This window comes from Heterocephalus glaber, unplaced genomic scaffold (assembly GCF_053883595.1).
Source record: "Heterocephalus glaber isolate CG9 unplaced genomic scaffold, H.glaber_assembly_v1.0 deba00000122, whole genome shotgun sequence".
Taxonomy (NCBI): Eukaryota; Metazoa; Chordata; class Mammalia; order Rodentia; family Bathyergidae; genus Heterocephalus; species Heterocephalus glaber.
The window spans coordinates 15,800,157-15,872,245 of record NW_028258138.1 but is presented as its reverse complement, the minus strand read 5'-3'; the positions used below and the strand labels follow the sequence as shown (position 1 = coordinate 15,872,245).

The window sequence follows — 72,089 nt, the reverse complement described above, 5'->3', positions numbered from 1 at the left end:
AACATAACTAAATTTATGGACTAGAGTTACAATAGTTCTTAGTGAGAAATTAATAGCTGCAAATGTCTATATGAAACTTTAAAAGACCCTAAATGAGTATTTCATTTTATTTTATGAAACTACAAAAAGAAAAACTCTAATTAAAATAAGATCAAATAAAAATAAGTAGAAAGGAGAAACTAATGAAGATTAAAATAGACATAAATGTAATAGATGACAGAAAAGAAACAGAGAAAACCAAAGAAACAAAATGCAATTTTTGAATGTTGACCATGTGACAAAATCTTAGGTAGAAAGAGGAGATGAAATGATAGAAAAACAAGAGAAAAATCAATGAAACAAAATACAGTTTTTGAATGTTAAATTGCGCAAAATTTTAGCTAGAAAGAGAAGAAATACAAAGAGCAAGGCAAACTCAGATTACTACAATCAGGAAAGAAAAAGGGAACACCACTATTGGATTTACCAGTACTGAAAAAAAGATTTATAAAGGAATATTGTGGAAAGTACGTGCCAACAAATTTCACGACTTAGATGAAATAGACTGTACAAAGAGACAGTATAATTCAAACAACTCAAGTAAAACAGAAAGACTAAATGAACCAGAAACAATTAAAGAAATTGAATTAGCAATGAAGTTATTTCACAAAGATTACTTCATGCCCACGTGGCATCACTGTTGAGTTCCATTGAACATTTATGAGACAGTAATATAAATCTTTCACAAAATAGCCAACAAGAAATTAAAAAGTAGAGCATGGAATTCCCAACTCTTTCTATGAGACCAGTATTACCCTAATGTTGAAAACTGTTACATAAGGAAACAAATGTATACACCAAAATAGCTTATGAATGTAGACTCTAGACACAAAACTTTTTGACAAAATCTAGCAAATAAAATTCAGTAATATATAAAGAAGGGTTGATATTTACTATGGCCAAGAAGATATATTGGACAAAGAAAGCTAGGTTTAACATTCCAAAAATAAAGTAATATACACTCTGAATAGAATACATGGCCAAAAAACCCCAGGAGTATCTGAATAGACAAAAAAATGACAAAATCCAAAGCTCTTTTATGATAATATACTGGACAAATTAAGGAGAGAAGTCTAATAGAGGACTTGTAGAAATTCCCAAAGCTAACAGTTCACATACTAATGAAATATTGAATTCTTTACCCTTAAGTTCAAGAAAAACAAAACAAAAGAGAAGAAAACACCAGATGGTCCTTGTCACAGTTTCAATTCAACACTGTACTAGAGGTTCTAGCCAGGATAATTTGGCAAGACAAAGAAATAAAGTCATACTAATTGGAAAGAAAGAAACAAACTATCTCTATTAGTAGATGATGATCTTTCACACACAAAATCCTAATAATTCTACACAAAAAGCTCTTATAACTAAAAAATGAATTTAGTAAGTTGTAAGATACTAGATGAATATATGAAAATCAATTGCTTCTATACACTTTCAATGAACAATGAAACATTAACATAAAGAACATTAACAGTTCCATTACAATAACATGTAAAAAGAAAAAGATTCAGGAATTAATTTAACCAAAGGATAGACTCATACTTTCCAAACAAAAACAAAACAAAACAAAAATCAATGAAACAAACTAATGGTGAGACATCTATTTGTGTATAAGAGCACTAGTACCGTTGAAAAAATACTTCCCACAATATTTTAAGATTCAGTGGATTCCCTACCAAAACTTCTCCTTTCAAAATTGACGTGGTGCTACTACAATTCATAAGGAATATAATGAAGCCAAAATAGCCAAAGTAACATTGAAAAAGAAAAAAATGTTGAATGATTCCTGATTCAAAATTTACTACAAAGCTACATTAGTTAAGCAGGATAGACATATGAAATATCATTGAGAATTCAGATAAACTCATAGATCATGTCTTGATATGTGTTCCACAACAATTACCTGGAGTGAAGTCTTTGGACAATAATCTATTGAAAGTTTGGGAATGGTCCATCACCATGGCGCATACCCCTAATTCCACTACTGGTGGGGGTGAGGCAGGAGGATTGAAAGTCTGAGGCCAGCCTGAGCAATTTATTGAAATTCTGTTTCAAACCAAAAATAGGGGATAGGGATATAGGTAAGTGTTAGAGTGTTGACCTAGCTTGTGTGAAGCCCTGGGTTTAATCTGCAGGACCAGAGTGGGGAGAAAGTGTGGAAATGATATTGTTTTTCTCTGGATGCCTCCAATACATTGAGGATCAGGGAACCAAACTTCCTCTAGACTTGTGAAGGCTGCAGAGAACAAGTCCAGAAAGCCAGAGACCACCCATGAGAGTTTGTGCCTCAATATCACACTCAACAGATTATATATAGTGCTCAATTCCATATGAGAGTCTTCTCCTTGTTCCTGTAAAGGGTATACATTCCTCTACCCAGATTTTTACCTATATACCCTATTTATCTAAATGTATTTTCAAATTTATACCCTCCTTTAAGAATGCAATCTGAGGCACAGAGTTTGTGCTCCCCATTTTACCCCCTCCACTTAATACAATGTTTAGCATGTTACAGCTTCTCAAAAATCACTCGCTTATTGACTAATCAGTGGAATTTGATTATCCACAAGTCCCATCATCTTCTTTAGAATTAAACTAATTGGCCAACTTTGTACTTCAGTGATTATGTTAATAGGGGAAATATACTTTAAAAATATTTATTCTGAGCACCCGGAAGTAAGCTCCCCTCCTCCATCCCAGGCTCCTAGGACAGAGAAGCTCAACCGGTCCCAGCACCAGGAAGGAAGCTCCCCCGCTGCCATCCCAAGCGCCTAGGGCAGAGAAGGTGAGCCACATGGGTGCCAGAAGCACCCCCCCCCATGGAAATGAGAAGACATAAACAAGCCTCAAAAACAGGCTTCTGGATCACCTACAGCAACCCCAAAGGGAAACAAGATGGAACAATCTGATACTCAACCACCTGGACTCTCTGAACTGGCAACAAAAGAGGATCTGGGAAAAATGAAATCAGAAATAATTACTCAGATAACAGCAAAGATTGTGCTCATGGTACAAGACATGATTAATAAATCTAGAGAGCACACAGATAAAAAAAATAGAGGACCTGTCCTTATGATGGAATCCCAACATAGGAAACAAATGGAATCCATAAAACAGATACAAACAGAATCCCAAGAGATTAAAAACTCCATTGAAAGTCTGCGCAGCAGAATGAACCAATGTGAGGATAGAATTTCAGATATAGAAGATAAGATTGCAATTAGTGACCAGGAAAAGAAAAATTGCTTTAAAATTGCAAGGGAACATGAGAAATCAATCCAGCAGCTGCTAGATGATGCAAAGAAGAATAACATAAGACTGATTGGAGTCAATGAAGAAAGAGGAGAGAGTGCAGATGACATAAAAGAACTCTTCACAGAAGTGATGGCAGAAAACTTCCCAAGGAGGGGAAAAGAACTTGACATACAGATAAGGGAGGCATATAGGACTCCAGCTAGCCTTAATCAAAAAAATCTACACATTGACATACAATCGTTAGGATTCCTGAAATCCAACAGAAGAATAAAATTCTACAAGCAGTGAGAGAAAAGAAACAAATCACATACAAAGGAAAGCCCATCAGAATCACAGCAGACTTCTCAATGCAAACCCTTAAGGCAAGAAGAGCTTGGAGTGATGTATTTCAAGCCCTAAAGGAAAACAACCTCCAACCCAGACTGATGTACCCTGCAAAACTGCCTTTCAAAATTGATGGAGAAATAAGATACTTTCATGATAAAGAGCACCTCAGGAACTTCATGAATACCAAACCAGCACTCCAAAAAATTTTAGACAATACCCTAGGAAAAGACAATGAGGACCACAACCCCAGGAAACCCAGCAGAGTGAATCCACTGGGCATGACAAATTAAACGCAAAGGGGGAGAATCCAACAAAAAGAAACAGTCATGACAAGGCTTTTAAAACTTTTGACTTCATCTCCCTAATGAGTGTATAATTCAATCTTATTGTTATACTGATTAGTATTTTTCTGATTCTAGAGTTGCGCACCTTTCCTTGTGCTATACTGGGTATTTATCATCTTCTTATGTCTACATTTTAATTGGGTTGTCTATTAATGAGCTCTAAGAATTTATATATTCTGGTCATAGGTTATATGCATTGTAAATATGGTCTGTTTAAGGACTACTTTTCATTTTAATGATGTCATTTAAAGTTCTAAATTTTGATGGAATCTCATTTATCAATTTTTTTCTTTTATACATCATGTTTTCTGTATCCTAGGTAGTTCTTGCCTACACTGAATTCATAAACATCTTCCCTTATAATTTCTTCTTAAAGTTTTATACTTTTAGGCTTTCTTATTTAGGTTCATAGATCCCTTCAAGTTATTTTCATGTATGGAAATAAAGGGTTGAGGTTAATTTTTATATACGGATACCAGGTGTTCTAGTGCCATTTGCTGAAGACACTATCCCTTCCTCAGCTCTTGAATTGAGTTTATATTCTATAAAATGCTAATGTTAAATAATCTTTCAAAACTCAGTGGAACATATATGTGGGGTTTTATTTCTAGATTCTTTGTTTCATTCAAATGATCTATATGTTTCCTTACACCAAAACTGCCTTGATGACTGTAGCTTTAGAAGAAGTCTTAAAATTGGGTGCTAAACATCTTCCAACACTGTTTTTGTTTTTGTTTTTGGCTTTTCTGGGTCCTTTATACTCCTACATAACTTTTAAATTTCAATATCCAGTTCTACATTTATAGCAAGTATACACAGACCTGAATTTTTATATATACCTTGTGTTTTCTAATCCTGCTAAATTCAAGTACAAGTCCTAGGGGCTCCTAGAGATTTCTTAGTATTTTCTCTGTAGATGATCATTTCATCTACATATAAAGATTTTGCTTCTGTCATGCCAATCCTATCCTAGTTGTATCATTTTATTGCCAGACTATTTTGGTGGGGACTAGGTTTCAAAATTTAATGGACAGATAAACAGTAAGCATAGCTGCCCTTGCTCCCCACCTCAAGGAGAAAGCATTGTATCATCTCCATTCATATAAGGTGTTCTTGCTGGAAGTATGGAGTACATGTCTTTAATCTGTTGAGAAGTTTCTGTTCTACTTCTAGTCTCCTGATAGCTTTTACCATGAACAGCTGTAGAATTTCGTCCAATACTTTTTCTCTAACTAGTGACAGGATCATATGGCTTTTTCCTTTCCTCTGTTAAAATGATGACTTTTGTGGGTGGATCTTCCAATGCTGAACCAACACTGCCATCCCTATAACAAAACCACTTTCTACATGCTGCCAGATCTGACTTCTAATAGTTTGTTTTGTTAAACAAATTTCTATCTATGTTCATACTTTTTTTCTTCTATTATCTTTATCCGATTTTAGGATTAGCACAATGTTGAGTTCCTAAAATGAGGGGAGAAGTGTTCCTTCTTTTTTCTGCTTTAATTGTTTGATATAATTTATCAGTTAAAATGTTTATGAGCCTGCTGTTGTCATATAGGTAGGTTTTCAAGCAAGGAATATACTTTCTTTAATAGGTGCTATTCAAATTTTATATTTCTTCTAGGGTTAGTTTCTTTAATTTGTCTTCCAAGGTACTTCTTAGAAGTTGTCAAATTTATTTCAAAAAAGATTTTTGTAATATGCTTTCTATATCATTTTAAATTCTGTAAAGTCTATGGTAATATCTCCTAGATCTTAATATTATAATTTTAAAAATGTATAACTGATATTGTGTAACAGGAAGAAAAGGTCTAAAAGACCAGGGGAATTGGGAGGGGTAGGGAAAGGGAAAAACAGGAAAGGAAAAAATATAAGAGGAAAAAAATGGAAACAAAATCTTTGCAAATAGGGAAGGGTGGAGGGGGTGAAGGGTGGGCAAGGGAAGGGGGAATAATATAAGAACCAAGAGACTCATGTAATGGTACAAGATCCCAATGATGAATGTAACTGTATTGTATACCTAAAATGTACCAATAAAGTTAATGGGGAAAAAAAAGTATTTATCCTTCAGTGGCACTGTGCTTGCCTGGCAAGTGCAAGGTCCTGAGTTCGATGCCTGGTACAAAAAAAAAAAAAGCATATATATATATATATATATATCCTTTATGATCAGATATACTTTCTAATTCAATTAGAGAATTTAATCAATAGAAATTGTCATATTTTTAATGTTTTATTTTATAAACATATTAAAAAAATATAGTTTGCTGAAATGATACTATTGAAAGCAATTTTTTGCAAATTTATCCACAGTTTGGATAGAAAAATAAACATAAGCTCTTTCAGTGATTCAAAAAGTTTACTTCTTTTTTGAAAAGGTACTACTTGCCCTGATAAAAAAAAATTAAAAGACCATAAGAAGGTATAAAGAAAAAAAATCAAAATTCTTTTATCTTTCTCCCCCAGCCAATCCAGAAGTCAACCACTAGCCAGTTTTGTCCCCATAGATTTGCATATGTACTGCTGTGAATTTATAGATTCTTTCACAGAAATGCTACACCTATGAAAGAAACTTATATAAAACTTTGCATGTAGCACACCTTGCCTCCTTACTTCACATCCCAACAAGTTCGACATTGTACGTTAAGAAAATTTCCACATTTATATAAGGTTATTGTATTGTATTATTTTACGATTTTATATGATGCCCAAATATAATTTTCATTAAATGAATATGAAGATTTAATTGACAGTTCATTTCTCCAAATCTGGTAATAATAGTTAATTCAGTAATGTTGCATTTTTATGTGTAGTAAAAGTGTAAAAAGAATAGAATAGTAGTCTTCTTTATGTCCACTTCCCAAGCTGGTATCTCTGCAGCATCCTAACTACTGCTTTGAAAATGTTATTAAAGTAACTTCAGCTTCTATATTTTGTGGATTTCTCACTTTCAAACTATTTTAATCATTTACTTTTTATTTTTTACTTTTGTATCTTAGACTTTCAATTTTTTTTTCACACTTTTGCTAATTTCTCTTGTTTGTTACAGTTTAAATGTGAATAGTCCCCCTAAAACTTTTGTTGTTTGGTGAATTCCCAACAAACTGTCGTTCGGGGTGGGGCCTAGCGAAGTAAATGGATCATGAGGAATTAAACTTCATCAATGGAATAATCCACAGCTGGGATCGTAATTTGAAAGCATTATTGGTAGCTGATGGAAATAGGCCTTGGAGCTAGTTGAAGAGAGTGGATAAGGAGGGCATAATCTTGGGGATTATATCTGGTCCGCCTCTTTCCTCTGGCCTTGCACTCACATCTGTCCCTACCACTTCCTCCCTGGCTCTTTCTCTTTTTCCCAGCTTCCTGGATCCCACGAGGTGAGTGTCTCTCCTCTGTCACACTGTTCGGCCATCATCTCTCTGCCTTGTCACTGGCCTAAAAACAATGGAGCCAGATTTTCACAGACCGAAATTTCTGAAACTGTGAGGAAAAATAAACCGTTCCGTTCCTCTTCAGGTTTTTCACATTAGGTATCTTATCATAACAATAGACTAACGAATATGAAAACACTTAAATAAGTGGGACTTTTCACTTGCTAAAATATTATTTTTATATTCTCTATTTCTCTTTATTTTGCAACCATTGAAATTTTAAAAACTCCTTTTTTTACTATAGTTATACTTTCTTTCTCATTAAATGTGATAAAAATGTTATGCCTAAATTGAGTTTCATTGAAAATTAAAAGCTTCAAACGGTGCGATAAGTACAAATAAGCACATTGTTCACCATTTATAATTCTTATGGAAAGGAAAATGTCAGAGGAAATGGAAAACATGAAGCCAGCAAACTTCCAGGCAGAAATGTGTATAATGACTGTGTCAGGTCTCTTGTTTAATTCATAAGTGGAAAGTATGTTTTAGCTCCATGCAATAACTGAATAGAAGCTGTAAAGTTCAAATGTGCCCAGGAACAAATACACTCTTGGTAGTTTTAATTCACTTGTATATATATACTCTTTAATGGTCTTTGTCCTCTAATGGTCTCCAACTCAAATCAATATTTTATAAGTGTAGTAACTCCTTTTAAAATGGTCTGGCTGACTTAAACCTAGTGTGTTAACTATGAAATATCATTGGATAGTATCATTGGAATAGTATCATTGGAAATATCATTGGATAATATTAAGTACTTATTAATCTTGCACAAGCTGCTTGGCTAGATTAACTTTATGACTATAAAGGAATATAAGTCAATACACACAATAAATTATGTTTACTGAATATATTTATGTTTCCAACATTATTGACTTGTTGGAAAGTAATCTGCACAGTTCCAAACCTGTCAAATTAGTGTTAAAACACTACATTCTTCAGCCATAATAACACCCCTTTGCCTGCTGTTAAAAGTTTAGCTTAGAGTTTGATCACTGGTACCAGAAAGAAGAAAAGGACTAAAAGTTTAACTTCAAATGGAGACTTACTCTAAATCTTTCCTTTTAAGAATAATTGTATTTTGTAGACACAAATGATAATTTTAAAGTAACTCCTTCAATTACAAAACAAGAAAAATGTGTAAAATTGGTAAATATTTTCACAACTTTGTCTTGTAACCCATTAAAATGCCTCACTAATGAGCCTATCTGAGTTGATCAGTGGATGCTATTTAGCAAGCTTGCATGCCTTAAGGAGTCTATTGGCACAAAGGGAGGGCATTTATCTATTTATTTATTTATTCATTTATTTATTTGTGTGGTGCTGGGGATTAAACTCAGGGCCTCGCACATGCTGGACAAGCACTTGACCACTGAACTACACTCCTGTCTCTGAAAGAAGGGATTTTAATGAAATATTTTAAGTTAAAACCAAATAACAAAATGTAAATCTGTAAAAGCAACAAGTCTCATTTATTTTTATTAGGTGAAGCACATTTAACATGAGAGCTAATGTAACTAAAATTTTAAGCACAGGATATTATATTGTTAACCATAGGGTCAGTGTTAGGTCTTCGAATCTTTTTCATCTTACATACTTGAAACTTTACACCCATCAGTGTCTTCCTCGCTTGACCTCCTGACAGCCACTGTTCTACCTTGCTCCTATGAGTCTCAATGTTTTAGATACCTCACATTGGAGAAATCATGAAGCATTTGACTTTCTCTGATTGGCTTATTTACCTTAGCATTAAGTCCTTCAGATTGATCCTTCTGGTGGTATTTTTTAATTTTTTAACATAAAATTCCACAGCACGCATACACCATATTTTCATTATCCATTAATCTATACGTTGAAATTCAGATTGTTTCTACCTGCTAGTTATTGTGAATAATGTGCAGTGAACATATGAGAGTGTAGATATTTCTTTCAGATTGTGATTTCACTTATTTTGGATTTAGAAGTAGATTTGTGAGATCATAGCATAGTTCTACTTTTAACCTTTTGAAGAAGCTCTGTACTGTTTTCCATAGCAGCTGCACCATTTTCTATTCCTACCAACAATGCTCAAGGATTCTAATCCATCTATACACTCAACAGTTTCTCTCTACTCAACTCTCTCTCTTTCTCTCTCTCCCTCCCTCCCTTCCTCTCCAGCAGAGGTGACCATTGCCTTGAGGATTAGTCATGACATTTTCTCATACATCTGTTGGCCAGTTTTATATTTTCTTTGAAGAAAATCCTATTTAAATACTTTGTTCACTGCTTAATCAAGTTGTTTTAATATTTTAATTTTTGCTATTGTTTTGTAGAAGTTCCTTATGTATTTTGAGATTAAGCCCTTATCCAGTATGTGGTTTACAAATATTTTCTCCCAATGAGTTGGTGGCCTTTTCAGACTGTTGACTGTTTCCTTGACTGCATAGAAGCCTTTTAGTTTGAAGTAGTCCCACTTGTCTGTTTTTATTTCCCCCTCCTGTGGTTTTGGTGTCATATATAAGAAATAACTGTGAAGACCAACATTATGAAGTTTCTCTCCTGTATTTTGATCCCAGACCCTTGTATTTTCCAGCTTTACATTTAAGGTTTAATCTATATCGAGTGGATTTTATTGCGTGGGGTAAAATCAAGAATCAATTTCATTCTTTGTAAGTCATACTGTTTTTCAAACACTGTTAAAGAGGCTATTCCTTCCCCATTATTTTTGGCACCTTCATTGAAGAGAAAGTTATATGACAACACTTTTATGAGTATATTTCTCTGGTCCATTTCATTAGTCTATAATGCGTTTTTATCCCAGCATCATATTGTTTTAATTATTAAAGCTTTGTGATATATTTTGAAATCAGTGAATGTGATGTCTTCAGCTCTGTTCTTTCACAAGATTGCTTTGATTATTTAGAGTCTATCCTAGTTGCACATAAGTTTTAGGATTTTTCCTTTTTTCAACAAACAATGTTGGGATTTAGATAGGAATTGGAATGAATGTTTACATTACTTTGGTTGGTATGGCATTTTAATATGAAGTTGAATTCAATGATTATTCTTTGCTACAATGAGTGAAAACTTGGGAAACACTTAGAAAGCAGAGCAGCAGTTTCTCAAAAAGTTTGATGATTTCTGTTTCCCTGATTGATTTGGAAATAAGTAACTGAAGAATCCCGGTGGAATCTTTAAACATACAAAGAGAACCTTTTCTTCATGGCCAAAAGTTACTTGGGGCCTGTCGAAGATATTAAGCACACTCTAAATTTATTAAAAAAATCTCACTGTGAATTTCAGCATCTACTTCCCAATCAATCAAGCAGTAATCACCCAAATGATTTGAGTAAGCGCTGTTCTGCTTTCTCTTTTAAATATTTTATAGTTTTTATTTACTGAAGCAAAAATAATCACTGACTGTAATTTTATGATATTATCATTTGTAAGTAGTGACCAATGGCAGAAGAGAAGAGAATTCTCTTTTCTGACTTACTTTATGCTACTCTAATGTCACCTGCATTAGTAAATACACATTTTTTTGAATTTCTGCTCAATCCTATTTTATGGATGCTTTATTAAAAGTTGGTTTATATTCTAACTTCTTATACATGAAGAACTCATTAAGTGACAGGGATTGTTCATATATGCTTCAATAGATGTACACCCATACATATTTATGTATAAAGATTGTAATACCTAGATGTGGCACACAAATCCAAGACTTACCATGAACCCAATCTTTTCCTAATCTATATATTTAAATTATCATATTACCATGATACATGCATATTCATATCTATAACACCACAATTATAATTCCTAGATTTTGGAAAAATGGACATATATATCCATCAACAGATAAATAGATAAGGAAAGTCTGGTATTATAAACAATGGAATACAACACTGTCATAAAGAAAGATAAACTTGAGGTATTCACGGTGAGCTTGTGAACATAGTATTAAGTGATTTAAGTCAAATGTCAGACACACAAGCTCAAATATCACATGATTTCTCTAATATGAGAACCTTTCTAATATGTATATGTATATACATATATATGTGTTGTGTGTATATATATATATATATATATATATATATATATAAAAATAGGAAGTAAGGAAGAATTTAAATACTTCCCCAAATTATGTTTTCCATTATTTCAAATGTATTTTAATATGTATGCCACTTAGTTTCATTTATGCTATTAGTTTATCTGAGTTCACTCTAAAGAAAGTTTTCTGTTATTATCTGTTTCTGTTTTGCAAGAATGTTTTTGGTTTATGGCTTGTATTCTGAGTACTACTTTAAAGGTAATGATACACAATGTATTAGCTATTATTATTTTCTTATTCTGTGAAGTTTTGTTTTATTTTTTCATAAAATAGAATGATATTTAATAAAATAAATTTTCATAAAATAGAAATGATATGAAAACACTTAGTTCATTTTCAAAACCAGCACATGATAGATACTAATATAACTTCATTTTGTAGATGCAGAAGGAAAATGGGCTCAGAGAGATTAAATAACATGCCCACACTTGCACAGTATTAAGAATGGCGGGTTTTATACCCAGTCAGGCAGAGTCACCATCATAACCTTCATCTAGTCAAGTGCTGTATACAGATATCGTTATGTTTAAAACAGCAGATAATTGGAAAATTGTCAGTTAGCCAAGTGATTTGAAAACTTGCACCTAAATTAAGACATATTCTAATTTCAAAATATTTTGTACCTATAAAATATTCTATATTTAAAAATATTTAATATTCCAGAAAATATATAAAGTAATGTCATATCAGTCAACAAAAAGTATCCTCTGTGTGAATGCTGAATGAGTCTAGAATGTCAATGAAAATATTTAAAATACTTACATTCTATAACTTTTTAAAAGTATGGGCATTTTTTAAACTTTCTGTCTTTATATCCTCTTATATTAATGTTTTTTTCCTATCTAAAAAGTTATAAAATAATGTATATCTCAAAGATAAGACACATTATCCAGTATATTGATTCTAAAGGAAGGGAAAAGTTTGTCAGAGTTTTTCCTTGCAATAATATTTATGAATAAGCAATATTGGGCAACAGATCAATTACACATAGGCTACATCTCAAGTGAAATTTTTTCTGTCATATCCTTTACAATTTTCTTCATTGTTCACCTAAATTTGTTACAGAAGAGTTATGTTAAGACAGACTGCCTTTGAAGACCTGCATCCACACTGTTTGTAAATGAAGCCACTGTGTTGCAGTTGCCTGTGCTGAAATAACAAGCACTTCCAGAAAGAAAAATGTCTGTTTCTGATGTCAGTCTTAAGCAGAAGTGCCTGCTCAGGTTTCTGTGAGGCTTTCTTGATAGAAACGTGTTTGAGAGTTGGGGAGTCTGTTATCATCTGTTTATAGCATAAATGTGAAATTATGTTCGAAAATAATTGAAATTTTAAATGCACAGAAGAGGCTTTTGAACATCAGTATCCTCAACCAACAATTGGGGTGATGCACTAAGGGGATAATACTCAGTGAAAAGATTTTCTGCAAACCATAGATCATAATGAAGCTGTTCAAAAAATGAAATAGAAAAGTCTTGCGACAGCAAAGGGCAGATGGAAACTGTGACAAGTAGACGGATGAGTCAACACATTTCCTGCCAGTGTCTTCCCCTTGCCACGTTTCTTCTCACATTGGCCACTGGGAGTCTGTGACAGCAACAGTTCCTGAAAATGTGTTGGGCTCCAGAGTGACTCCATGACAAGTTTATTTTCCTTAGGCGTCTTTTGTAATTGGCATAGAACAACCATATAGTAATCATTCCTTATCTTGCTGACATTGACAATATTTATACTAGGATGTTTTCTGGATTGGAATATCATTCGGGAAAAGATTAATGTCTTGGAATTGCAAGTTTGTTACTTAGAATCATAAATGTATTAGCTTGTTCCAACTGAAAATAAAATTTAATTATCTGAGATACATGTAAAAGTTATATAAATGAATATTACATACTTATATGTCCACATATGTATGTGTACATGCACATATCTGACATGCTTGCATAACAGGCCTAAATGATACATATATGACAAATTTTATGCAGATGCTTTAGCTATATATATTAAATTTATGTATATGTGTATAATATGAAGTTGAAGTCATCCTGCCATAGTTTGCTTCTGAAATATCTTGTGAAAGCCCACGTGTAAAATACGTAGTTCCGAGTTAGGAATTATTGGAATCAGTGGAAACTTAAGAGAGAAGACCTAGTGGGAGCTCTTTCAGTCATGGGGATATACTCTTGCAGGGGAAAATAAGATTCCATGTTTCTTTTTCTGTTTTCCTTTCATTCCAGTTATGAGATGAATCCCTGGGCTTCACCACAGGCTCATGCCTCATACGTCAACCAAAGGGGCCAACTGATCATGGAATAAATCTCCAAAATCTTGAGCTAAAGAAACATTTTCTCTTTGGAAAACTATTGTGTGAGTTATTTGTTACAGGAACAGAACGATAACACACATCTACATGTATCCTACCACTGAAAAGTAGAAAAACATTATCACTAATCCTACAAAATCATGTTGTTGCATATTCCATAAAATAGGCATTCTATAAAAATTCTATAATAAAGCATTGCAGATCTCAAAACAATGTTCATAATTTCATATTTATTTATATTTAATAAACATTTAAACATTTAGATTAGTTTTAAATTTACCAAAAAGTTATGAGGATGCCAGAGTGTGCATGTGTACTCTACCCCATTTTCCACTGTTGTAAGCATCTTCTATTAATATGTTACATTTATTATAATTAATTAGCAAATATTTTAAAAAGTCCATACTTTATTTGGACAATAAGTTTCAGTGGGACCTACCTTCTAAGTATGTTTAGAATCTTCTGGGTGTCATTTCACATGTGCTTATAAATAAGTTGACCCCCCTCAAGGTTTCTGACATGACACTAGTCATGGTGGTGATTTTATTTTTCCAAATATCTATTGCTGGTCTACTGGCCTTACTGCTGCCCCATAGAACAGCAGGGTCTTCACTCAGAATTGATTGTTGCTCCGTTCCCTTCCTAATGCTACAGATTTTGAAAAAATCATTTCCTGGGTATCACTATCTATGTGGGTTAATGTCTCATTGCACCAGCATTTCTCAAGATGGAGTCAAATAGGCTAGCCAATGCTGCTGTAACAAACATTTTCAAATGTTAGGAAATTTAATTCTCACTAATGTCACCGTCTGATATAGGACTTGAGATTCTAGTTCCTCCTCATCTTGTGATGCCGTTGTCTTCCAAATGTGACCTTAATCATACAACCCTAGAAAGGGACCCAAGCATGGCTCATCATGCATGGGTTTTAAAGACTAATTCCAGACCCACATGAATCCAGTGTGTTGCACCAAGTTCAAAATATTCTTCAAGAGTTAATTTTGTATATCACTTTCCAAGTTTATTGATAGATTATTATCATTGCTTTACCTTGGTAGCTATCATCCATGGTGTATTTACAACTGGGAAACTGGCTAACTACAAATTAGGGCATTTTGTCCTTCTATTATCTTTCCAGTAAGTTGATTTACCACCTTGCTGATGTACATACTATTTTTACCCTCTTTCCATTAGCTCCAACACAATCGTGTGCTTCATTTTAGTAGCAAAGAGAAATGCAGTGCTCCTGTGTGTACTAGAGGAGGAAGTGGAGTAGATGAGCATCTGAGTGGTCTCTACCAAGTACGTAAGCTAGTCGAGCTTGTGGTGAAATGAGGCAGAAATGTGTTGGTCTTGGCATGTGTCACATTGCACGATGTATGACACTGTTCACATGTCCATGGAGTCTCCAAGTGCTGCAATGACTTAAGGAGTTCTCATTTTTTTCTTAATAAAATAGATCTTCAATTTCTCCCTATATTCCTGATTCACTGACAGTTCAGTAAAGAAATAGAAAACATTTTGGAAAACTTAAGAAGGAAATAATTCAATAAAAATAATCAGGTGCTTACGAATTCACTTAAAGAATGAAAGAAGTAGAAGGTCAGGAACTGGCAGAAGATAGGTCTAACCGTGGTGCTACCATACCCAATCCACAGATAAAGGATCCCGGTCACAACTATCAAAATTCTGACTAGATAATGTTAGGTAGAGTCCAGGCATAAAGCTTGCACATTTTCCATATATCTCTCCAGGCATATGATCCAGTCCACTTTGCAGTACAAATGTCATGTAACTGTACTTATTAACAGACCAATTTGTGTAAAATGAGAAAAAGAATTTTAAGTTTACCATATTCTTAGATACACTAAAAATACAAGAGAAAATAGAAATGGAAGTGAGAATGTACCACAAGCTCACATTCAGTATAAACTTCTCTTATTCAGTTTTAGCCATCACTCAGAAATGATGTCCTTACATGCAAATCAACATAATGACATAGATAATTAAGTGCTATACATTTAGTTCATCTCTTTAGGAAGACTTTAAGCTCAACTGACCAACTAAGATATCAATTTTACTACTATTCATCAACATTAAATTCATAAATATATTTATTCTCATATTTAAGCTTACTCTAATATGTAATTATCAGTGGCAAGCAATAAATCTAAAATTTAACTTTATAAAATCAAGACTATGGAAAATACACATTGAAAATAAAATAGTGTCATTGATAAAAGTTTGTTTTCAGGTTACATTTCTAAATCATTGTTAATATCAAGGTGTAATTTCACTCTCAATTTCAAGGTGACCAAGAAAAAAAAATTATTATATTTAAGAAGTACATTGTTCATAAAAACACAAGAAGTAGCTAATGATTTGTAGGGTCCGTGAAAAATAAAAAATACAAGAACCTTTATTTAAAAATATTTACAATTTTAAGACAGCAACATTAAAACATTAAGCTCAGAGAAGAGCCTGTGGTACTGCACAAGTCCTTGCTTCAAATGACCATGAAACTATCATTTCCTCCAAGGAAAAAGGTCTTCCAAATGCTGCTGAAAGTCAATTCCTCACAATAGTTTCCATTCAGGTACATTCATTAATATAAAGTCTTTACAATCTAATAACAGTAAAAGTAGTTAATATTTTCAAAAGATTTATTATCTGTCAGAAATAGAGAGTTCTAGAGGGTATGGATAAAGCAGAAATCTGAGATATTAGTATGAGAACAAAATAAAATGAAGCGTGTAACTCTGTGATTCTCCAGTTTAAAAAGTAGCAATCAAAACCTCATCTATGGGAATGGAAGTACTACTTGATTTCAGATGACTGTATTTTATATATAGAATTTCCAAGATCAGAAACTATAGGCCATGGGCCAAAATCTGGCTCCTAGCATGTTTTTGAATGTCCTACAAGCTAAGAATAGTTTTTATATTTGTATGTGATCACATTTTAAATGGTATTATAAAGACTGGCATAGTAGCCTCAATTTTGCCTGTTGGCCCATGAACCCTAAAATATTTACCACCTGTCCCTATATAAAAAAGTTTGTTAATCCCTGATTTATTCTGTCAAGGTATAATTAGTCATGTTTTCATAGGTTTACTGTTTCTGCAAGTTATCATTTTCAAACTTGTTCTTTTTTTGGTAATAGACATAAATACTTTCCACAAATCCAATCCATAAGATGACCATGAGGATAATGATTACTGCAAATATCTATTTGTACTATGTTTCTAGATCATTTTATTGTTTTATTTTAAGTCTTAGAGGAAATAGCTATACATTAAACATTCTTACATTTTTCTAGCATCTAAGAATATATCTTTCAGATGTAGGTAAGTCCCTGGAAAGGAAATGAAGAGATATTGATTCATGTAGTGACTCCATTTTTAACGGGTGGTTACTTTTCTCGTTGTTGAGACAAAATACCCAACACTCAAAATTAAAGGAGGAAAAGTTTATTTATCTCTTAGTTTTTAGAGATTTCAATCCATAATTAGCTGGCTCCAAGGCAGGGTGGCCTGGCAGAGGGGCATCGCAGAGAAGAAACTGTTTATGGTGGGCAGAAGGTACCAAGCCAACAAAATAACAAGTGAACAACAAAATAGCAATGCCATTTCTTTCTGCCCCTTTTATGTTCCATCTAGACAACCTGGCTTAGGGTGCCAAACCAATCAGTGGACTAATTTAGTAATCATACACCCTTAATTCTAGCATTGCACCATGAATCAATACCAGCATCACACACTCTAGATCCAGCCACCTCTGAAAAGCCCCGCCTATAACTGAGGCTTTGAGGGGATATCTGAACACAAGCCATAACAATGAGTATATGTCTTTGTTTAAATCTTTTCAAAGTACTTTAGAGTTCACTTTTTATTTGTAAATTGAAATCATGATGAAAGAAAATACCTGGTTTTTTTCAATAAATTTATTAGTACATTTTAGGTATACAATACAGTTACATTCATCATTGGGAACTTGTACCTTTACATGATGTATCCTGGTTCTTATTTTTTCCCCATTCCCCTGCTCTCCCTTCAACCCCTCCACTCTTCCCTATTTACAAAGACTTTGTTTCCATTTTTTCCTTTTCTCATATTTTTTCCTTTCCCTTCTTTCCTTTTCCCTACCCCTCCCATTTTTCCTACCCCTTTAGAGCTTTTCTTCCTATTTTACAATATCAATTATACATTTTGATCCTTATTTACACTTTTAATTTCTCACACCAGAGAAACTATTCAGTATTTACACATGTATGTCCTATTTATTTCACTTAAGAAGATGGCTTCAATGTGCATCCATTTAGCTATAAATATTTATAAAAATTTTTCTAGTTTCTCATTCTTTATGGCTGAGTAGTACTCCACTTTATAAAAAACAAAACAAAACACATCTTTATCCAGTCTCCGGTTGATGGGCAATTGGGCTGTTTCCAAGCTTTAGCTATTACAAACTGTGCCACTATAAATATGGGAGTGCATATATCGCTGTGGTATGATTCTTTTACTTCTTTTGGGAAGATACCCACAGGAGAATAGCTGAGTCAAATGGAACCTCTAATCTTAGTTTTTTGAGGTATCTCCATGTTGATTTCCAATGTAAGACTAATGTCTTAGATCTGAAACTGATATCTTAGTGTGGGATTACCAGGAGGGTTTTATTTTCTTGGGACAAATAATGTAAATCTTATTTAATATGGTTCAAACTCCTGCTAGTATTTATTAAAAGGATTGATAGATGTGAAAGTGCCTTTTAATTAAAATTAAGAAATACACATATATCTAACAATAAAGACATATTTAATTGTGAAATTCATGGTAGGTGACACTTGTCAAGAAGCACAAATTCAGAAGAATTTGATTCATGGTTTACAGAAGCTATGGACCCAATATAATTTGATGCCTTTGTAGGAATTAAGGTAGTACATTTTTATTTTTCTTCTTCTTTTCTTTCCTAATTAAACTTCTTTATATTATTCTTGCACAGCTGAAAAAATGCATGACTAAGTTGTAATAATTACTAAAGACTTTGTAATGTTATATCCGAAACTCATCTTAAGGCTTTCAGTTCAATCAATTGAGATAATAAAAATGGAATATACCTGGGTTGTACAATGGGTGATCTGTTTTCTATAATTACACTTAGAGAAAAATCAGTTAAATTTGAATGAAGAAATGTATTTGTAGTTTCAGAAGGACAGTAAGAATTTTTTTCACTTCCTATTTCCAGCTATGCCTAATAGTAACATTTTTTAATGGGCACACATGCTTGGGTCAACAAACAGGGTAAAATTAAGAAAATAAAAACTAATTATATTTTATAAGATTTCCCCTTTCAAGTGGAGTGATTTATTATGCCTGTTAATATAATTTATAAAATATTTATGCATCAGAATTTTTGATAAAAAATGTATTTACAAATACTTAGTAATCAAACAGAGTTCACTTGACAAAGTTTATTGCATAGCTACAGAATAACAATGACTTTAGTCTGGGATATACAGCAACAGACAAGATAAAATGAAAGATCTCCTGAAACCTACATTCTATCATAAATACTGTGTAAAAATGATAAATTCTGATAAAAATTAGTGGGCACCATGTTATATTTGAGCTATGTGTACAATGTGGAATCATTAAATCAAGTTAATTGGGAAATTAATAACTTCACATAGTTCCTTTGGGGGGTAAAAAATTAAAGCTAGAATTTGAAGAAACATTTTTAAAAGAATGAAAGGAAAAATGTGCAATTTTCTGGGAGACCTTCAAATCTCGCACTCTCCCTTTCCAGTTAAAGACCCAGCCCTACAAAAGTGAAAGGGCTTCACCAAAGCAGAGCTATTTCAAGGCCAAGTAAGGTCTAGAACCTGGATCTGCCTGATTCCTAATGTGTGCTGACTTAGTAAATCCAGGCACATATAACCTTGCCATTATATCTGGTTCGATTTTAATTTTGTGTGGTTGTTGGGCTGTCCTACAATTTAGCAAATTATTTAGCAAAACAATTATAGTGATTTATGAACTCATTCAGATCTTCACAAATATTTGACCTGGCCACATCAGTCTATTGGAAAACCTACAATGAGCAGGTCCTTGTTTTCTCTCAGAGTGAGCCTACAGTCCTTGGACAACCCTACAGAGTCCACTTCCTTCCCTCCCTTTCACTTGTGTAATTACATCTCACACCATGCTCCCCTCTCTAATGCTTACCCAGTCAGGCTGTACTTATTTTCCTCAAACACACCAGTCTCATTCTGCCTCAGGGCCTTTGCACTGTGTGTTTCCTCATACGGAAACTCTTCCCCCAGACACCTGTAGCACTCATGTCTGCCCACTTTTCTAGAAATTTCCCAAATGCCACTTCAGTGATGCCAATTCTGAGGACTTCCCAAAACTCTCTGCCCTGCTTTCTTATGTTCTTTCTGTTTTGTTTTGTTTTCCATACTACCTATAACCATAACTGTCATTATATAATTTTCTCCCAATTATCATTTCTACTATCCAATATCTTTGCTCCCCAGCTGGATTATAAGTGCACAGAGACATATAACATTTTTGTCTGCTCTCCTTAGTGGTGTAACCCAAGCATCTAGAATTATTGAAAAGTGTCTAGATTTTTAGATACTCATTGATAAGGGTTAAACAAATGAAGGCTGGTGCTATACTCTTTACAAAAGAGCAACTATGTGCTAACAGAAATGAGATCTCAGAGAGAATTGAATTCTGCGCAATTGTTTCTCACTGCCCCTTCCCCAGAAAGCCTGTCATACACCACATACCTACATGTAAGGAATTGGACATATTTTTAGCCCTGAAGATATTATTTGATGTATTAGTAACTTTTAAGTTTTATAGAGAGATGTGAGAGAAAATTAATTTTATCACACACAAAACTACTTCCCATATATCCACTTAAGCTTATCCCACTTCCCTCAAGGATATATTTTTTCTGGCAGCTACTACAGCTATGTTTTCATCCAAATCTGTTCAGTCATCTTTTCACCCTGCAAATTTTGAGTTTAGTTCATCCCTTCCTACACACTGCAATTAAGTCCCACCTCACCTCCCTTTGACCATATATCTGTGTAACATCAAATTCACCAAAACAAAAGTCTTTTATCAATCCTGTCTCCTTAGTTGTGATCATGAGTGTTTCTTGTTTCAAGGTGGCAAATGGTAGTGCATTGTTGTATTATGTGACTATATCTGGTTCTGCACAGTCTTTAATAATTTGAGGGTTTTACTTAGGCCTTTTGGAAAAAGAGAAAAGTAAGTAAGCAGGTTTCAGTCCATATGCAGACAGTGCCTAACTTGCAATGGTTCAACTTCAAATTTTTGAGCTCTATGATAGTGAGAAAGTTATACACATTCCAGAGAAGCTATACTTCAAATGTTTAATTTTGATATTTTCCTAAGCTACTGATGGGGGCATGGTACTCTCTCTAGAAGCTATATCTGGCCAGTGAGCCTCAACCCAGTCACCCATGTAATCATGAGGTTAAACAATTGATATTCTGTGTCTTATTCCAGCATTTTCTGGAGACAGGTATTCAATAGATTAAAAGAGATACCATGTACTTCATTACAAAAAGGGCTTTCTGTTAGATGATTTCACTAAATTGTAGGCTAATGCGAATATTTTGAATACATTTAAGATAAATTAGGTTAGGACATATGTAAATTAGGTATATTAAATGCACCTTCAAATTATACTGTTTTCAACTTATGTTAGATTAGTAAGATACAATGAATAGTATGTATAATAAACCCATTGTAAGATGAAGAACATCTCTATCAGGAATCTGATCAGCATTTTTATGCTTCTACCAAAAGACAAGATAGTTAAACTAGAATAATATAACAAAAGAAAGTCAAATGCAATCCAATAGAATGATAGAAATTGATTGTGAGAGCTTTAAGAAATAAAGTAATAAAAAGAGATTTAAACCCAAAACAAAATAAGTGAAAGAGACCAAGTGCTAACAATTCAGATTCAGAGGAAATGAATCAGAAATAAAAGTTACTGAAATGGTAACATATAACAGGGAGAAAAATAATTAGTTATATATAAAAGTAAGTATTCATTCAGGAATATTCCCTAAAATAGAGTTAAAACTCAGTTAAAGTGGCAAACTCCAATGTCTTTCTGCCTATTTTGGAGGAAAATTGCAAAAGGTCTCATTTCTGTCCAAGCAGTGTTTGGTTATTCTTTCTGACAGATGCTGAGATGGTGCTCAAAAGTGGTGAAAACATTTTTCTTCCTCAGTCAATTTTCATCTTGATCAAGAACAAACTAAGTGAGACACTCTCCAAGCAGTCACTCCAATTTTCTTTTTCTTGCGTTTCAGAATGAGAATTAACTGAGGAAGAAAAGTGTTTTCACCACTTTTGAGTACCATCTCAGCATCTTGAAAAAAATAATTAAAATGTAATGCAGGTATTGTGTGATTATTTGCAATGAATTTTCTATTATAAATTCCATTTTTATTTTCTTTACGCATTATGAATATTAGCCCTTATGCCATTTTTCCTTAACTCTTTTTGTTTTTGTCCCCTGCATCAAAAGTTTGCAGATATTACACAATATTAACAAACGATTTTCTAGTTGTGATAGTTAACCATGATTCTTAGGTGGATTGGTTTGAAAAATGTCTAGATTAGGTAAAGCACCCCCTGGATGTTTGTGGGTGGGTCACGGGCACATGATGTTGGTGGCTCTCCTTGATCCCTAATCCCTCCTCCGACTCTTCCTCTGCACTGTACTTCCTGGCCACCATGAGGTTACCAACTTTTTTCTTTCTCTTTTTTTATGGGGCAGGGAAGGCACAACCATTGCTATAATGCTTATGCCTCAGAGCCAGCCAAGCAGGAGGTTAAACTTCTGAAGACAAAATAAACCTTTCCTCCTTTAAGAAGTATATTTCAGATAGATTGTCCTAGCAATGGAAAGGTGTCTGACACATTAGGATTAACAAATGCTAACCCAAAGGCATACCATTGATTACATGGAGCTTATACTTCAACAGAGATGATGACTTTTATATAAAGGTTTCTGCTTCGGTACAGAAATGATAGAATTTCATTATATTAAATCATATTTAAGTTAAAACTAAAATATGATCTCTAAAGGAAAAGACTAGTATTCCATCAGAACATTCCATCAGAGAGGTGCTGCCTTGAAGAAATACTCCATCAAGGAATTGGTCATTGAAGTAGAGAGATATAGTTCAGCAGAAGAGGGCTTGTTTAACATGCATAATACTCTAGCTTTGCTTTGCAGCACTAAAAAGAAGGGGAGGAATTAATAATTGTGATGGGAACTGATTGGATATCAGCACAAAATATTGGAAATCATCAGAGAGTTCTAGTAACACTGGTTGGGTCAAGTTGTTCCAGCAATAGTGGAATATTATTGTGCTCCCATTATCTGTCCACTATACATGACACTAAAAAGTACAAACATTTTTGGAATTTTTTGCACCCCTCATATTATTGCCCAGGGAGGTGGAAACCCTTCTGCCTTGTCCCTTTGCCAAATTCCTTGTAACGAATTTTTCAATCCAGTGAGTCTAAAATAGAAAAAGTGAAATGTAGACTTGAGTAACATGAGACTGGAGAAGAGAGAAGGTGAAAAAATGCTGAAACTTGCTTGCCATATTAATATAAATATATATCAGCAATGATAATAAATAAATATATGGTACCATCTGTAAGAAGGTGAAAAGCCCTATACAAATATAGATGAGGAAGAAGGGATGCAAATATGTGGAATAGGGGGCAGTAGTGAGGATGGCCGGAGCTACTTTGCCTTCTGTGAATATATTCATTTCTCTTTCTAAAATGAAGAACAAACAATGTGAGAGATTTTTGCAACAGTTCAGGATAGAGGTAATCAATTGACTTGAGCTATGACGGTGGAGATAATGAGGAATGAACGGGTGTGAGAAACAAGGCAGGTGAATTTGACAGGGCTCCATGATGCATTTGGTATGGAGAATAAAATAAAAAAGCATGATCAAGTTTAGGTTTTGTTGTTGTTGTTTTGTTTTGTTTTGGTGATAAATTAATCAATGAAGAAGGCAAGATTGCTCATTCTTTTCCAACTGGTAGTAATCAGGAAAACTTTGAATGAACTTCTTAATAGTATATAAAGACTTGTGACAAACATCACCTGAATCAATTTACACATGTCATTTTTCTTTACCTCTTTCAAATTCATTGAATGTTTGCACATACTTTTATATTAGTGGTTTTTCCTAAACTAGAATTAGTAATGAATTAGACAGAAGTCTGCTCATTTTAAAAAGCATAAATCAAAGTGTTTACATTATGAAAGTTTTCAGCTGACTTGGCATTATTGGCTTTCTGTACAGTGGGAGTTGTTATTTTTTCAATAAACTTTAGTGGATATCAGCACATGCATATCATACACATCGTCCACTTTACCATCTGTTGACCAGGCACAGAGGTGAAATCAAACTTGTTTAAATACCTCATACTTGCCTATTTTGAATTCTTCTGAGGTTTGTCAAAAGAACGAGACTGTTTGACTCCTATGTACCTTTGGATTCTACGTAGCATAGCTACCATTTGGTCCTGGATGCTGGTGGTACAGACCTTTCTCAATTGCCCATGGATCACTAAGACTCCTATACACAAATACCATCAGAATTGCAGTCATGACCTGTCTTCTGTTATAAAAGAAAAATTTTGTATTGCATAATTGTTAAAATGTTAAAGGTATTTTTTTCAGACAATTATATTATTTTTTTAAAAAGACATCTGGGTAACATAGGTTCGGTGCTACTAAACCCATGCGTAGAATCTTTTTCAAACACCGAGGTGTGCTAAGGGAAGAAAAGCTGAAGGATGTTAGCAAAGGCTGAGGAGGAAGTAGGATTTGTCAATGTGATTATTATATTTTTGCTATTTGGTGCTTGTTCAAAGAAAGAAGACAAATTCCTCATATATTTATTCAAAGACAGTTTTCCAAAATGGTGCAGGGTGGCTACCAAAGTTAGGCTCTTCCCTCCCAAAGAACCAGAAAGTACAGAAGCTATTGACCTCAAAGTTTGTATTTAAAAGAAAAGGCTCCCAGATGCTTACAGAAACATTTTTGGTGTAGAATTTTGGTGTAGAACATTTTTGGTACATTATACAGGAGCAAAGAAAGGATTGACAATTGCACATTTGCAAAAATGAATGCTCTAAGAAGAGGGAGGTCAGTGGTCTATAGTGTGTTTGTTGGAACAAACAGTAAAACCTTTTAGCAGTATTGAACTTTCTTAGGTAGGAATATTAAGAGGATTGTTACATAGACATAAGCAGAAAAAAAAATCTGGGTAGAGTTTACTAGGGTATGGAGAATGGAACAGTCATGTGTGCCAATATTATTTCAGTTCTGATCCAATTCCTGTTGCTCTAAAACTGACTATATCCAGCCATGAAGCTGGTGACTCTTATCTAACTTAAAATTTAGTGCAGCTGTCAGATTTTTTTTTCCTAAACTTCTTCAAATTTTTCTTAGTGAATTTATTTTTCCCTTCTGCTATCTTCTTTTGGCCCAATTGCCTTATTTCTGTTATGAGGATCAGTGTATGCCAGAAGGACTGTCAATATTGATTGAGATTTGTATCTCTTGTGAGTTAAAAGTTCCCATTAAAAATTGGTGGATGAGTTCATCGACATCTTATAGGGTAAATGATTATAATCTTCTTATCCTACTTTACCGAGGCCTCTGCTCTACTTAATCAGAATCTTCACCTGTATTTACTTCTGTAAAATTCATATTCCAGTCACAAAAACTGATTTTTAAAAATTATGATATGCTCGTGAGTGACATGTAAGGATTTTTTATGCCATAATGTTTGAGAGCCAAAAAATCGTGCAAAATTTCAAAATGGAAGTGACGTTGAGATACATGGCTCAAAGATATCTTAACTCTCCTTTGGGTCTCTACAATGAAGTCTCTCCCCCAGGAAATGGGGCTTTGGTTAACTATAGTTTTATTTCGCAAGTGATATTCTCTACTAGGAACAAGAACAATTAAAATGGGTTTGCTTATACATTTGAATTTTTTTTTTCTTTTTGTACCAGGGATCAAACTCAGGACCTTGCACTTGTGATGCAGGTACAGCACCATTGAGTTAAATACCTGGCCCTTATACTTATTTAGGTGAACTTTGTTCAGTAGGTTAATATTTCACATCTTTTGTTCAGGACTTTTTATTAGTAATACAAATGTTAATTGAGGGTAACTTGGTTCATATTCTATAATAAGAAATGTATCCTTTTATTGAACAAATAAATCAAGCTTAAATATGACTAAACAAACTTTACAATCTACTTCATGTTTCCGGTGTTAAATTCTAAACCCCTCTTAGGTATGAAATGGTACTTATTGTAATCCATTGCTGAAAAGAAAAAGGAAAAATGTTTTTCTGAAGTCTTTTGACCCTTGTTGCATGAAAACATTTTAGCATACATTGTTAAGAAGAATAAAGCACTCAGTTTAGCTTTATTACCCTTATGACTTACATATCTATTTGATGTTTTCAGTGTGCTTCTCCAGTAAAGTCTTTAAATGATGTCACTTGCTTATAAATCCAACATGAGAAGCCTGAAAGCTGACTCTCAGCATTTTCTTTGCTTTCTTTCTTGTGGTTTGATCGTGACCTACATAATTTCCCTGAAATGAATCAGGTTCCTTCCAAATAGTTTGGCTTCCCAAGCACTCCATATAGGCTGCTGCACAATATTTGTTCTTTACTCATCTATTGCCAATATGCTTTGTTATAAAAATGAACCACATATTTTTGCCAATAGCAATATATTTGGTATAAAAGTTATATTAAAAATTTCACCAGCTTTCATAAAGAGCCTTATCATCACTGTTGCTATTTTGTAAAGAAGTATGTGCAAACAAACTATGTGTGGAGGAAAAGCTTTTAAATATTAATTGCACTTGAAAGGTTGTTACAAGTGAAATCCAGTAAAATCCTGGAACAATGTTTTCAGTTTCATTCACTTACTTAGTGTGTATACCAGGGTCAGTCATAATGAAAAAAAAATCTCTCCAGAACACCACCAAAGTTTCATTTTTCTTGTTCTCTTGGTAATAGAGGCTCCAAGTTGACACAGATGGTAGTAATAAGGAGGCAAATTCTGAGAGATGCCAACTGCGTCATCCTGAGCTCTTTCAACACACCTCATCTCAACGATAACTATAATTCCTGTCCTACATTATACTCTACTGCAGCACGGAACATCTTTTAAAAGTATTAAGGAAACCACTCAGAGAGCATTATTGGAAAATAAGAGAGGGCAACTATTCTGGTCAACCAAATAATGAGTTTTAATACTTCCCAGCAGTTACCTAAAATCCCAGCTGAATTCAGACTTCAAGAGGAAAATGAGAAAGGCTACATGGCAGTGAGGGACAGCTGAGAGACAGTTCTCTTTGTGTCTGTTCCATTCAGTGTTATCTTCTGCCACTCTTGTCTGTAATATTTCTACATATATAAATCATTATAATATTGGTGAGAGTCCCCAAAATTGGAGGGTTTTTCCTTTTTTAAGATAAATATACATGTAGTCTTGTATACATTAGATAGCCAGATTTTGTATATCAGAAAATATCTACTTTGTGGAGGAAAATATCTATAATACTTTCTCTTGCCTATTACATGATAACACATATAACAATAACACTTTAAAAAGAATCAATCAATAAATATATAGTCTGTTTGTATAATGACTAAAGACTTTTTGCAAATGACATGATTTTTATCTACATGAAAAAAATTGCTATTTATTGTAAAAGTGTTTATCATTTTGCCCTAGAAGTGAACCATGTGTATACAACTCCAGTGTTAAAGAAAAACCTAGTGCCTATTACAATGAAAAATATCATAAAATATAAAACAGAATGTTAGTTAACATTTATTTTATTAATGCTTCAGTAAACAAATACAGCTCAGGTGGTTCAAGAATATTTATTGCAGTAAGAATGTAGCCACTGAATGTTGAGGCACTCTGAGATTAGCAACAGTGGGAAGACACTACCACTGCTAAATCTGGAGGGCAAAGAGAGGTAAAAGCGTATTAGATCTGAGAACTGCTGAAATCCTAAGGTAAGGGTTACTGAGCTGCAGTTCTTCAGTAACCCAACCATTGACAAAAAATGCTGATGATAAGGAATGGGGAGCAGATACCCTAAACTTTCCTCTTGCCTTGAGATTCTCATTGGCTGAACCTTGCAATCTGAAGCCAAGCGGGAAGGAAACCCCTCTAATTCAGTCCAAGGACTCCGCCTTCCAGGAAGAAAAAACATAAAAGGACAAAGAATAGATAAAACTTAGAGGGAAAAGTGAGAAACCTAATATATCTATATCTCCACATCAAAGAGATGAATACAAAAAAATTAACAAGTAGGGATACTTGACTACAGTTATTTTAAAAAAAATTTACTCCATTACTTTCATACATATTCAGAATATAGATTTTAAATAATTTAAAAATGAATAAAATTACAATAAGAAATAAACAACAATCAATTCAAATATACAGAAATAAACATCATTAGCTATGATTAAACCTTATACCAGATATCATTAAATGCACACAAAGATACACATAGACACACAACTACATAGTAAAATGGAAAGGCAAACAGAATTTTTAATAGAATGAGACCATATCATTCTATTATAGTAAGATTACTTACATTAAATTTACTTTAATTTAGCAAAATAAAAGTATTTAAAATGAAACAAAATGCTAGTGCTCAAATATCTCCTGATCATATACATGTGAAAATTATCTAAAATTCAGAAAATATTTTACCTCATAAGACTTTTAAAAATCTGTGATGCGTTAAATTTTAAAATGTTTATTTGTGAAAGAAAGTTTCTAGAAACAAGCAGCACTCTATATTGCAGTGAATTTGGAATGTTCTGTGCACTCATATGTGGAGATCATATTTGTAGCCAGATAACAGGATAATGTACAAAAACAACTTGATTGGCTGTAGTCATTTTTTATAAAAATGGTTCAATCATTTGCGATCCTATCATTGGCTAAAGCTGAAATGCTGTGATTGGCTGAGATATATGTCTCTGTTACAAGAATATTATTAGTTTTCAGTGTATTTTCATACAAGCTTAGTAGCAACTTAGTAAATATTGAGGCAGTTTGGGGTTACATTTCATCATCTACTTATGGAAACTGGCATAGGCCAAACATCAATTTAACAAAGTTAAAAGATATAAATCAATAGTATTAGCCATATGTTTCCTTTGGAGGAAATCTATTAACTTCCTATTATAAAAATATTAGCATTTATTACATTTTAATATCTCCTCTGCTTACATCCTAATATTTTAAACATACACTATTATATTAATACACAAATATATTTCTTAGATCATTATATTGTCCAAGGATGTTTAGTTTTATTGTTAAAGAGAAATAGATATTCATCATTGGTGATGATGACATTCTATTATTAATCTTAATTTGATTCAATTCTTGTATTCTATAATTCTTTTGTTCTTCCATGTTTTCAAATGCATTTCTGCTCCATTTATACCTGATAGATATCTTAGCTGACTATAAAATTATTGAATCACACTCATTTTCCTTTTCAAGTTATAGGGATTGTTCCACTATCTTTAAATAAAATATGGTGCTGTGAGATGGGATGGGATATACTAATTTTTCTTACTTGTTTGTACTTTCTTCCTCTGTCTTTGATGCTTGACATCATTACTTTGGAGTTTAATAACCTTTAAAGAATGCACCTCTTTTTTTTTAAGAGTAGGAAAAATTTATTGGGAGAAAGAAAGCTTCTGCCTAAGAGAAACAGGAGGGGGTCTGGAAAGTGGGTTGCCCACTCACCCCATTTTTCAAAGATGTCTTATACAGCAAAGCAAAGTGGGATAACACTATACAACCCGATGGAAATTTACAAGGTGGGCATGAGGTGGGACAAAAACCATGACCAACCAATAAAATTACAAGTACAGTCACCCAGGTAATATGATTAAATGTGAATCAAATGGGAAAACAAGTCACATACAAGGAATTTCCCATTTAGAATATCAATCATTGCTATCTTTCTCTAGGGGAAGTAGTGCCGCTTCTTTTTATAATGCTAACCAGTGAATGTACCTCAATTGTTCTCCATGTTGGTTCCTTGCTGTGTTGGCTCCTAGAGATCATTCTGACTACTTCCAGCTGAAGAGGGTCATAGTTGTGATCAGCAGTTAGAGTTACTCTACAGAGAGTCTATCTAAAGGCCTTCAATAGGTGCCAGACATTGTTATCTTGGTAGCCATATAGGTTTGAGTCTGGAGGAGACAAAGCTAAAGAAACAGTAAATATAAGAAATAGGGCTGGGAATTTAGCTCAGTGGTTCCAGTGGCTGCTTCACAACTGCAAGGTCCCCAGTACCAAAACAAATAGACAAACAAACAAACAAATTCCGTCTTTGCCAGGGATTTAGCTCAGTGGTTCTGGTTCCTGCCTCACAAGTGCTAGGTCCAGAGTTTGATGCCCAGTACCAAAAAAAAAAAAAAAACACAAAGAAAACCAAGAAGCAAATTATAAGGTCAGCAGGCTTCCTGTGAATATAGTAAACAAGTGTTTCCACTGGGAAGAAGTAGTAATAGCCTCTCACAAAGAGGCTAAGAAGGTCCAGGTGACTTCAGAATCCAACATAGAAGTCATATTGTATAGTTTGGTAGTTATGACCTGTTTACAAGGTCGATCTGGTGGATCTTAGCAAAAGAAGTCTAGAACATTTGTCATGGGTTCCATTTGTATGACTGTTTGGAGTTTGGCAGCCTCTAGGCAAGAATAAATAAAACTTTAAAGAAATTAGAGCATGTGTAATCTAAGCATGAGCACACTAGAATGGAAGGGCAGATTAGGGAGAAAGTCCCACTTAGAAATTGAAATAGTGATTGTAACCTACTGACTCTTAGGTTCTTTTATTGATAAGAGGTCATCTATAAGTCTGATACTTTGTCAAAGTCTCTCTAGTTTCAGCTGTAAGAAGATGAGACAATTTGAAGAACAAATTTCACTAAGAAATATAAAACTCTAGCTGAGCTCTTATAGATTTTACCATAGTTTTTTTTCTAATGATCCATAACTGTGGTCAGCTACTGGTAGATATGGAAACTGCCAGAAGGGGTCAGTGTCTGGAGCCCCTTTTTACATCTAGCTTTATTACTATGGCATTATTTTATACCTCTTTTGGTTATTCTTTTCTGCTGGGTGTTTAAGACCAAGTTAAAATGAGACCTGTCAATCAGTATGAACCTCTTGCTATCTATCAAGGTCAGTTAAGCCTCCTCAGGCATTACTTTGGAACCACGCATAGAGCTTCTCAGCTCCTCTGTCAGTGTCATCCATCAGGATGGATCACAGCCTTGCTTGACCATGCTGCTTTCAGTGAAAGCATGGGAGATTTTTCCCTCTTGGTGACTTCCTTTGGCATGCAGTACATTTGTCCTCTGATGCCCAGCAATCTCCCTGCTGAGGAGGTTAAGTGACTTACAAAAGATGTAGGATACTTTAGGAAAGGTTCCTTTGTGTCTTGGATCTTTGTTGACCTTGAGGGGCCAAGGCCAAAATGTTGGCTGTCCTCTTAGCCCAGTTACCTTTCTTGTTTTGGTCTCCAAACTTTAGTTGTTGAACACACAGAAGAGAAGATCAGTGACATTAGTATTTTAGTAGGAGCAGTGACCTTAACTATTATAATAGTTAAGACATCAAGCACTTTTGAAGTATAAAGCACAGTTAGAGGGCTGTTATTTTTTACCAACCATGGTTATTTTAGTAGTTGAATCTCTGTAGAATGTTAACAGACAACAGTTATATATTATAGAGAAACTTAAGATCAAGAGCCACACATAGTAGTTTAGCATGACAATCACGATGACATTTTCTTTGTATCATTTACATGTCCATCTTATTATGGAATAGTATTTTAGTCAAACATCTCCATCTGATCACAAGACATTAAATGACATAAAGAAAACTCTTATTGTTATCCTTTAGTAGGATGCCATCTAAAGAGAACATACATATTGGCCTATAAATGTACCTTAGGTATTCCTAATGTCTAGCCTCTAATTTTAGTGTGACATTGTTTCAACTGTTTGGCGACTGAACATCCCTAAGTGTGGGAACATATAACATACATCCCATAAATCTTTAAGAATACTATTATTTGACTGGTTTTCTCATGCTGGCTTGACATCTTATCACAAGTAGCTGGAGTGCAAGAGAAAGGCAGATACCTGAGTCAAAAAAGATCATTACCATAAACAATATCCTAGCAGACTTGTACCCCCGGAAGGCATGAATATATATATACCATGAAATAACAATGAGTATCAGTTACATCAAACCCTTTGTCCCTTACTTTTGTTTTGTACCAAGAGGATTTTAAACAAAACCTTGATTTCCCACAGAAAAATTAGACTATGACCAAAGTATACATATCACAATGATATGTTTAGCAATGTATTTCCCACAAGGTTATGGAAATTATTGGGGTCCCCTTTGTGAACAAGGCTGGAACAAATTTTTTCCAGGCAGCTGCTCCTTTATTTACCAAGGGCAGTCCTGCCCAGTAGTTTTCCTTAGCCCAAGAGTCTTTATTTAATTATCTTAACAAATTTTTAGATGACCTATGAGAGCCAGATCATAACAATTAACACATTATTTTTGACCAATGAAAGATTATGAATATTATTTATAGACAACAATATGTACTGTATTTGTAAAACCGGTTGACATTATTTGGATAATCTGGCAAACTGGGGGAAGCATGTCTTTAATTATACTTATCTATAAGCCAACTTAAGTTGCAGGCAAACATCTTAAAATATCCAAAATACCAAAAGAAAAAGCTCAAACATAACAGCTGTATGTGAAGTAACAAATTGAACAGACAGACAGACACATAAGACAACTTGTTTATAAACCAGAGTGCATTCAGATGTATTGGGCCAAGTTGAATTATAGTAACTTTTATAATTTTTAGGTTTATAATTAAATTATAAAAAAAGACTAGTCAGAACTTTGTAGTTCAATTAACAGAGAACTCTTGTAATAAAAATCAAAAGGAATAAAAATCTTCTACACCTGTGAAAGCAAAGACCATTTTAAAATGGGCCCTAAGCTAATGGTTTATCTTACTGAGGCAATACTCTTAAGTGAAATAAATAGGATACACATGTATAAATACCAAATAGTTTCTCTAGTGTGAGAAACTGAAGTGTAAATAAGGACTAAAAGGTATAATAGATAATGTGAAACAGCAAGAAACAAGGCAAAGGGAAAGGGGAAGTGGACGTGGGTGGGGTAGGGGAAAGGAAAGAAGGGAATGGGATTAATATGAGAAAAGGAAAAAAAAGGAGACAAAGTCTTTGTAAATAGGAAGAGATGGAGGAATTGAAGGGAGGGTAGGGGAAGGGGGAAAAAATAAGAACCAAGAGAGTATGTAAAGGTGTATATCTCCAGTGATGAATGTCATTATATTGTACACCTAAAATGTACCAATAAAAGGATATACAAAAAAAAAGAAAAAGAAAAAAAAGAGAATCAAGCTGTGTTATGTACATTTACCTACTCCTGGAAATGAAAGTAAACTTCATGTATTTCATACATGTACTAATAAAATAAAACTCTTAAAAAAGAATTTTTAAAAGTGAAACCCATCCTTCAAAAGTAAATAAATAAATACATTCATCTTCACATGGGGAAAATACGGACTCTTTATGTCAGAAGGTAATGCACATGCCCTCTAGTCCAGTTCCCGATAGGATCCTTGTTCTCAACCCAAACCACTCAAACCTGGTTGGCTTTTACTGTCCACGTTACTTTCAACTGTCAATTCTGATCTTCTGATCCTTGAGAAGAATCACTAACTACACTCTTCTTATAGCATTTTAGGGCTTCTCTGGCCAGCATCTCCAAACCTTTCCAAATATCTCCCGCAAACCAGGACCAAAAGGTTATATATGACATGGTCAGGTATAGTCACAACAGTGACTCTACTCCTTTTATCAATTTTTCTGTATTAGTTTTTCCATCATGGGATCACAATATCTGATATCACAAATTAAAAAGAGGCTTAAATTTTTTCACAGTTTCAGAGGATTCAGTCCATTGTTGACTGTCTCCAAGGTAGAAACATTGTGGCAGAAGGTGCATTGGAGCAAAGATGCATAAGGCATGGTGCCCAGAAAGCAAAGCAGGAGAGATGTGCTACAGAGAAAAAGGACCAGGAACCATAAAGAGTACCCAAGATCATTGCCTCCGTGATGCAGACACACTCAGTGTGTGATTATATCATTCTATCATGGCTTTTAGTTTTTCCATTATTTTATGTTGCCCTTTGTCATTTCCCAAGCTAAAAATCTTGGCCACATTCACATTTATTTACTAGTGTCCCTCAGTAAACTCTGAAATGTTCAAATAAGTGGTTTGCAAATACATTTTCCCAGTCTGTAGGTTGCATTTTCATTTTGTGGACTCTTTCTTTACTATGCAGTAGGGGTTTTTTAATGTAGTTTCATATATATATTTTTACCATTTATTTATTTATAGCCTGATATTACTATATCTTTATTAAGATATAGTAATATCCCCAAGTTATACAGAACACTTACAATCCCTTAGCAGAAAAAAGTTAAAAATGGAAAAATCATCTAAAAAGACATTTTTCTAAAGAAGATAGAAAAATGGAAACAGATATATGAAAATATACTTACCATCACTAAACATCAGAGAAGTGCAAATTAATTAATACCACTAAGAAGTGTTTGATTCATATCACTTAGGATAGCTATTATCAAAAATAAAAGAGATAAGAAGCACTGGCAAGAGTGTGGAGAAAAGGAGTCCTATGCACTGTTAGTGGGAGTGTTTGTTGGGTCAGCCATTATGGAAAACCCTAAGCAAGCTAAAAATAGAGCTATTATATGACCAGATAATCTCTCTTTTGAGTATATACTCAGAGGAAATAAAAATCATCACCTCAAAAAGATATCTACACTCCCATGTTCAATGCAACATCATTCAAAATACCCATGGTGGGGAAAGTACTTATGTATCAGTTGGGGAATAAATGGATAAAGAAAATGCCACACATGTGCACACACACACACACACACGCACAATGAAATGTCATATGACTTTAAAAGTGAAGATTTTTCCATTTACCGCACATGCATAGACCTGGAATGCATTATATTACGTGAAAAATGCCAGACTCACAATGAAAAAGATTGCCTGATCTTACTTCTACCTAGAATGTAACCAAAACAAAGAATGCAGAAATAGGAAAATTGAATAGTGGGTACCTGAAAGGAGTTTGGGGGATGGAGAGATGGCCGGTGAAGGGACACAAAATAGTAGGCATGTAAGTTTAGATATCTAATGTGCAATCAAAGGACTATGCTGCAGTTAATAAAATTGCACTGTATTAAAGATTTGGGTAAAATAAATAGATTTCAGGTAATCTCACAAAGTATGCATGAGATGATAGACATTAATTTTCTTCACTATCATAACTATTTTACTATCTATATGTGTCCCATAATGTCATAATATAAATCTCAAATATATACAATAAAATTTATTTATATCTATTATAGCTTGTGTCCAGATGTCCCTCCAAAGCCTCATGCAGTCATAGGTGGGGCTTTTTAGAGGTGGCTGGATCTAGAGTATGTGATTTTGGGAGAAAGGATGTGTGAGTACTAAACTATTCCCCTAATGAGTTTGCCATAGTTCTGGGTAGTATTAAGGGTGGCCCACCCTGGGTGGGTAGGCTGGATGAGATATAAGGGAAAGAAATAGGGCCTTCCTTTGTCACTTGTTACTTGCTGCTTGCTGCCTTCTGCCTGCCAGCTCTGCAGTGCCCTCTGCCACACCACCCTGCCTTGGAGCCAGCCAACTGTGGACCACAATCTCTGCAAACTGTGAGCCAAATAACCCTTTCCTCCCTTAATTTTGGGTGTTGGGTATTTTGTTTCAACAATGAGAAAAGTAACTGAAACAATATTATGAAAAAAAATTTTCAGGAGCCAGGGATTTATCTCAGGGGCACTGCGCCTGCCTCATAAGCACAAGGTCCTGAGTTCAATGCCCGGTACCGTAAATAAATAAATTAAATTAAATTAAGTTAAATGTTCAAAGTCATAAGCTTTCCTAATGTTTTTGTAATGAGAAACAAAGAAAAACTCAATTCATAATACATATACTAAGTAAAAAGATACAAATTTAAAATTGTATTCAATATGTGCAAAAATATATGAAAGGAAAAATGACACACTGTAAGCCAATATAATATCCCTTTAAAAGAGTTCCATTCAATTTGTATACAGTGTCATTGGCTTTCTATTAATCCTCTCCTTTTTCACTTTGTCTTTTCATTTATCCCAAGAATAGAAACAAATACAAAATGAACACCATAAAAGATTTATTGAGTTTTTAGCTTTAGTTAAAAAATTTCCTAAGATAGAATTCTGCCAAACAGAAGATTCAAGAATCCATCAAGTGATTTATACATCTTGTATAATATCTATATCTAAAAATTTCTATTTCTTCTTTGTTGTACTCATTATGTTTAACAAGTTTGACCCTGAAGATCTTTTTCATGAACCCATTTGTGTCTTTGTTAATATATGGATTTCTCCTTTCTCATTAGAGTAGAGAAGAAAAGAATATAGTTCAGCTCACTCATTCAAAGTAAACAACTGGCAAATATGCATTAATTTTATTTTTAAATTTGATGATATAGAACTAGTGCCAATTATATTTTGAGAAACCTTACATCTTAACCACCAAGTGTTCCGTTTGGAACTTATTGTGTACATCATGAGAAATCTGACTTTGTGCTGTGATAAATGTGGTTTTGTTTAGAATTGGGGAGAAATACATTTACAGTACAGTGTACAAACTTGCTTTTGGCCATTTCTTAGTTCAAACTTTCACAGTAATCCCAAAACCAAAATGCTCACTTTTATGTTCTATCCAATCCTCTGTTTTAATTGCATTTTTTTATCCAGAAACTTTAGTTAAAGGAAAGTAGGAAATTAGATGGGTAGATTTTTGTCACTGCTTAAAAAAAAAGAAAAAGAAATGTCATAAAAGATAAGGGGTTATAGAAAAATAGCCTGATATTTTGAATACAGTATGAATGCAAATATATCATGAACCCTAAAGCAAGCTCTTTGTGTGTGTGTGTGTGTGTGTGTGTGTGTGTGTGTGTGTATTAATTTTGTGCTGCTGAGTATAGAACACCAGGCCTTGTGCATGCTAGGCAAGCATTCTAGCACTGAAGCTGTTTTGTTAGCACATTCTATTAAATAAGTAGCTCAGGTACTAGCAACAGAGAGCTGTTCTGAGGAGACACAGAGGAAGACCCCAGGAAAGTAAACCATTGTGCATAAAGCAATGGAGTGTGTGTGTGTGTGTGTGTGAGTGTGAGTGTGTGTGGTGTTTGGTCGTTTCAATGTGAATCCACTTTCTGGGGACCTTGGGAATGTCCTAACTGAACTTTGTGTTATTAAAATCTTGTACCAAAATGTACTTTCAGAAATAGGGAGCCCTGATGTATTCCCTGGCTAGCAGGTCCCTTGGCAGTGTCATGATTGCCAAGCAGCCCTTCCAAAAGGGCTGCAGTCATTTCAGTTCCAAGAAATAGCATCAGGTCAACAAAGTACTTGCTTGCACTCTGTTTATTTTCTCAGGTCTGAGTTTCCTTTGATCTTGGGTGAGCTCAAACTAATTTGGGACAAAATGGAAAAAGTTCTCTGCTTCCCCACCTTTAATCAGCAATGTCTCTATGTTAATTAGAAGCAAAGAACAGTTCTGTGTCAACTAGAGGGAAAGGATACACAGTACTGCCTTGGGAAAGGAAGCTGGAGCCTAGGGTGGAAATCAAGGCTAGATGATATAACATTTGGCCCTATTTTCATAGGGAAAAAGAGGAAGATTCTGGTTCACTTTAGTTTAAGTTACAGCACATGCTTTCCTCTGTATTTTTGTTACTTCTTCATCTTCTCAGTAACTGTTTCAGTGCTTCCTGTCTCTGATTGGTACTGTAAGCCACTGGCATTTTTCCAGGGGGGGAATCTTGATACACTCCTTCACTGCACTTGCTGACTTCAGCATATGCTTTCATGAAGAAACTATAAAAATCTGGGTGGTGAGTTTGCTTCTTTTGTTCTTTACTTGTAATCAAGACATATGCAACTTATGAACTATCTTTTCTTTATCATCTCTTTACCATTTCCTTTATTATTTTCATCAGTACTAAGAGTGCTGAAAACCTGAGGTACCAACAATTATTTTTATTAAACAGCATATTGTTAAACCACTTATTCAGCAGGCAAGATTTCACAAGAACAACCAATAGTTTGAAAGTGGTGAATGAAGATTTTCCAAAGTGGTAACCTTATACAACCTAAGTATATGTTTTAATGTAACTATATACAGGTGCATTTTGTTCATACAATTTCCTTATTTTGTTTAGTGTTTCTTCCTCATTTTCCAATGAATTATACATAAGTGAGAATCCAAGGCTCTTTTTCACATAAAATGATTCTATTTTCCTGAAGAGAACTCCTGACTAGAGTATTCAGATTCAGTTTCCAAAATTAGCCAGTGGTAGAGAAGAAACAGGGTGGAAAGTTAATGCAGCAATTTAATATACACCATGCAAAATGAAACAAGGACAGATGCTTTATGATGTTACTCTTTACTTTCCTTTTTTCCCCTATGTTTAACTAATATCTCTTGTTCCAGAAAATATCAAGACCCTCTTAAATTTACAGTGATCATGGATCTCCTGTCAAGTAGGCAGCTCATTTGAGTTTTAATCTGTTAGGATTATCCAAACCTCCTCTGTAAACAATTCTTTAGCTTAATTTTTTTATCTCAATTATATAATCATTGATGTGATTTCCAAAATTTGAAATAGTCAGACAATTTTACTTCAAAATTGACAGATGGTGGAGTTTCTTGTTTTGAAAAATATTTTTTAAAAAACTGTTATTTAGAGCTTTTATCATGTCAATCATTGCATATGTACATACCATGAAATTCAATAAGAAAACATGATGTAAATGAGCCATTTTCATGACATGCAGAAGGCACAGAGCCTAACTCTTAATAAACACCATGGTTAATAACTTATGAATGATAAAGTGCTATGTTTTGTACAAGTGATTAGTTATGGTGGTTGGAGAGTTTATGTCTCTCTAAAGCATATTTCATCTGGCCACTTAACATATGAGTTTTCTCTACCGAAGTAACCTTTGAATATATGTGCAGTTGCCTAAGCTCTTCTTTTTGTCAGCATTTCCTCACTTCTCTCATGTTTTAGTAGAATTACCTATAGATTGGAATCATTTCTATAAAGTTCATATACAACTACTTCCAATAATCAAAACTCAGCCAGGTGACAAACTACCAAAAATGGAACAAGTAGTACACTAATATCTGTTTAAAGGCATCCATAGATGTTAATGAAGTCAACAGCCCAGTCTAGCTCTTGCTTCCCCTCTGAGGAATGTCCCATGTACCCCATTCTTCTGTTTGAATCTATTGACCCTAGCAAGGTCCCCGCTCCATCCTTGCAACATTTCACAGAAACATAGATGAAAATGGGTTTCTGTACTTTATTTTTCTCCCAAAGACACCCCTCACTTTCAGTGTGAGGAGGGAAAACTGTGGGGAATTTTCTGAAGAAATGAGGCAGATGAATTTCCTGGACTATAAGACAGAAAAGCATCCTATGTGGGGAAAAGAAAAGGTAGATTGTCAGTGGATACCACTTGATTCTCATCTATTCAGCTGGGACTCACTTCAACTCTATTGAAGCACAGGAATCTGTAGGAAGTATTTCCATGAGAGTTAGTGTTGGGGTTGGCGAAGGAGGAGCTAGGTCAAAGACCTTATTAGTCAGGTAGATTAGCAATCATTGTTTTGCTTCATGGGATATAAAAATACCTAGCTAGCACTCAGTGGGGAGTATAGAGTAGTCATCAGGGACATCCTCTTCATGCTTCACCAACACCACACTCAGCTTCTTCTCTGAATAAATGAGGAACAAATTAGTTCAAAAAGAGTATTTAGACAGTTCCCACATTATCAGTCAGCTTGGGACACAAGAGACCTCTAACTGACATTGTCCTTGGAGCTTCCTCCATTGTGATTTAAAGTTTCCTGACAATTCAAGGCCTATCTGGGAAAGTCAGGTAATCAAACTAGATTTTCCTAAGTTTATACATAGAGTTCATCAAACTCCTTTTATATTCTTCTCTAGCTATAAAATGTTTGATGCTTAGAATACAAAGCAGATATTAAAATCATTCAATGAAAGAACTTACTGTTTTATATCCCTATTTGGATATATGTATTATTTATTGTTAGCTTTCTAAAACATATTTTGAAGGCAATGGGATTGAGTTTGTGTGAGTGTGGTGTGTGTGTGGGTGTTTGTGGATGTGTCTATCTAACATTGATTATGTTGCCTAATTTTGCAAACGCAACTAATACATATTTTGCTAATCAAATAAGGAGATTACATAGAAGTCTAAGTTAATCAATACTTCAGCTCCCATGTTTCTAATCTAGTAGAATGATTAGAGCCAGTGTTTTAAAATTATATTACAATAAGCCCTTCTCTTATAGCTTCACTTTCCATGTGTTCTATTGATTACTGAGATAGGAATGTTGAAGTTATCAACTACTTTTTATTTATATAATTTTGGCTTTATGTATTCTTAAACATTAATGTATCATGATATAGTACACAAAAATTTATCTTAGCCATTCTCAACTATAGAGTTCTGAAATATTAAATTTAATAATAATGTTATATAATCAATACCATCATCTGATTCCATAACTTTTTTTCTATTTTAAATTGGAATTCTGTGCCCACTAAGTATGAACTTCCATTTTCAGCCCCCTTCATCCCCTGGAGAAAAACACTGGTAAATAAATCCTGATGTATGTTACTAAATGCTTTTTGGACTGCAATGTCAAACCCATTCAATGGGGCATAGATAGGATTTTCAACCAATGGTGTCAGGAAAACTGGATATCCACATACAATAATGAAGTTGTATCCTTAATTAATAGCATGTGCACATAGTAACTCAAAATGGGTCATAGGTTTAAATGTAAGACTTAAATCTAAAAGAAGTCATAGAAAAAATCATGGAACAAACATTTCACAAGACTGGATTTAGCAATGATTTCTTGAATATGATCCCAAAAGCACAGGTGCCAAAAGAAATAAAAAAAGACACAAATTAGACTTTGTAAAAAGTTTTTAAAAGTTGTACTTCAAGATTCTATCAACACAGAAAAAATATATGCTGTACGATGGAAGAAAATATTTGCAAATTGTATACATAATACAATCAATTATATCCATAATACATTGAGAACTCTGAAATCTCAACAGTAAAACAACCTAAACAATTGGACTCAATAATGGGTAAAGGACATGAATAGACATTTTTTCCAAAGAATATAAACAACTAGCTTTAGATAAATTTGAAGCTCTATTGTTTGGTACCTATCCAATTAAGATTTTTCTTTTTGGAGAATTGACTAATTATTACATAAAACCTCTCTATACGCCTGCTAAATATCTCTGCTCTACAGTTTACTTTGTCTGATATTCATTTCCTCATTTCAGTTTTCTTCTCATTAGTGTTTCTATGGTGTATTTTCTTCCATATTTTTGTTTTTAACTTATTTTTATCATTATATTAAGTGACTTTTTGAAATAGTATATATTTTATTATTACCTTTTTATCCATTTTAACAACAGCTGCACTGTAATTGGTTTGTTTTGACTTTACATCTAATATAATTATTGATATTTAGAATTATGCTATTACTCTCTTATTTTGTTACTTTTCCTCTTACTTTTGATTTGTTTTCCCTTAGCTGAACTTTTCTGCTTTTCTGAGTTATGTAGACATTTTCAGTGGAACAATCTTGGGATTTTGCTGCTGTTATTTCTTCATTGGTTTATCCTGGGCCTCCCATTCTTACAGCAGGATGATGGCCTTGTGCTCAGTTTGGTGACTGGAGTGCCAGAGAGATGTTGCTTTTACATTTTGTAATTCTTTGTGTTCACAATCCGCTCTCAACTTTCTTTTTCTGATTAGTACATATTTGCAGTACATAACAATTACATTCATCGTGGGCAGCTGGTAAATGTACATAACACATCTTAATACATTTTATCCTCATTCCCTCCTCTCTCTCCCTCTCTTTTAGTCCTTTTTCCTTTGCAAAAGATCTATATCCCTATCTTCTATCATCTATCTTTTCTTTTGCTTTTTAATTTATTTATACTTTGGATTGCCCATATAAGAGAAACCATGCAATATTTAAGCTTGTGTGTCTGATTTATTTTGCTTGACATTACAATCTCCTAAAAATGACTCAAGTTCATCCTTTTTATTGGCAGAGCAATGCTCCATTGTGTATAAATACAACATTTTCTTTACTAATTGACCTGGTGGTGGAGAAATAGGCTGCTACCAGGATTTAGTTATTGTTAGTTGTGGTTCTATAAACTTAAGAATCCATGTATTGCTGTAATATAATGTCTTTAACTTTCAGAAATATACCTGAAAGGGGATAGCTGGGCCAAATGGAATTTTTATTTTTAGTTTTTTAAGGAATCTCCATAATGATTTCCATAGTGGTTGGTTCCATCGGTTTACATTCCTAACAACAATATAGAAATGTTCCTTTTTCCCTACAGCCTTACCAGCATTTGGTGCTTGATTTCTTGATGACACCCATTCTTTCTGGAGTAAGATAGAATCTCAGTGTTGTTTTAATTTGCGTCTCTCTAATGGTCAAAGATGTTGCAATTTTTTCATATATTTATTGGCCATCTGCAGTTCTTCTCAGAAGTGTCTATTTATTTTTGTTGTCCACTTTTTGATTGGGTCTTTTAATTGGGAGGGTTTTCTTTGAGTTCTTTATATACACTAGGGATTAGTCTTTTAGCTCAGGAATAACCCATTCTCTTCTCTCTGTTGGTTGTTTCCTTCGCTGAGCAAAAACTTTTTAATTGATATGTTCCTATTTGTTTATTTTTGGTGCAATTGGGGTTCCGTTCTGAAAGTCTGAAAGCCTACATCTATGTCTTTAGGAATTTTATCCATTTTATTTCCCAGAAAATTAAGAGTTTTTGTTTTAATACATAGGTCTGTTAGACTTGCATTTTAGTTTATTACATGTTGAAAAATAGTGTTGGAGATTCAATATTCTGCATAGATATAGCCAATTTTCCCCGTGTCATTTGTTAAAGAGGTTATCTTTTCTCCAATATATGTTTATTAACACTTTGTGGAAGATTGGATAGCCGAACAACTTTCATAATCTCTGCAAACCTACACTGCAAAGGGAGTCTCAGTCCACACTATTGTTCTTCACCAGTGCTCTGGTCTGTTGTGCTATTCCTGATGGGGGCAGACAAGGGTTCTTTCTCGTCCAGATTCATCCTCAGCTTAGATACATCCTGTGTTCCCAGCTTCACAAGAAGGAAAGGTGGAGAGCATTCTCGGCAACCCTACTGCTTCTCCCCGTGCCAGCTAAATTATTCACTTGTTCTGCAGTTCACCTTCAGGTATTCTCTGATCCTACCCAGTTTCGGCCTAGATACAGGATTCTGGGCTCAAGGTGATTTTCTTTCTCATACTGTAGGGTAGAGAAAATTTTCCTCTGTCCTTTTCAGAGTGACAATGAGTCTTTTATAATGCTCTTGAGTTGATGAATTATTGCTCCTCCTTTAGGAATTATAGACTTTTGTTTCACAGGAAAAGAGCCTAGAGGAAGGAGATAGGACTTTGTGTATTTCCTGAAAGCAACTGTAGCTCATTTTCCGCAATCTTTCACAACCGGAAGGGCCCGTTTTGTTCTACATTGCCATTGGATTCTCTCGAGTTAATGAGAGAAGCTTATGAAAAAAGCTTGCAAGGCAGTGTATGTACCCCCAATTTTTCCAGGCTCCCATGGAAGCCAGCTGATATTCTTTAATAGTTTGATATAAAAAAATCACCTAATGTTTTAAAATTTGTTTTGATGACAACTTTGAAGTGCTCTCTTCTTTGCCCCAGGGAAACTTGTTCTTGCAAACTGTCTCCTCTGTTACGAGTATATTCTCTTTGGAATTCAAATAATTTGGCTGGACTGCAATCTCAGATATCTGATAGGCTCAATAAATGTTATGATTTTGCAGTTTATTTACCTTTAACTCATTGTTTAAATCAGAACAATGTTCTTTCCAGATTTTTCAGCCAGAAGTAGAAAACTCCTGTCTTTCATCTGTCTCCAGCTACATGATCTAAGGATTAATGAATATGTAGCTACAATGAACTAGACTTGACTAACTTTCTGCTGATAATTCCTTAACTCCAAGAAGTTAAATAATGTTGGAAAGGTCAGACATAGGAACATTCAGATTTCTAAGATCCACACTCCATAAAATCAGAAAAATATATGCCTACTCAAATTATAAGAAAATTCAACACCAAATATTAAGTGATGAAAAAACAGAAAATTGTTTAAAGTCCTCATATGTTTATCTGTCTGACAAAGTATAATTGTCAGATTCATTCATTAAAAATAAAGATAATATGCTTTCCACACCTCACAATTTCCTTTTTTAATTTTGAGATTTATTTTTCTTAATATTCCATTGAATTCATTCAAATTTGGAAGGACTTTCTCCCTGAAAATTTACAGTGATCTTGTATTATAATTGTTTTTAAGGATAATAGATAACAATCATACTATAACCATAAGGAATTGACTTGAGTTAATATACACAGGAAAGGATGTTGAGACAGATAATTTTATACAGGGATAATCAATCTACAAATTCTATCAGTTGGTGTTAATTATGGACTTAGTTCCCTTTCACATACCTCTCAGTTACTCCATACACAATATCATCAAATTGTAAATTGTCATATAAAGGGTTTTTTCTGTCCACTATACTTTACCTAGCCTAGAAAAAAGTGCCCCAAGAGATTATATAAACCATTTTAACAATGTGTACAAAAATAAAATGGCTTTATCCAGTAATGCTTAGTTCAACAGAAAATTGAATTAACCAGAACATCTTATTCCCAGAGAAATCCAGTCAGTAGTGGTTTTATAATAACATGAATACCTTAGAAATATTTATAAGGATTTCTTCTTCTGAAAAGGTCACTGCATTTTCATTATTGCAGGTTAAGTTATCCCTCTAAGATTTCTATGATGTACAGAAAAGTTTTATCATAACCACTTGATAAATAAACAATAAACAAACCACTTAATAAATTAATCATCTTATCAGAGGATATTTTGGTAGAAAATGAAACATTTTATATTCATTCATAGAAATTCACAATTGGAATCAATCTGTAAATCCATGTAATCAAATAATCTGAGTTATTTTTATAGCTTTTTAAAAAGTACCAAGAATAAATATTGCATTTATTCTGCCATTGTGAGAGAAGAGTTAACAGTTGAAAATAAGAATCAATCAATAAAAGTACTATTGTGTGGAAAACATTAGTGTGTAATTATGTATACTTATCAAGGATCAATTTTAATCTTTTGTAGTAGCATCCTAGAAAATCCACAGCTAATATATAAAGTTTTTGTTTTCTTGTTTCAAGGCCATCCTTAATTTTAGTCTCAGTCATAATGCACTTTACGAACAAACAATTTGATTCTTATAAAATTGCTCTGCTCCCTTTTAATCCAGTTTAAATTTTTCATAGAATGTTGAACTGCTATCTTTGCCTTACTTTTTTGTTTTGTTTTGTTTTGTTTCAAAATGGAACAGAACAAAAGATCTTTTGGACAGCCACAATGCTTATTCAAAAACAATCCTGAGATGATAAGTAATTCTTTCTAATGTTTCACCAAAGCCCTTTTCTTATTGACATCATAAATATCATGTTGTACTGATAACTTCTTTGATTTGTGACTTCTTTCAGCAAAGAATAGAATGAGGAGTCCTCATTGACATAAACACAGAAAATGTTTTCTATGCTTCCAATTTGTAGAGCCTACTCTTTGAGCTCATGTATATTTTGGGCTTTCTATAAAATCTTTCACTGATTCATTGCAAAATTGAGGCGAGATGCTGCTCTCTCACATGTTGATCTCTATAAATTATTGGTGTTTTAAAAAAAGAATTGTAAATGCACAGTGAAATAAATGCTGTGTATCTATGTCCATTTTCTAATAGATCACACATAGGAACCTTTAGAAATAGAAAGATTTCTAGCTTCCCAATCATTTCAATAGATATAGCAGATTCCACAAAATATTTGAACATTTTTCTTAGTTTTATTACTCCTGATTGTTGCTCACACCCAATTTCATTTAGAGATTTAAGTAATTTAGTCAGTAACTGACTCCTCATAATTACCCAGCTTAAGTCCTATGAACTACATAGGCCAATTCTGATTTTCCTTTACATTGTTCTGCTTTCTCTCTGCATTAATTTCCTGTAGTCTTCATTGCTTTCTTCACTCCTTGCAGCCTTGGTGAGACTGGCTTGGCAGGTGACTTTGTGAGTAGAGGTACGAATAGGATCCTTTGACCCTTGTCTAGTAATGTTTTTGAGGTTGGCAAATAAACAAAGTGGTTGTTGGCCTCCTTAATTAAATGTCAATATCTTCATTTTGTGCATAAGATAATCTGACTTATATTTAGTTCCTTCATTAACAATGAGTTACTTATTAATATACTTTGACTATATTATACTCTTCTCTTTTAATAATTCCTTTTTCACTCTCAATGTCAAGCCTATTACAGATTCACTATCATACAAGTGTTCTTTCTTTCAAAGTGATTCATTTTTCTTAAAATAAGTTTCCTAGAAATGAGCAAAGATATGGTATATGACCAATACACAATGCTGTGTCCCAGGTGGTTTATTATTTGGAATGCTATTTTTCTACTAATGAAGGTTGAATTGACATTGTTTTGCAGGGATTCCATCACCTAGGTTGCTGCATTGAGTTTGTGGTCAAGTAAATTTTCTCCTCCCCAATCACCAGAGGGAGGAGTGAGAATGAAGACAGAGGTCTAAAGCTCTTGCATGCATTTCCATGAAGTATACTCCAAGGAGGGATCTCTGCTTCTCTCTACAACCAGCTCTAATTTTAGGTTCCAGTCATGTCTCCCTCTGCCCCTACCTTTGAACCTAGGCTTGGTAATTGCTGCACTGCAATAGCCCCAGTCCTTTTCAGATGCCCTATACTCAGACAATATCTTCATCTAATATTTTTGTCAATAAGCCTTCTCAAATGATCCTATTGTGTGTGTCTTTTTTTCCTCTCTCATGAGTATTGAATAAGTTGAGAACCAGGTGTAGAGCTGAGCAAAAGACATACCTCTTTAGGGTAACGTTGAACCCTTGCTCTGAGGATGAAACAAAAATAATGTATTGAATCTTGAGCCAAATATTTTACAAAAAATTTTATGGAGATACCTCCTGGTAGGGTAGAAAGAACTTAGACTTTTATAAACAGAATTGGGTTAAAATTCTGAGTTTACTTCAATAAGCTGGTGACTTGGATCTGTCTCAGTTTTTTCATCTATGCCATGAGAATGAAAACGTATTGTTTTAAAGCTTTGTTTGTTAGATCTGAGATTACATGGCATCCTCTATAACTTAAGCACCTTTTAATGTTCAGTATATTAAGCCTTACAAATTTGGAAATCATCTGGAGTGATATTATATAGTTATGGTTTCTGCTCCCCTGTTTGCTTTTAAATATGTAACAGTGTATCCTTACTGATAACAAAAAATATTTTAATAGACTGTTTTGTTGGTATATTCCAGAGAGCTAAGAGAGCTAATATTCTGATATAGAATGTGCTATATATATATATATATATATATATATACAAAATTAACTATTACTTAGATTGAGTAGAATGTTTCAAAAGTTAGAAAATACCCTCAAAATTACAAAAATGAAATGTCTGTACAAATTATTTCTTCTATGATCTACTGTTTCTAAAGATTTGCTATTTAAACCAATTTATCCCAATGTCTGTCACTATCTTTTTTATTATTAATTTTATTTCAGGTATACAGTATGCTGACATTCATTATTTGGAATTTGTGCCTCTACATAATATATCTTGGTTCTTATTTTTTTCCCCATTTGTCTGTCATTATCTTGATTTTCTAATGTCTGGAAGAGCTTCCAGGCAATAGTACTTTAGCACGGGTTATAATTTCAGAAAAATATTCACATTTTTATCAAGTTAGAAACTGGAATGCTCTAAAATAACTGGTTGATAAATTTATTAACATTAATATATTAAAATTGTATTATATAATAATAAAATAGTACTGAACAGTACTAAAAGCTTCTATCAATGGTATGATAAAATTATACTTAATAAATATGATATAAAATATTAATAAAATAGTATAAAGATAAATTAAAACATTACAAGCAAGAGGTAATTTTTGACATAAATAAAACATTTCTGAAGTTGATATTTCATCAGTGGGATATAGTTACCTTAACAGGTGCATATGCTTTTATCAAAGCAAGTGCAATTGAAGATAACATACAGAAAATGATCTAACTTGTAATAGTAATGACTACGAATGTTTGTGAGGGTGCATACATGTAGATACCCTCATCACAAAAACTTTTTAGATGTGCTACAAACATTTGGTAGATCCTCTGAATAGTGACCTCTGGGAGATGTGCTTGACATCTGAGTAATCATTCATAATCCCACCATCCATAGGTAAGTATTTTATTTTGGACTATTAGCTTTCTATTACTGTCAATGATATTTTTAGAGTTAAGATTTACAATTAAGTGGTATGTTCATTTTTCTGTCTCTAGACATACATTGTTAAATTGTTCCCTAATAAGATTATATCACTTTTGGGCCTGGGATTTAGCTCAGTGGTTCCACCACCTGCCTCACAAGCGTAAGGACCGGAGTTCAATCCCTGGTACAAAAAAAAAAAAAAGATTATATCACTTTATATTTAAAAGAGCAGTATAAGGAGTCCTGGTTTCACACTATCCTAACTCACAATTTTGAGTCACTTTAATTGCAAACCCCTTTAACTAGTACAAAGTTAAGGATGTCAGCCTTCTCAAACCCTTCTCAAGGGACTTGTAACAAAACAGTCTCCAGTATTTCTTAAGTTTTATGAGAGAGCAAGCTGAAGATGGCCAAGTATAGATTAAGTTAACTGAACAACAATTATAAACAAAGGATGTTTTTAAACAAAACAGGGTACACCATTTGTTTTTAAGGCTTGTCTAGTTAAGTTAATGTATACCTGGCCAACATTAGCTTGCTTTTTCATTAAACTTGAGAATCAAAACCGTGAGACTGTAAATTTACATGGGGCCCCTAGAATGGCAGGAAGGAAAGAAAGTTGCAAATATAGATCTTTGTAGGGTTGCTATTTGTCTTAGGAAAGCAACTCAGATTGACAAATAAGTGAGGGGTGACTAGAATTGTTTATAATTGGAGATGTTTTTACTTTTAAGCGAGTCAGTTCTAGCTAGGGGCTCATTTATCTCAGGATTACTTAGGACAGAGAAAAAAGAGAATCTTGCCTCTAGGACAAGTTTATTCAAAATTACATGCAAAAAGTAATCCCACAGATGGCTTCGGCACAGCTTGCCCAAGTTGAACTGCTTGTCCCAGAACTGTTCTCAGCAGTGGACAAATGCCCACTTCACAAATCTCTGGCAGTCAGTCTTTGGGTGAAGAGAGGCGTGGAATGCAGATGAGAAAATCTCATTGCTCCCTCAACTCTCCAGGAGGTCTCTTCCCGGCCAATAGTAAAGTGCATCTGCTTTGCTTCCAGGCAAGTACTCTATTACCCGTGGAGCTCAACCCAGAAGACTTCAAAAATGCTGCCTGGGGACTTTTAAGACCACATTTTATTGGTACATTAAAATGTGGTTCTCATGTTGTTAACCTTTAACCCTACATTAAAATGTTTCTATTTGGAATCTTAAAGCTCTTTATACCACCTTCAGATTCTCACCTCCATGGTCACCACAACCCACAATGAATCACTTTCTAGTGTTCATTATCTTTTGTCTTTCATTGCCTCTTATGACTTTGTTCTTGTTGCTGCTGTTGTTTTTGCAAGCCTGCTATAAGCTCTAAAATTAAAATGTTCTGAGCTAAGTGACTAGATAGCTATTTTCTCAGTCTATTTACTTCAGGGCCTTGAACAAAGTACTGGGTTCTTCAAAATGTAGAGCAAGCCAGTTGTGCAGCTTCTTGCAAAAGTACCTTAACATGATTACATAGATGTGTATGTTCTGGTCAGAGTGATTTTTTTATCCCACTTAAACCCCAAATAGTTTGCATTAAAGAAAAAAGAAAAAGAAAACCACATCGAATTTTATTACTCATTATGATGGGGTTTAATTTTAGTGAACTCAGGGCAACTTGAGCTATTTTAAAAAATATCTTAAGAGAAAAATATTTATTGGGGAGGGAACTAATTGAAAAATAGGGCAATGGAGCAAGAACGGCTAATGATTTTAACAATATAAAAAACACATTCTTCACAGTATATACAAACACTTCTATAAACCAAATTTATGCATAGGCTGTCAAAATGTTCCAGTTAGTCCAGGAGAGTCCTAGCTTATTCCCAGTGTCCTGAGAAATTATGAATAACCTCTTCCCTGTTCTTCGTATGAAAAATTTCACAAATGAGATAAGACATTTTATGACCACTGAACTGATTCACTGTCTAAATTCACATTCCTTCTTTCAAAAAATAAAAATCCATTTAAACCAGCTCTACAAAAAAGAGTTATTCCAAGATTAGAAAATTTTGTTACTTGCTGATTCTGAACCACAGATCATGTTTGGGGCCGTTCAAAATATCTGACATGCATCAACTCCCTTTGATGAATGTAGTCATTATGTACTTCAAATATGTCCAAAGAAATTTTTTAAATTTAAAATTTATTTGACATCATTGTCAAATAGTAATGTCAAAAAATATATTTGCACCGTGTGTGTGCGTGTGTGTGTGTGTGTGTGTGTGTGTGAGTATTTCTGGTAAGGTTCTGAATCAGCTCACTATGTAAAAACCTTCACAACAGATTTGAGTTTTTCTGACCTTTGTATTCTGTTCATGCAAAGAAAGTAGAATCTGGTATATTTTAAAGACTTTTAAAAAGAATGTTTGAATTTCTTCCTTCAATTGGAAAAAAATTCTTTAGAGGGAACATTTAGATGTAATTAAAAGTAAGAGAAATAAATGACTTCATCAGAGAATGACAGAGCAGTGCATAGTGACCTGAAATTCTAAGGGGTGCCTAAGAGTTTTATTAACCATCAAGTTGTTCTTTAGGTCAAAGTGTGATTTCTGTAAGTAATGTCAAAACTCCACGCAGAGGATGAAGATGTAGCACAGTGGTGCAGTGAACACATATCAGCACAAGTCCTGCTGAAGGTCCAAATAGACATTCCCAAGAAAGTCTGTAAAGCTTGATCTCCACATCACTTGTACACACATTCAAAACACACACACACACACACACACACACACACACACACTCAAAATACAGGTTGGGTTCTTGAAAAATTAAAAATAGATATCAAAGTTTAATTTCTTAGAAAGAAATACATGCAAATATGTTTTTCTTCAATGTAGGCAAATTTCTTCAACAATGCACAATAAATGCTAAGCATGAATGAAAATATTCCTTCATCTGCATAGATTTAAATAGTAGATTTAAATTACAAACTTCTATTTATCAACACATAGTAAAGAAATAGCATACACACATTGATAAAATTAAGACATACATTTTTCAAAATCTATATGTAACAGTGGCAAAAACAAGGTAAACAAATTCTATGTGCAAATAGCAGAAGGGAAAAACTGTAAGAAAAAAAAAAAACCTGTCTAACATCTTATGCTGCTAGTGGGAATGTAATTTAACCTAACTACTTTGAAGCAATATGCTTACTTTGTCCTGTAAATTTAGGACAGTTCTTGTTTATGATCTGGCAGGTGCACCATTGAGCATGCTTTGAGCCAAACTGCTATTCAAAATGTACCAGGAATGTTTTGGGAATTGATTGTTATGTAATGAGGCACCTGGAACCTTACTGGTTTAAAACAACATTGACTTTATTACACACATACTTCTCTGGGTCAGGAATTCAGGCTGAGCTTAAAATGGTATCACTGGAGCTACTCAGTTGCTTTCCACTGGTGTCAGGTCTTGTCTGAACTTTTTATAAAAATTTCCCTCATGTGCTGGTGTCCTTATGGGGACAGATGAAGCTGCCCCTGATGGGTGGACTCCTCCACCTTTCTTTTTAGCAATCACAGAACCTGTCCATGAGATCCCTTCGGCAAGTTAGTCAGATTAACCTGTAACTGTATACAAACCACATTACACAGCTTTTGTGTCCAAGATATCGAAGCAGAGTCTGCTGATCCTCTAGATCTGAAACTAGCATAGTATACTTTTTCCACATTCCACTGGTTAAAATAATCACAGTAAAATCCACAATCAAGAAGAAAGGAAATAGTCCAAATGTTTCTACTGGAAAAATTTCAAAGATTAACAGTCACTTTTCAGCCACAGAATGTTCATAGCAGCATTGTTTATAAGCTCTACCCATAGAAAACTATGCATAGTTCACATAATGAAATGCAGAATAACTGAAAATTAACTGTCCAATAGACGAAGTTTAGGAACAATTTTGTTGTCGTTTATTTATTTATTTATTTATTCCATTAAGTTTATTGGAACATTTAACATGAATAATTTTTTAAGAGTATATATTTTTAAGAATATAATATCTAGTTATTTACTATAGTCACCATATTGTGTTATAGGTCTTTTGCACTTAAATGATATTTTGAATGTTTTTAACATCTTCACAATCCTGTTCAGCTTGTCCCTTGTAAGTACTATTCTCCTCTCTAATTCTGTGACCTCTTAAAAGTGGAAATGTGAACTACTTTGTGCCTAGCTTATTTTATTTAACATAATGTCCCAGTTCACCCATGTTGCCACTATAGAATTTTCTTCTTTTGCAAAGATGAACAGTATTCTACTGTGTGTACTTACTAAATGTTCTTTATCCATAAACATGTTTATGGGTCCTTATGTTGATTTCATACCTTGACTATTTCAGCAATAAACATGGGGATGCAGATATCTCTTCAAACTGATTTCATTTCATTTGGATACATACTCAATAATAGGATTGTTGGATCATACACTAGTTCTTTTTTTTAACTTTTGAGGAATATCCATACTGTTTTCCATGTCTGTATGCATTTACATCTCATTGTACTCGGATTCTTTTCCCTTCACATTCTCACCAACACTTTTAGGTTTATAAAAATAGCCATTATAATATGTGTGAACTACCATTGTATGATACTTCTTAATATCTCACATTTAAAAATTTCATTTCTATAATAATTAGTGATGTTGGATGTTGGGCACTATTATATAATGCATAGTAAAGGGTTAATATTATATGTTGAAGTATTTTCTTTCATTCACTAGCTTGTTCTTTCATTTTGTTGATTCTTCTTTATCTATGCTAATACTTTTTTAACTTAATGTAATATCATTTGTCTATTTTTACTTGTATCATCTGGAAACAGTGCTATTGTTTCTTATTAGTCTTTCATTTAATCCTTACACCTTTAGTTCTTTTGTTTTTCATCTTGTTCCTGAGTCTTTTTAAATGCTTTTTAGAAGGCTGACTCCATAGCCTCTAAAATGTCCCATGTTACTTGAGCTTTAGTCCTTTCTGTTGAGCTTCTGTTACTCTATACTCTCATTATTCATCACTTGAATATTTTTGTAACCTCATATAGTGATGATATATCCCTTACTGCTCTTCCTCTGCATTTTATTTCACAGGGTTCTCTGATGAATGCCTGTGCATAGTTAATAATCCCGTAAAACAGGTTTTAGGGATAAATATTCAGGATTACAATCATGAGAAGAGTGGAGTCTCCATCCACATTGTTTTGAATTCCTCGATAAATAATAAATATTAGTGTCCTGCATTAATTTACTTATTTAAAGTGTTTTTAGTTCTGAATTGTACCAAATTCCAGTCAAATAGAGGGTAATATGATTGGTTTATTATTTTGTTTTGTTCAAATATACATGCATACATATATATATATAAAGAAAAATGGAGGTTTTCATAATATATTTAATTCAACAGGGTATTTTCTTGGAAATTTGGAGGCCATGATGTCCCTTGGAATTCAAAAACTCTTGCATAACAGTGTTTTGATGGGTTAAAGTGTAAATGTAAATAAATGAAAAACATACGGATTAAATTTTGTGTGACAAACACAAAAATTTTGAGAGAAAACCTGTTTGGCACATATTCGCTACTCTCAGCAAAAGAGAAGCTATGAGCAAATTATCCCAAAGCAGTTCATGAAACTCAAAAAATTCACAAATAATGGGTCTCTACACAAACACGAATATAAGGCAAAACAAGGATATTATTATTCGTATTTAATCTATGCAAATTATTTCCTTGATAATAAAGTATTTCACAAGTTGAATCTCATTAAATAATCATAGTGCAGTAGTTTAATTAAACAATGATATTAATTTGCTTCTAAATATTCTTAGATTCCCATGGAAGACCAGCTAATCAATTGGTAGCAAGAGTAAGGAATATTACTACACACACACACACACACACACACACACACACACACACACACTGAACAAGGGGAAGCATTTTATTTCACTCTTTCTACTTCTGTTAGAACTCTTCCATTGCATAGTACTACCCATATGTATACATTTTTATTATAAATTTATGTTTTTATTAGGAATGCCATACATACTGTGACATCTATTTTACAGACTCAGAGAGTGTGGAGAAAACATCAGTATTATAACTGTACAGAATTTAGAAGGACATAAAATATTTAATATCAAACATGGACTCTGCTGTATGAATTTAAGTGAAAAATGTAGTTCATTGCTCTTAATTCCTAATACAAAATAGAAAAGGTAGATGGATACTGTCACATAAGAAAAAGTTCAACCAAAATTGTCTTAGTTGGAAGGTTAATGGTAATAATTTAATTTCAACGTAAACAACCAAATTGAACTGAATGTGCTGCCAGGAGCAGCAAAAATATATTTCAGAGTAATAAACTCTAATCTGTATGAAAGTTTCCAGGGAAATAATAATTATCCCAGCAGATTATATCTATATTATGCAAATAAATTTTTTCTGACATTAAATGCATCATTCATCATTTGCAAATGCCAATATACCAGCTTAGTCTTATCAGGTAAATCCAGTAAATTGTTGAAGGTAGCATTGGAGAAATTAGAAACCTGACATTTATGATCAAGTCTAGTTAACATGAAGATTGCAAAATGTATTCAGGATTTCCTCCAAAGTGAGGAACGTATTCTTGTAATTGGTGCTAACAAAAATTACCGATCTTGTCTACAAAGATAAATCATAGACTTTTGATTGAACACAGTGTCATAGAGCAATGATGACCAAATGTTGCTCATCTTACAGTTATTTGAGGAAATTTTTTAACAGTATAGACTTCAGAGTACCAGGCTAGTTATACTGGATCACAATCCTCTATGTGTTGCCTCTCTCATTCTTTTAAAGACAACCTAAGAGGCAGAATCCCCTTCATAAATTTTCCACTTTCTTACTGAAAATATGAATATGCTGATTGAATATAATTGGAACTTATGTCCTAGGCATAGTGAGGGAGATGCATGGATGTGTTTTTAAATAAATTTAGAAATCTGAAGTTTGTGATCAGCAGAATGGCAGTTTGACATGACACCATGGACAATGTAATCTTATCAGATATAGTTTAACTTTTAAGAAGTGTATGACCAGGGCTGGGGATCCAGCTCAGCAGCACAGTGCCTGGCAAGTGCAATGCAAGGTCCTGAGTTTGATCCCTGGTACCAAAAATTAAAAAAAAGTATATGACCAATATGGCCATTTTCTTATTTCCACTGTTATAAATTCATCACATTAGTGGAAAAATTAAATTTTAGGTAAGGCCTACGTTTAACACACTGCATTTATTTTTAAGTTATGGTTTATTTCAAGAAAGGAAAGTTTTCCACCAATTGAAGACAATCTATAAAACTAATAGGCTTTCAAAGAAATTGAAGAATAAAAAGTTATTAAATATACAAATCTAGTTCATTTCCTTCCTTCCTAAATACCATTTTCATTAGAAGTTTTATCAAAACTTTTCAGATTAGAAGTGAACTTGTTAAGTTACACACAGGTGAAAAGAAAGACAGGTGGGAGGCAGTCATTTGTGGCTGGCACCAACAGTAATAGCACATGCAGTGCTTTCCCTAACCAGAAATTATTTCTACCTGGACTGTCCCTCTGCTTCTTTCATTTATTTATTCAACAATATGCAGTTTGGGTTGTAAGTCAACTTTGAATGGATTCTCAGTTATTTGGCAAAATATAGGAAACCAGTTTTACCATTTGGATATTCTTTGTTATTTTTATTTCTATACATTTTCAGTATGTAATGCTTACATTCATCCTGCAGATTTGGCACATGTATATAACACATCTTAATTTTTTTGCTTCCCTGAAAAGAAAACTCAGGTCTCATTTATTTTAGGCTAGATCTCGTCAGTTCACTGTCTGGAATGAAATTAAGGCACTTCTAATAGTTAATGTGTACAGAGAACTTGTCTTGGAATAATGTTTTTTCTCTTCTCTATATACATTTCCCTGTTTTCACCATATCTCAAAAGGGTGTCATGTTACTTTTGGCTTTAGAATGAATCAGTTGAACAAGATGTCAGATTAAAAAATGCCCTTGAAGACAGATGAGAATGTTCATTCTTCCTATGTGATTATAACAAGAAAAAATAGCAGTCTGAATAGTCTTGGACCACTTCAGATTGTTATGGGGACCAATATTACGAAATGCTTTGACTTCTTGCTTTCCCCAGGGAGAGGTGAGAACATCATAAGATGCAGATGTATTTTCAGTTGTTTTGGTTTTTGACATTTCCAAAATGCACACATGCACCAAATCAAATAAACATAAGTGTGCTTTTCACAGTAAAGACACTTGGATTGGGAGCAATTTGAAGCCCTCATGACACCTCAGGAAGTGCCTAATAGGAATTGTAGCTAAGCAGTCAATTCAGTGCCCACATCTCTTTATCTTCAACTCTAAATTAATTTATCATTTTAGTTAGCATGCAAGGAATAACCACATGCTAGGCTTTTCCAAATCCTATGATTCTGAAAAGAATTGGTCCTCTGATATGCAATATAGTATTTATTTGGACTTTATTGAACACAAAGCAAAAATAGATAAAGGGAAATGGCATGTATCAAGCACTTCATATATTCCAGATACTATGTATTGTACTTTATTTAGGTCATCACCTTCTCTTTATATGTGAAAGTCCAAATGATAAGCAGACAACAAATAATAATACAGGTTTCAAGAAACTGTACTGATTATTATCTGTCAAAAACATCTCCCACCAACCAACCTAAGATGATATGTAGCAAAAAGAAAATAAAACATGTATGTCTTCAACATGCTTTTATAAGGCTTGTCACTAGAATGTTAAAACTTTGAAAAGTCATCTCACTTCTTTTAAAAGAGAATTTTATTCATAGCCAAACACGAATCTCCTGTGTTCCTATTGAAATATATTGGGACACTTATTTTCACTGTGTTGCTGCCTGGTTGCCTCAAAAAGAGAATTAGAATAAAAATAGATACCTATTTCTCACAGTTACCAAAACAAACAAGCAAAAACTCAAATTGGATTAAAAACTTAAATGTAAGTGTTTAAAATACAAAACTACTAGAATAAATAAAAGGAATGCTTTATGGCATTTGTACTCAGAAAGAATTTTTTTTGAAAAGACACTAAAAGCATGGGAAACAAATGCAAAAATAAGCAGCCGGGTGACATCCAACCACAAAGCTTCTTTGCAGTTAAGGAAACAATAAATAGAAATAAAATACAATTCATAGAATGGGAGAAATATTTTCAAACTATGCATTTGTAAAGAGCATAATATCCAAAATATATAAAGAATTCAAGTCCTGACAACCAAATGTTTCAATTAAATAATGATTAATAGGGCCTGTGGTTATAATTCAGTGGGTTCAATCCCCAGCCATGTAAAAAGAAATTCAATAGAAATATGCAAGTGAGCAAAATGTACATGAAAAGTATGCTCACTGTCACTAATCACCAGGGAAATGCAAATTAAAATGACAATGAGATATTACATCACTCTAGTTAGAATGCCTATTACCAAAAAGTCAATCTGTACAGTTAATAGGACTGTAAATTAGTACAGACCATTATGTCCAGTATGGAAATTCCTCACAAAATTTAGGATAAACTAGCATGTAACCCAGCTATAAATGCCAAGAAAATGAAATCAGTATGTGTCACAGACATTTCCACTCCTACATTCACTCCAGTGCTGTTCACAACAGCCAAGAAATGGAAACAAGGTTTCTATCAACTACTAAAGAATAAAGAAAACATATATATATATATATATATATATATATATATATATATACACACACACACGCACGCACACACACACACACAATGGAACACTATTCAACCATCAAAAATGCAGTTCTGTCATTTGACAAGATGGATGGAATGGAGAATGTCATGTTAGTGAAATAAACCAGACATAAAAAGAAAAATACTTGTTCTCACTCATATGGAATGTAAAATAGTTGGTGTCATAGAAGTTGAGAGTAGAACAGTGATTCTCAGTGGCTGGACAGAGATTTGGAAAGGTTGGTCAACATGGTAAACGGCAGTTAAGAGAAAGAAATACTGGTGCTTTATTGCATAATAGGTATCTACAGATATTTATAATGTATATTTTTAAAAAGTTAGAAGAAAGGGTTGAAAATGTTTCCCATACAAAGAAATATGTATTTCAAGATATATATATATATATATATATATATCTGATTTGAACATATCGTAATATGTACATGTATCAAAATGTTACATAGTACCTCATAAATATATACAACTATTATATTACTATTAAAATAATTAAAATGATATGTACTGACTTTTATCCTCTCAATTTCATGCTTGAAAATCAGAGGGCACCAGTAACAGGTTTCACAAATATGCTAGTTCAGGTGGACTATACATTCACACTAAATTTATATTCCTTTTCTAGTTTTATTTTATTAGAATGTGACTGGTGAATTTGGACGAATTATTTAACTGTTACAAGTTGCAGTGGGGGGGTAGGTGAAGGTGACAAGATAAATAGAGAGTGTGAGCATAATGTACTGCAAAGTTATACTATTAATAAAAATAAATTTAAAAAGAAATGTAACTGAGTGGGTATGTTTCATATGAAACATCACAACATCATGAAGATTCCATTGTTTAAGGACCTGGTCTCATTTTGGTGTTTACTTTCTTTTTTTCCTACCACTGTGCTGTATACCAGGCCCTGGTGTTTGTTTTTGAAATGGTTGATAATTTGATTGCATTTTGCCTTGGGGATTTCTGCACATGAAATTATAAAAATAATGAAAAAAAATTAGTTGAATAACAAGAGAGTTGGTGGCAGTTGCATCCTTGTAGTAATAAAGTGAGGAAAACCAAGAGAAAATACCAGCAACAAAGAGGTCACAGAAAACACCAGAATTGAAGAAATTGGTGCAAAATAAATCTTATGGTTCATATCTGGAATGTCCCCTAAGAGCCTCATCTGGGCTTTTGGAAGGCGACTGAATGAGAGAGGAAGTATAGCTGACTTGCCTTAGAAAGTAGGGTCTGGTCAGAAGAGACAGTCATTGGGGTGTGACTTGGAAGTGGTATTTCCTTTGCAAGCTCCTCCCTTCTCTCTCTGCTTCCTAACCATCATGACGTGAGCAGCTTTCTTCTACCAGAACCCTCCATCATTCCTTCCTGCCTTGAAGCCAGCTGATCATGGACTAAAACTTCTAAAAAGGATGAGTCCAAATAAGCCTGCCCTCCTTTCAATTGCGGCTAACTGGTATTGTCTCTCAGCGATAACCGAGTTACTATGACAAAAAAAAATGTAGAAAAGAGCAAAGCAGATGACTAAGGCTTGAGGAATCATTTCAATCCAGTGTTGAGAAAAGAAATAGAAACTAATCATAGTTTTAAATTCAATATGAAAATTCAGATAAATGAAATAAAAATTTAGAGATATACTCAGGAATATCTATCTCAGACTTTTAATAGTATTCACTTTTTCATATTTTTTAAAAAAATAATATAAATAAAACCAGTTTCTGTTTTGGTTTTGGTCTTAGTTTTACCTCCATTATTATCAGTTGTTCAAAGTAATGTGAGCTAATTTTAATACAACATATAAAAAAATCCAATGAAATTGGATAGTCTTGTAAGAAATCCAAGAAACAGATTTTCTGAGCAGAGGTCTACTAATATATATGGTACTAATAAAGACTATCTGCAGTAAGATCAGCAATGCAAATAGCCCATGAAAGGAAAAGTTTCATTATAAATAATCCTTACTTGGAAAATTCATTTTAATTGAAAAAAGTTTACCTGAAGTGTAGAAACAGACCCATGCTTACATAAAAGTTTGTACTTGGCCTGTGTACTTAACAATGATTATTTTCATAGCTATTTCTATCCCAAGGCCTTTTCTGTTGTCTATTTCCTTCAAGCATACAGAAATATTTCGATGGATATACCATTTCATCCATTTAATCTTTATTTACAAATATAACTAAATTACCATATGACAAGTATGTATATGCATGCCATTAAATTGGCATGTCAGAAGTTTATTGGAAATGAGGAACTGTTTTCAGTTCACCCTGAAAAGAATAAAATTCGGAATGACATCACTTCTTAATAGCTTCTCCCATTTAAATCTTTATTCAAGAAAAGAAAGTGATACCATATTTCTAAAAATAGCAATTTTCACCCATTGGCAAAGAGGAATAGTCAGGAAATCCTGATTCAAGTATTTTCTCTGTCCTGAAACCCTTCCTGTCGATTAATTGCAAATTGTAAACAACCATTTCCTAAAAGGCTCCCTAAAGTTGGCTTTTTGGCAAATTCTTATTGAAATGCAACAGAAATGCATCATTAGAGCTTTCATGTAACAAAAACACTTGGAATTTCATATCTGATCCATTGCTACAGTTTACTAACACAGCTTAGGAGTTGCTACTGAAAAGTGTGATGATCATTTATGGTAGGTTTAGATTTATAAATTTTCTGAATGTAGGGGCTATGTTTATCATAGTAGAAAATAGGCCATATCTATATTTTAGGGATTCCACGGAGATATTTTAATATATGTCAGAGTGTTTATATGGATATACACACTTATATTAATTGATATCACTGACCTTAAACTTTATAGCTATTTTCACGGTAAACAGAAATGTTATGTTCAAAGGATAAATTGTGGTTTTATTTTTATGGTTTTAATGGGCACACATAATTGCATGTGTTTATGGGTTCAGTGTGATAATTTCATACAAATACTTAACGTGTAATGACCAAATCAACATAATTTGCATTTCTATCTTCATAAAAATTTATAATTTCTTTGTGTTGAGAACCATTATACTCCTCTTATTCTTAAAAACATACATAACAAATCATTATAAACTATAGCCACTCTACTGTACTGTGGAACACTGGAACTTATTCTATCAAATATATTTTGGTATCTATTACCCAACCTTTCTTTAGACATCAGAATAGGCAATGTTTTCTATGTATAAAATCCCAAAAAGTACAGACAACAAAAGGGAAGTTACACAAATGGAATTATATCGAAGTAAGAAACTTCTATGCAGCAAGGAAAACCACCAAAAGAATAAATAAACAAACAGCAGAATGAGAGAAAACATCTGCAAACTATTCATCCAACGAGGAGTTAATATCCAAAATACATAAACAACAGAAATTCAATTATAATTGAGCAAACAATCTGAATAAATATCCCCTCCCACCAGTGCCAGGGATTGAACTCAGGACCTTGCACTTGCCAGACAGGCACAGACACCACTGAGCTACATCCCTGGGCTTGGATTTGAAAAAATATTTCTTAAAAGGTGCTATACCAATGGCCCAAAATACATAAAAACATTTCAACATCACTAATCATCAGATAAATGCAAGTCAAAATCACCATGAAATATCATTTCATAACAGTAAGAATAGTTCTAATCAAAAGGACAAGAAATAACAAATGCTGATAAGAATGCAGAGAAAATGGAACTCTTCACACTTTTAATAGGAATGTAAATTATTATAGTTGTTACAATAACATGAAATTTCCTCAAAAGTTAAAAATAGAAATGCTATATGATCCAGCAATCTAACTACTGAGTATATATCCAAAAGTAATGATATCAGTACATCAAAGAAATACCTTCATTCCCATAGTTAACTGCTACAGTATACACAATAGCCAAGATTAAAAAAAAATCAACCAAAGTTATATACAAATAGTAACATATTATTTAGCCATAAAAACTAATTCCTATCCTTTAGACAACATGGATGGAATTAAATGATTTTATTTTACGTGAAATTATCCAGGCAAAGAAAGACAAATACCACATTTTCACATATAGCACATTGAAGTTAATAAAGTTGGTCTCATAAAAGAAAAGATTAGAATGATTTTCTTTATCTTTACCCAATTATCTTGTTTTCCTATAACTCCATATTATATCACCCAGAATAAATACATGTAGAATCTGAGAAAAGTAGCACTCAGATGAATAAATATATCACATTCATTTAATAATAGCTTGCTATTTTCTAGATATTTCCACTCTGAATTAGAGAGATGTTTCTAGTATAAAAATAAATGCCATGAAAACAATTAGTAAATAAGTGAAAATAAAAATAACACTTGCTCCTTATTTTCAAATGATAGAAAAGATCTAGGCTTATACATTTTCAAAAAATATGCTAGATACAAAATAGTCAATGTATTTGCAGTTTTTCTGTGCTGCTGTAAATAATATAATATAGTTCAAGCTAAAAATAAAATAAGATTTAGAGGAAACATCAGAATAAAATGTTGCTTATCAGTGAATAGAAAACGGCAGATATCACGTTCATACTTCTGTTATTGTCAAATGGTCAAAGTAAAGACAGGCATTAACTTCCATAAATGCAATACTCTCACTAAAATGTACCTCAGAGACTCAAGAATGAGGTGTGTCACTCTAAAGCTATTTCATTGACACCTCTCAATTATAATATAAACACATTCTTTGTGAGAAGGAAAAAGAAGCAAAAGATATTGAAATCGAAAGTATATTGTGTATGATGTGTTACTTAGTATTGGAAGAACTTTATTTTTTGACATGGCATATCAGGTTTGAATTATGATCATTTTATTTTATTAACACTTTAGTTTGTAAAAATATTTGATATTTTGTATTATGTGCAACAAAATGACAATATATTTCAACTTTTTATTTATTTATGTCAATATTGTCATTGAACAAACTGCAAAGAGAATTTCTCTATTTCCCACCAAATATTTTCTTTTTATATCCTTTCTTTCCTGGTTCCCATAGAGATTTATAACTGAATTTTGATTTGATAAGCACTGAGTCTGTACAAACCACACTAAACCTTCAAAATTGATTTGTCTTAAAAACACTGTATAGTATTAAGATCACTGACTGTGAATCACATTTCTTGGGTTCAGATTATTTAATAATGTGGTGATTTGGAAAAATTGTTTAAGCTCTTTGCTTTAATTTCCTTACTACAAAGTAGGTTTAATAGCAGAGTTGTCTGCTCTTAAAAGGGATTAGCTCATGTAAGATTCTTAGAAAATACTGGGCATATAATATATAAGACATTCTCAATATGCTTTAATTAAAATCATTATTAATATTACCTTTTCCTTTCATCTCACCATACTCTTTAAGATGTTACAGGTATTTTTGATTCCTTCCTGATGCTTTTTCTCTCTATTCTAATCATCTTTCACTGCCAGCATCTACCAGAATCATGGTGTCCCTGTGACCTGTCTCATCATCTTGGCTTGCTCTTTCTAGGCTATTCCAATAATCATGCCACTTTGCATGATACCTCAAGTTGCTTTTTCCAAATTCAATGCATCCCACTACTGTTAACTGTTATCTTTTCAAAATTAGGAGAGGTATTTCTCTTCTTGAAAACCTCCACTGCTCTTACTTAATGAATTAACATCTAAGTGTAAGCTTGCATTAGGGTATCCTACTATCAGAAACAAAACTACATTTTACTGTATATAGTTAACTGATGAAGTGGGCTATTATTCGTTGTTAAACACATCTTAAACGTATAACATACATACATATGTGTACAAGATGCACACATATATCTATATACTCACATAAATATATATTTCAGAATTGGAAATCTAGATTGAATTTTTTCAAAAAAATTTGTTTCTCTACATCAAATAACACCCATGGTTGAGCTCTTCCTCATTCCCTCGTTTACTACCCACGTTCATGGACTGCTTTTGTTGGTGTGCTTCTTTTGGCAGGTCTCTTAAGCTTCTTTGTATTGAAGATATTTGCATATCCATTCTCACTGATATGTGATAATCATTTCTATGTGCATACTTCTTTCAAAGATGTGTGTTGATATTGAATGAATGAATGAATTAAAACTACATGCTAAGGCAGAAACAGTCGATTACATGCATATTTTATATGTAGACAATCAAATAATGTTTTTAAAATATATTTGATAACATTATACAAAAATTAAACCAAAACATAAAAGAATTTTTTCATATCTTTAAATCATATAGCAATTGCTATCACTAGTTAAATAAGTTATCTGAAGAAAATGGACATTGGGTATATGAATATATTCTTTCTACTATAGAGAATTAAACAAGAAACAGATTTCCTTCCTGTGAAAGACTTAATGAGGGAAAAAATAGAAGATGGAAAACCTTAATTTGACCTTCAAACAAAACATTCTTTGAAAATAATGAAGTAACTTCCTTCCCTCTCTTGGCGATGCCTTCTTGATCTCTAAGAATTTCCTATTCACTCCTTGACCTTTCAGATAAGGTCATCACCAAAGAAATGTCTTATGACAAGAGTAGCTGTGGAATTAGAGATTTTAGAGAGCTTCACAGTACAGACTTTGTAGGCCCTATTCTTCTTAAGAGGAAGAATAAGCAAGATTTATTTGCTAAAGAAATAACTTTCCAAGGACTTTCAAAGTCCTTGGGGATACAATGTAAATATATTGCCGTGCAACTTGACTATATTTAGCCCTAACATTTCAGTATCTTTCCCAATTGCTTATAGCCTGTAATAACACATTAGTGATTGAGGGTTTTCACATTGGTAAGGCTATATTTGTTTTAGAAACTTAAACTTATAAAAGTAAAATAATTGTTAAGCTGCGCCAAATAATATATGTTAATTCACACTGAATGTCTTCACTAAAATAAGACACTGATCTTGATCAACCTGTATATACTTATGAAATAATTTGACTATTTCAAAAATGCAATAACAATTATAGTGATCATAAAAAGTAGCTAAACTGTTAAAATTTACATTGTTATTTTTCTTTTGAATAATTTTTATCTGATTTATAATGTCCAAGAATAAAATAAGAGGAGAATTTAATGAATTATGTTTGCCTCATGATGCATATCAAATCAGCTAAATATAGTATATAAAATGATAAGACATAAGATATTCTAGTAATGAAAATATTATTCTCAAAGGTTTTAAATGAAGAAATTGAATTCAGGAAATTATTATTTGAAAAATTCCATCAGCTTTCTTCATCTTGATAATAAATTATATACTACTATAATCACGAGTGTTATATGATTGGCTAATATTTTCAAATGATGAATATTGAATGGGCTAATAAATATTTTTAAAGTCATCTTAGTTCAAGATTTCTCAGGATAAGAGTCTAATCCAAGGATTTGAAAACAAATAATTTAATTAGGAAATTGTCCAGAAGAAACTAGTCAGCAGTATAGGAAGCAAGAGAGGAAAATATTAGACAAGCAAGTGTTTATGATTTTGAGAGAGGTACAACCTTCAGCCTAAGCCAATGAACAGCTTTGGAGGATAAATTGCATGTCAGAGTCCCTCCTTTCTGGAGTCAGTTGAGCTCTGCTCTTATACTCCAGTAGGATTCATGAGCTATGGGCCCCCCCTTGTGAACATATACCATCTATATAGACAGCTCACCACTCATATGATTAGAGAAATTCTATAGTTTGTCACTTCCAGTCCTTAGAAGTGACACATGGAGGATCTGAGGAATAGGCACACAATTCTCAGAAAGGAATTTTGGAGTTGTTGGACAGGTACCAACATTGTCTACTCTAGGAGGCATGCAGAATTTGATGCTATTATGGCAGATACTTTTAATCATTACCTCAAAACCATTCATCACAGTTATCAAGCTGTCAGTCTTTTCTGAGTGCCTAGGATGTGCTAGCTACATTTCAAAATACCTTTCAGATATACATTAATTCATTTAGCAATGTAAGTACTGGTGGAAGAGAACACATTCCCACAACAACTAATAAATATCATTGTCATATATATCCAATGTCCTTGAAACTCGATGAAAAGATTTAAGTCATATTGAACTGTTTATGGAGTTACCACGTTTCTACAAGGTTACTACCATTACGACTATAGTGAAGAAACAAAAGACTTTTATTTAAGAAATATGAATAGCCATCTTAGTAAAATTATCAAATAGTATTTCCTCATAGGTTACTTAATAGTAGTTTTTAAAGATCATTTTTGTAATTTATAAAAATACTAAGTTAGGGCCGGGGATTTCGTTCAGTGGTTCTGCTGCCTGCCTCACAAGTGCAAGGTCCCGATTTCAATCCCCAGTACCAAAAAAAAAAGTTAAATCTTAGAAATATTTGTCTGCCATTTTTTATTTTCTTTGTTTTCCAGCAATAGTTGTTAAATTATTACCCAAAAGGTTTGCTAAGCCATATAAACACAATCAATGTTTGTATAATCAAAGTGAAAAAAACCAGTATCTTATATTAATTTAAGTATAAAGTGTATACCTTGGTGGTAAGTTTTGTGAATATTTTCTCTATAGGTTACAAGTGAGTAGGAAATACTGAATAATTTGCTAACACGTTTTATTTAAGAAATGTTCTCTTCAAATTGTGCTCAATGAGAGCTACAGAATGGTTTAGCACCAAATGTGAATTTTGAACAGTCATTGTTGCTAGATTAACCAATAAATGAATGAATGGACTATTTATTATAATACCTCTGTCTTATATTATACTTCTCCATTCCTCAGTTTTAGTACAATTATTACTACAATTATTTACTATTTGTTTACTATTATTTACAATTATTGACTATAGATTACGGAGCCAGGGAAGCATCTCAGTGGTAGAATGCCCGCCTAGCATGTATTATGCATGGGTTCAGTTCCACAAAAAAAGTAGATTACAGGTAAAATATGAGAAAGTCTAGGGAAAATGTCATGTTTTTCTATGTAAGCAACTCTCCTTGCTTCTTTTTTTTGGGTACCGGGGATCGAACTTGGGACCTTGCGCTTGCAAGGCAGGCGGCGGTACCACTGAGCTAAATCCCCCGCCCTCTCCTTGCTTCTTATGTATGATCTCACACTGGAAATAAAAGGAACAGAGTTTCATAATTTAAGCAAAGATAAAAGAAGAATAAGGTCAACTTTACAAAATCCAAGAGTGTTATATTCTAATTTTCTTTAGCCATACAACCTTGAAAAAAATGACTTAATCCTTCTGAGATTTAAAGTCAATATCTGTGAATTTTGACTGATAATTAACCATGTTTATTTCTTTGATTTTAAAAAATGTGTAAAGGATGAATATGGATGAATAAGATTAACTCAAGAATGTGATCTTGTATGTGACATATACAGTAAGTGTTCCTTTTTATTCTTTGTGATTTGGAAAAAATATTAGCGGAAAACCCCAAATTTCTTATTACTTCATAAAGATACTAACTTCAGCCTCAGACATGAGCTAAAATTTAATTCAGCCTGAGAAGTATTTTAGTCCTCAAATATATTTGAATCTTAAAAGAGAGATTGGTTAATATGACTGTTTACTCAAAATATTCAAAGGAATTTTCCAGGAAGTCTTTGCCCATAGCCATGATGGGTAGAGTCCTTCCATGTAGAGTGCTGCATAGGAAACAGTGTGAAGGGAGACAGAGGTGTGAAAGACACTGATATCAGTGAGACGCAGAGTGAATGGGGTACATGGAAGACAAGTGAAGTTTTGAGTTTGATAGTCAGGGCCAAATATTGAGCACTCTTGTACCTAGTAAATTAATAATAATAATGACTGACATAAATGAATTCCAAATGACAAAAACGGGGTGTATGGAGTATGAATTTCAGTGTAGTGTTTGGGAGTGGGAGATTACAAGCAGGAGATGTATCGTGGTAATGTAAAAGTTAACAGAGATACCTTGAAGAGCAGAATGAGAATTTAACTTCGATAGATAAGATGAGCTTCAGATATTTGTAGCAAGATGCTAAGTATGTTCCTGCCAAGTCACTGAGAATAACAAATAATTTTTTTCTGGTTTTAGGTGTACTTATACAGAAACACTGAAGAGGCATTTAGCTACACCTGGCTTCCTGGATTTATGACTATCTTACCTGATTACCACAACAACTATAGAAGCTAAGTAAATCTTCAATCACTCTTATTTAAAAGCTGAAGAAAGTAAGCTTTAGATGGTCAAAATAAGTTTCATGAGATTATGTAGCTAAGTCTCAAAGGAAGGGCTTCACTAACTCGAACTATGTTTTTTTCCAAAATGCTCTTTTTATATTGAGAAAATAAGTTTTAAACAAAATTGACAAACAATTTCAGCATTACACAAATATTCACACACACACATACATCTCAAGTAAAGGACAGAAGAGGCATTTGGGAATTTGAAATTATCTGAGTAAGAAATGATGAATCTGTATAAAGTTAGAATTGTTTCTCTTTTTATTTGAAGCTAAATGAATCTTGGAAATATTATTTTTTTGAATAACAAAGCATTGTTATTATTAAGTGTTTGAAAGGTAGTATATGTGTTTAAAGCATATGGTTTCATCCAAAGATAACTCATACCAATGTAAAGATGGAGACAAATAAAAGGGCATTTTTTTAGTTTTAATATATTTTTTAATGTACGGAGCGATGAATTTATTTTGATATAATCAGTGGTGAAAGTAATGCCGTCAAGCATTAGCATCCTTTAACCAGAATCATGTGCTATCTAAAGCTGTTGGACAGAGTTTAAAGGATCAAAATGTTGGAAGAATATTTTTAAAAATGGCAAATGCCCAGTTGCTTTTGTAAGGGATTTTAAATTAAAGCAGCAAACCCTTTAAAGCAGCATACAATGGGAAGAATGAACTCAAAGCTAATTAACTTGAATTATTTTTTGGTTGTACAGCTTTGCAGTAATCCTCCATGAAGTTCATGACCAGAGGATTACTAGACCTTGAGAAGTATTTTGAGAAAGAGTTGTGGTGGAAGCCAAAGCAATCATCTGAAACAACTGGCCTGCCTGGGCATGCCTGAACCAAATGTCCACTTCTGGACCAGAGACAGAATTAGGTATAAAATCAGGTGCTGTGTAACACATGTCTGTGTTAACAAGATGTGTATATGTATATGTGCATATAGGTGTGTTTTTGAATGAAATAAAATGTGTTAATCATAATAAAGGATAATTGGACCATATACTTCCTAAGTGTAAAAATAGTCACAACATTTAACATAGTTTTTCCATTCCCAAATTATGTTAAAGACATTCGGACTAGACAGTAGCTTAGTGGTACTGTGTTTATGTGCGAGGCTCTGAGTTGGCTCCCCAGAACTGTCAAAAGAAAAAGACAACATTGGAGGCAAATGTATATATTTATTAATATGTTTTTTATTTTCACATTGTTTATATTAGAAAAATATAGTGATCTTATTTTCAGTCATGGATAAATGCTGAAAAATTGTACAATATTCATAAAATAGTACTTGTTAAAGTCATGCGTTCAAACATTCAATAACAAGAGCATGTTGCAAGGATAAATTGATTACAAAAATGATATTAAGTTCAAATTTATGCCATGTGAGTGTAAATAATAAATGCAGAATATGCATGCATTAATAGATGCCAGTGAAAAATGCACACAAACATTTAGATCATATTGTCTTAATAGGGGGGTTATATTATACATTTTTACTTTCTTTCATTAGAAATGTATGCATCTCTTATAAAATATCATCATATTTCTACTTTATTAAAATATTTTTTGAAATAAAACCACAAAAGTAATATGGTCATATTGGAAACAAATTCAAAAAAGTTATAAACAGAAAATACATTTTTAATGCAGCCTTAAAACTAAACCCTTGACATTTACCAACTGAAGACTATCAGCTCAGTACATTTCTTTAGATTGCAAATCATATAAGGCTCTTTTCCTACTGTGCTTTCATTTAAATAATTCTGTTTGATGTACTTTTCAATATATCAATTTCCTTTAATAAAGCTAGCTGTGTATCTACCAACAAATTTTTATATATTGCCACATGACATTTCTCCTTTAAATTCAAAGTAGACAGAGCCCAGAAACTAAGTAGATAATTGATTCTTTCATAGTGGCTGAGACCTCTCATCCTACCTAAGGATTTTTTAAATGATTCCCACCAGCAGTGTATGACAGGGCATATTTTCTTTTGTCCTTACAACACTGGAAATTATCTTTGATAACAATTTCAGAGTTTATATTATAGATATTTATTAAAGTAATTTTAGAAAATACGAAGTCTTTTAAAAATGATAAAAATGTAACCATTGAGAGGTAATCCTGCCATTCTTTTACAGAAGAAAAGTGCAACAGGGAGAGAAATTCAAAATAGTGACAACTTTTACTTCAATGATGAGTGAGTGCATGTGTGGAGGACAAAAGGAAAAGACAGAGAAGGAAGAGAGGGGAGAAGGAGGAGGGAAAGGAGAAGAAAGAGAAAAAGGAGAGGGAGAGGAGAAGGAGAAGGGGGAGAAAGAGAAGGAATGGAGGCATTACATGTTCAATTAATATAGTGATAGACAGTAAAAACAAAAATCCAGTGCAGCATATTAGCCAAAGCACTATGAACACACTTCTTGGTCTGATGAACACTTGGTCCTATGTTCCCTTGGAGAAAGAAAACCAAGGGAAAGGGAAATCTCTTCTTTTGAATCTTTTCCAGTGATTTATGAGTGACAATGGCAGTGAGTGCCAAAGTCCAATCCTGTCTTTGTTTTACATGCACCACAAGTTAAGGCGCCTTTGGGAAGAGCCACATACATTTTAAGAGAACAGGGGCTTCTTTTAAAAGTGGTTACTCTACCGCCTTTAAAAATTTTGACTCTAACAAATGCCTTCATTCAACATCAGATATATTAAAAATATACAAAGTATTGATTTTAAATTGACAATGCAAATACATATCAAAATATATATATGTTACACATGTGTTTATGAGATGGTAATGCAAAAATGACAATTTGTATTTATTTTATTTTACTGATTCAAGTTTTAGTCAGGATTGAAAATTCAATGGGGCAATAAAATTTCATACAAATTAATGAAAATATTATCTATAGTATTTATAAAAAAGATGTTTATTGATTAAATTAATTTTGATAACTTGGTTTTACTAGCAATGTTATTTCTTTGTGACTTACAGACACACATATACATGAATAAATAACCTATCAATCATACTTACATTATGACAGTGCATACCAAATTAAACTATATCTGCTATTTAAATGTGAATAGATGAAATGAAAATTTGAGTAGATATGAATCAACTGTGAAATTTGAATCTATTTAAACTTCAGCTTCACAAAGGCATGATCTACGATCATGCACTGGTAAAGAAAATGAAACTTCCATTTCAACATAATATCATGATCATTTGAACTTGAATTTTAAAAGTAGTGTTTTAAGAGATTAACACCCATAACACAAATAAACAAAAGCTGAAGCTTAATGGACATTATAATTTAAATGGAAAATATCAAATGAATATGCCAAACTTCTATTTCCATTTTTCTTT

The 72,089-nt window shown here is 33.3% G+C and overlaps 1 long non-coding RNA gene across 1 annotated transcript; it reads left to right on the top strand.

The window, feature by feature from the left end:
- The first annotated feature begins 40,005 nt into the window (after positions 1-40,005).
- On the top strand, positions 40,006-71,585 carry LOC110348611 (uncharacterized). Its single transcript, XR_002393969.2, has 3 exons — positions 40,006-40,114; positions 67,839-67,896; positions 68,575-71,585. It is a non-coding gene; the product is annotated as an uncharacterized LOC110348611 (long non-coding RNA).
- The last annotated feature ends 504 nt before the right edge of the window (positions 71,586-72,089 follow it).